The 72,089-nt window shown below is 47.8% G+C and overlaps 1 long non-coding RNA gene across 1 annotated transcript; it reads left to right on the forward strand.

The window, feature by feature from the left end:
• Positions 1–20,814: 20,814 nt before the first annotated feature.
• Positions 20,815–22,282, forward strand: LOC118889165. The gene is made up of 3 exons (XR_005018431.1): positions 20,815–20,912; positions 21,263–21,433; positions 22,162–22,282. It is a non-coding gene; the product is annotated as an uncharacterized LOC118889165 (long non-coding RNA).
• The last annotated feature ends 49,807 nt before the right edge of the window (positions 22,283–72,089 follow it).

The following is a 72,089-nucleotide window of genomic DNA, read 5'->3' on the forward strand; positions in this document are numbered from 1 at the left end:
GAAAGAAGCGAGTACGAGGCTTGATGGGAAGAGGACGCTAACCACAGTGGCGATGGGGACTTCTGTGGTCTATGCGCCTGCGCCGCCAGCTGTGTGGTTCAAGGCCATTCCCAATCGACAGCTCCTCTGGGAAACCTTACCCCGGGACTCAGGGGTGGTGGGGAGAGAAGCTGCCCCACTCATGTTCCTTTCATTGCATATAAGGCATTGCTGGCACTCGTAAATGTCGACTCTAAGTAGCTCTGCTATTAAATCAGCTCTTTTATATCTCTGGCCCATGTCCTGGACGAGGCAAAAGGCTTCGTGGCACTGGGCGTGGGCCTGGCCGGCTGTATGCCTCAGCTGGGCCTTGCATTAACACTGATGGCTGGCCAGGCGGTCCGCCCAGGGCTGTGTTTTTCTAATCAAGTAGGGCAATTTAGCGCTTGGGAAAGACTAGTCAGCTGGGCCAAGTTGCTCTCCCCTCCTGGTAGAAATCACATAGGCAGGGACAGGGGAAGCTTCCGTGAATGGCTTTCCAGGCAGCCCCAAGTCACTGAGGCCCTCTCCTCTCCAGCCACTGCAGGGCTGCTCACTGGGGTTCACCCGCACGCCTTCCTGACCTGCGGCTGGTGGCAGTGACCGGACCCTCTGGCCTGCTGGGGTCTCCCAGCACCTCTCACTGCCGGGGCTGGGACGAGGGCAAAAAGCATTTCCTCATCCCCCAGGCAGGAAGACCGGGGTTTCGTCTACTCCATCAGTCCCTCTCAGGAAATATTTCACTTACTGGACTACGTGGCAGGCGCAGTGCTGCAGGCTTTCCATGCCCTGACTCACTAACTCCTCATAACAACCCCACAGGACTCAGTACTGACATTACGCCTATTTTGTAGTCAGAGAAACCAAGGCCAAAAACAGTATGGAAATTAACTTGCTCGAGGCCATGCAACAAGCGGATGGCAAAGGTGGGCTCCCGACGCAAGTCGGCCTGGTTTGCGATGCACCTACTCTTGACCGTGACACCACATTGCATCCCCGTCAGTTGTTCACTCGTTTGGCTCTACCAGAGGTGGCGGGCTCTTTGAGGGCGAGGGCCATTTCCGGTTCATGGCAGGACCTGGCACACAGTGGGTGCTGAGGGCAGCCTGGTAGTCAGCGCAAGGCTGCCTGTGTCAGAGCACCGTGGTTCACTCGTCAGGGTGCGGGGAAATGTTCTCTGCCGTGTAGGCTCAGAGAAACAAGCGCATCTGCTCCTTACTTCCCGAGGCTGGCATCCCCCAAAGATAATTATTGTGAAGTCTCAGCTGTTGAAGCTCAGCGCGTATTCCACATCGGCTCACTCTGTTTCCCCAAACAAGTTCGCATTGTTTTGAAACCATGGTGCAGGGCACCCGGAGAGCAAATAGAAGTTTATCCCCGCACAACAGGCAGTAACCAAGGCGCCAAGAGTGCGTGGGACAGCTTTGGGGGGCTGAAGAGGAAGGCCGGCTAGTATGGAGGGTATGTGCATTTCAGAAAGGGGCCCAGCCCGGTGGAAGGCAGCCCAGGCAACTGAAGCAGGGGCCCCGGGGCTGTTCCTACCCTTTAACCCAATAATTCTCCCTCCTGAGATTTGATTCCTCAGGAAGCATTTCAACAGAATTGAGAAGATATGTGCATGAAGATGTTCATGACGAGAGTGGCTGTAGCCCTGTAACACTGGGAACAAATGAATCGCCCAACAATAAGGGGTGGCTAATTAAATTATGGCATATCCATTCCATTGCATATTATGAGGCCATTTAATATGCTCATTCTGAAACTTGCAGCAGGCCGAGGAGTACATGGAACAGAAGAAGGTTTTGTAAAGAAGAAGGTGCCATTGTATTTACGTTGTGATCTTGCAACTTACAAACACTTTCTGCATGGTAAACGCTTAAATATAAAGAGCTCTGTTAGGGTGATGGGATTTGAGTGATTTCTTTTTTAAAAAAATGTCTTAATCATAGTTATATTGTTTTCACATTTCCAAATGGAATAGTGTGTGTCGGCGGGCAGGGGGAATCAGCAAATAATTTCTCCCCAAAGCTAAATCTGTTTGCAGTGGATTTCTACATCTACTTGAGAATAAAAGTATATATACGAGGAACAGGGACAAGAAGAAAACAGGTGCTGGCACCACTTGATGCCTGATCAGGACCATGTCATGTTATTAAAAAGAAGCCTGGCTCCTTCCATGGTACAGCTGGCTATTCATGAACCTTTGAAATGGATAAGGCTGTAGCATCTGGTCCATTGTTGCCATTCCTACATTGCCAGCCAGCCCTCATCTTAAGTCTTTAATTTGCAAAACGTTCCTGCCTATCAGTGAACAGGGGTGAACCCAGAGCTTCTCTCTCAGACGAACCAAAGGAAGTGGGCATTCCTTCCCCAACAGGATAAGGAAGCTGGTTCCAAGTTCCCAGCTTGAATGTCTTGTCAGGGACCAGAGCGGTTTTTGGAGGCAACAGTGGTGACCCCCACCTCATGCACCCGCCTTGGGTGCAGTGAACTCGGCCGAGGCTCAGAGCATTTGGCTTTCCTACCTTCCCACTTCCCCATTCCTGCTACCCCTTTCAGAATTGGCACCTTTTGAGATATTCAGCTTGGAATAGCTGGCACGCAGTCCCTCATGTCGCCATGCTAACTCACACCCAGAGGCATTTAAACCCAGGGGTGACGAGATGTGGGGGACCAGTTGGCTGCCTTGGGTTGAGGCTTTTGGTGTTCCTGCTTCGAGACAATGCACTGGCCATTCCTAAAGGCCGGATTTGGGTGCAGAAGGATACAGATATATAGATATATACTGACACTCATAGCCAGGACTAGTAATAAGGAAACTAATACTAAGAGGTGAAATGACCTGTCCAAGGTCATGTAGCTAGAAGTGACATTGCTGGTGCCTTAGCCCAGGTCCCTTGCCTTCAAGTCTGGTGCTTTATGGTAGGTGGCCCCTGGGGAATATGCTCTGACTTAGGCGTGTCTTAACGGCACACCCTAATACCACCAATGTATGCACAAGCCTCAGGTGAGTGTACTGTATGCCCATCCCTGTGCTGAGTATGCGATGGGACAGCAGTTAGGAAGATGCATTGTCCATCTGCCCCCAGCAAGTTCAAGGGTAGCCCTAGAAATACTTCACAGGCTTAGTCCCACAGCCCTTGCTGCTTGTTCTGTGCAGCTTTCAACTCTCGTGACCTCCTCCCCTGTCCCAGCCTCGGCCTGCCTCTCAGTTACCATTTTTGCTCTTCTTTTTATTTTAATGTCTTTATTTGTAAAATATAATGGACAAACAAAAAGGTACATAGTCAAAACAATACAGATTAACAAATTGCTCTAGAGTAAACACTCATGTAACTGCCATCCAGATCACAAAGATAACATTGCTAGCATCCCGGACGCTGTGCACATGTCCCTTCCCAAGCATGACACCTCCGATCCCTGCTGTAGGAAACCATTAGCTTGACTTTTCCCGCAATCACTTCCTCGCTTACCTTCTTAGTTTGGTTAAGTGGTAACTGAAGTATGGATCCCTAAGCACTATACTTTAGCTTTGCCTATTTTTTTGAACTTAATATAAATGAAATCATGCAATATGTATTCTTTTGTGTGTGGCTTCCTTCTATTGTTTGCAAGATTGATCCATGTTGTTGGTATAGAACATTTCTATTACCCCAAAAAGCTCCCTGGTGCCCTCTTGCAGTTGAATCCCTCCTGCCCCAGCCCCAGGCAAGAACTCTTCTGCTTTCTGTCACTATAGATCAGTCTTGCCTTTTGTAGAATTTCATATAAATGGAACAATGTAGTATGTACTCTTTTGCCCTATGTTTCTTTTGCCCACCACAATTTTTTTGAGCACATTCATGCTGTTGCATGTATAGGAAGTTTGGTTTTCTCCAATGCTGTGTAATATTCCATATTGTGCATATACTACAACTTGTTTATCCATTTATCTGTCGATGGCATTTGGGTTGTTTCCAGTTTTTGTCTACAACAAATGAAGCTGTTATGAACATTTGTATACAAATATGTGTGAACATATGTTTTCGTTTCTCTTGGCTAATATTTAGTAATGGAATTTCTGAGCTGTATGGTTACTATATGTTAAACTTTACAAGAAAGTGCCAAAGGGTTTTCCAAAGTGATCATGCCATTCTGTGTTCGCACAATGCAAAGCTTAAGAGATCCAGTTGCTCCACGTCCTTGCCAACACTTGTTATTGTCCAGCTGTTAAATTTTTGCCATTCAAGTGAGTGTGAAGTGATCTCTCTTTGTGTTTTAATTTGTATTTCCTTGATAACAAATGATAGTGAGTATATTCTCGTGTATTTTTTGGACATTCATATGTCTTCTTTTGTGAAGTGTCCTATTTAAATTGTTTGCCCATTTTTAAATTGGGTTCCTTGTCTCATTATTAAATTGTAAGTGTAATTTGTATATTCTCTATACAAGTCTTTTTTCAGATATATAGTTGGCAAATATATCATTTAATTTTCTTAGTGGTTCTTTCACAGAGCAAAATTTGATGAGACCCAACGTATCATTTTTTTAATATGGTAAACCCTTTTTGTGTCCTATCAAGAAAATGTTTGCCTATCCCATATTTGCAAATATTTTTCTATTTTTCTTCTCATTTTTTAAATAGATTTAGCTTTTATATTTAGATTTATGACCCATTACAAGTTAATTTTTATATATGGTATATGATAAGGGTTCAGGTTCATTTTTCCCCATATGAATATTCAGTTGTAATTGCACCATTTTTTTTGAAGTTTGTGTTATCGCCCATTGAATTACCTTGGCACCTTTGTTGAAAATCAATTGGCCAAATGTGCGTGAGGCTATTTCTGGACTTTCTATTCTTTTCCATTGATTTATTTGTCTATTCTTACACCAATACCACACTTTTCTGATTATTCAGTCTTTATAATGAGTCTTTAAAAGTCTGTCAATATAACTCCTACAATTTTGCTCTTCATTTTTAAATTTTTATTTGTAAATTGACATTTTCATATATATCTCTGTGAATTTTACACAAACATAAATTGATGTATTGATAACTACCATGACAATAAAAATACAGAACAACTCAATCTAGGGGAAGCCTAGAGGAAGATGCAGAGAAACTGGATCACTCATATGTTGTTGCTGAGAACATAAAATGGTACAGACATTCTGGAAAATAGTTTGGCAGTTTCCTAAAAAGCTAAACGTGCAACTACCATGCAATCTAGCAAATGCACTCTTGGCATTTATCCCAGAGAAATAAAAACTTATGTCCACACAAAACCTGTACACAAATGTTACAGCGGCTTTATTCATAATAGCCTAAAATTGGAAATGATCCAGATGTCCTTCAACAAGCGAGTGGTTAAACAAACTGTGATACATCTATACCATGAAATACTATTCAGCAATAAAAGGAAAGTACTATCAATGCATGCAACAACCTGAATAAATCTCCAGAGTATTCTGCTAAATGAAAATTGCCAATCCCATTTATGATTGGCTTTTTTATATGTATGATTCCATTTATATAACATTCTTGAAATGACAAAATTATGGAAATAGAGAACAGATTGCTGGTTAATAGGGTGAAGGACAGGTAGGGGAAGGAAAGGCTATGAAAGGGCAACATGAGGGATCCATGTGGTGATTTTTTCTTTTTTCTTTTTTTTTTGCCAGTGGCTATCCAATTGCTCCAGCACAGTGTGTATCATTGTTCCCTTGTGTGTGCTGTATATGTTTTTCTCCTGACTTCTTTTGAGACTCTCTCTTACCTTTTGTTTCCAATGGTTTGGCTATGATATGGCTAGGCATGGTTTTCTTTGTATCTGTTCTGCTTGAGGTTCACTGCACTCCTTGGTTCTATAAGTCATAATTTTCCTCAAACTTTAGGACAACCTTGTCCATTATTTCTTAACGTATTTCTTCTGCCTCATTCTCACTCTCTTCTCTTTCTGAGACTACAATTTGCATGCATATTATACTATTCGATTTCTCAAGGTCCCTGAGGTTCTGTTCATTTTTTTCAATTTTTTTCTCTGTCCTTCACATTGGATAAATTCTGTTCATTTGTCTTCAAAGTTACTGAGTCTGTCTTCTGTCTTTTTCAAACTAATATTAATCCCACTCAGTGAATTATTCATTTCAGTTATTGTCCTTTTTCAATTCTAGACTTTCATTTGGTTATTTTGGGTAGTTCATTCATCAATACTATATTTGCCTTTTATTCTTAGAACATATTTTTTTCATGGTTGCTTTAAAGTCTTTGCTAAATCCAACATCTGGACCGTCTCAAGGTTGATTTCAATTGACTGCTCTTTTCATAATTTCATGGTTCCTTGTAGGTTCAGTAAGTTTTTATTGTATACTTAACATCAGGGATGATATCTTGTTCTGCCTATTTATAGCCCAGACTCAGCCAAAGACTTTCAGGGGATCCCACATGGACTCTTATATGTTGAATTATGTTCCTTCCAAATTCATATGTTGAAGTCCTAACTACCAGTACCTCAGAGTGTGACCATATTTGGAGAGAAGGTCTTTATGGAAGTAATCAAATTAAAGTGAGGTCATGAAGGTGGGCCCTCATCCGATATGACTGGTATCCTTATAAGAAGAGGAAATTTGGGCACAGAGATACCTATAGGTGGAAGGTGATGTGAAGAGATATAAGGATGAGATGGCCGTCTACAAGCCCAGGAGAGAGGCCTGGAACATATCCTTCCCTCATAGCCCTCAGAAGGAACCAACTCTGCCCACACCTTCATTTTGGACTTCTCGCCTCCAGAACTGTGAAACAATATATTTGTTTAAGCCACCCAGTTTGTGGTAGTTTATTATGACATCTCTAGCAAACTGATACATGGACTTTTTGTGCTTATTCCCATTTGTAGCTCTCTCCTCTCCAGTACCCTATCCCAAAGATCACAACCATTTTAGCTTCCCCTAACTCTGATCGCTGCTTTCTCACCTCAGTAGGACCACCATTCTCTGCTGGGATTCCAGATTGCTTCCCTGCAGTTGGGGAATTTTCCCCACGCAGAGAACTGGAGCAGTTGTGGAGCTCGTCCTTTGCTTTCAGGGATTGAAGTCTTGTGCTATCTGTTGCCTAAGGTCTAATGTCAAATTTATAATGCCTGAAAGCAATTGCCTCATATATTTTGTCCAGTTTTACCGTTGTTTACTGTTGGAGGACTCCTCTGCTACATAATTGGTAACACTTCTGGAAGTGAAAGTTCCCCATATATTTTCATCTATAACCCTGCCCACTTCTTCCAGTACTATTGCATCATTTCAAAGTAAATCCCAAACATCATATAATTTAATTATGGCTGTGTTTGATATTTTCTGTTTGTCTTTTATTTCAGCAGTTTTACTGTGATATGCCTCAGTATATGATTCTTGTTTAGGTCTGTAGGCCTCTTGAATCTGTGGTTTGATGCCTTTTATCAGTTTTGGAAAGTCTTTAACCACTAACTCTTCAAATACTTCTTTTGCTCCCATTTTCTTTTTCCCTTCCTTTTTCTTCCTTGGATACCAATTACACATAGGTTAGATCTTCTCATTCTATCCTCTCTGTCCCTTTCTGTTCAGTTGTTTCTCTGTGCATCTTCTATTTTCTTATTTTCCAGTTCATTAATTCTTTCTTCAGAAAATCATCCAGAGTCAGTTTCTGTTGCTTACAACGAAGAACCCTGATTGATAGAGGACCCATAAATCCTTGTTGAGAACTTGGAATATATCCTTCCCTATTCTCTCCACAACCTAGCCATCCTTTGAGGTCCAACACAAATCTCTCTTCTAAGAACCACAGCCTAAGTACTCCATTCATCCTAACAGCATTTCCTGCATATTTGTTTTGAGCCAGGTGCTGTGCTAAGTGCCGAGGATGTAGAAATAAATTGAACCTTGTTCATTTACTCAAAGAGTTCCTGTTATGATGATAAATGGATGATCCAAAAAAATGTGATAAGGGTGGTACTAGAGGCTTGGTGAATCCCTGGCTCATGGCTGCCTGACCCTGATGGGGAAATCAGAGTTGAAATGTTGAGTCTTCCAGTTTTGATAGTGGAGGATTAGCCCTCCCACTGAAGAGAAATAAAAATTCTAGTTAAAACATTAAAAAACAGTCTCTCCAAAATATTAAAGATCTAATAAAATACTAGGGATTAGGGAGGTAAGATCTGAAAGAACACAGAATCAGAAAAATTAATGAACATGTGGAGCCTTTAGATAAAAGAATTTATAGGAAGGATATTGGGTAGCTCACAGAATTGCTGGGAGAATTAGAGAATCAGGCTTGTTGGCCATGTGGCTAGATCCACAGACAAAATCATGGCACAGAATTAGTCTGATAAGGACACCTGTGTTGGCACCACTGAGCAGTAGACCTTGTAGTTTGTCCACTAGCATCACCATGGATGGCCTCTGGCATCCCTGGTACAGCTGCTCCAGGAAATGGGATGCTGTGGCATATTCTCTGCTGGCCCTGCTTGTCTTCAGTATTAGCACTGACCCCAAATCTAATGGCCTAAGCCTCAGTCATACACCCCACTCTAGCTTCAACAGGAAGCTAGGAGAGTAACAGGTGCTTTCAGCTTCCTCAAACCTGCAAATGGAGTTAAGATGCTTGGCAGGCAAAAAGAGATAGATATCTACCTCAGGCCCACATCAGGATTGTGTGGCCTCGGTGCAACTGGCCCATCTATGGCTATCTGTCCAGCAGACCAAAGCTGGGCACAGGCGTGGATGGGAGCAGCCACTCACGCCTATGTCCTCCCATGCTGTACACAAGGACCTGTCCTCTTGTGTGTGGGGCTCATGTGGAGAGGCTGTCCTCTTTAGGTCCCCTCTCCCCACCAATGTCCTACCACATCTGAAGGTCTGTGTGCCCCTTGGGGTTAGGAAGCCAACTTGCCTCAAGACTTAAATACAGAGCTCCTTGCCCGTAATATGAATCCCAGCTCACATTCTTGCTGTTGTGCGTTTAGTGCTTGCAATGCCTTCCTAGGGCTTCTCCCCAGTGTCAAGGGCTGAGGCCAGGAGCTTCTCATATAGAGCGTCAAGTCCCAGGGCAGTTGTCTTTTGTGAAGGTTTGGAAGGCTGCTGAGCAGGGCAGACAGTCAAAATCCTCTATTCCTTCCATAGCAAATGATTGCAGCCAACTCTGGGGCTTTGGTGTTTACGTGATGTTTATGTCATTATTTGATTTCTTGGCGTTCAGAATCCTTATTAATATACATTTGTGTCTCCCTGTGGAAATAAAGAAGCGTGTTCTCTGTGTATGGCCTCACATGTCTTTATTTAGCCTGGCACCTGCCTTCCTCCCCAGCATGTTAGTTTAACATCCGCGCTGTTCCCTTGCAAATCTCCAGAGCTTACAATTCTTAGAGGAAATGATTTCTCTCTCTCTAGGAAGATTTCCCTTTGTCCCCTTAACTATCCTCTGGGGCTAATTTCTTACGTCACAGGCGGGTGAGCTGCGCCAACAGCTCCAGCAGGTGGGGCCACTGAGCACCCCTCCCCTCGGCAGAGGGAATGTCCCAGGCCAGAGGGACTGCTGCTTCCAGGGACCCTCTAGCGCAGAAAGGTTCCAAGGGTAACTCACTTGCCAGGGTTCCTGTCACCTGCACTGGGCCATGGTTTCCGCCAGCTGGGCTCCAGGCCAGCTCTGGGCGAGCGGGAATGTGTCACCGGAGCATTCCTGGGTGGTTGCTGCTCACCAGCACCCAAGAGAGCTGGCCCTCGGGTTTCAGGAGTTACAAGGAGGGAATGAGACTGTCTCTAAACAGCCCTTGGGAACTGGGCCCCTAGCCAGAGGACTTCCTGCGTGGAGTACTGGTCTACCAGCTGGGTGCTGGGCATTTGGGGTCATTCCTCACAAGCATCTCCTGGGGCCTGGGAACAAGGTGTCAGCCTGGCCCCTTGTTCAAGTGTTCCTCTCTGGAGGTTGCCCAGAGGGGACAGCGTTGGTGGATTGTGTCCAGCCAGGCCACAGAGTCAGCGAGACCTGCAGATGCCTCCCGGCTTCCCCAGGAGAGCATCCACAAAGCCCCTGGGGCAGGGCCTGGCTCATAGTAGGTGCTCAATAATCCATACTCATTGTTATAAAAATAACACTGAACTTGAAGACCGGAATTTGAGCCCCGGCTACCTCAGGAATGAAGGACAAATCACTCCTCCTTTCTTTGCCTCCCTCCTTAGAACTGAGTTGACAATGAGATAAACAACGTGAAAGAGCTTTGATTCCTGTCAAGTGCTGCCCCAGAGGGAGAGGGGATTGTCCCAGTGGAAAGGAAGCCGCATCATAATGAGCAGAGCGCACCGCGCCCCATGCTGGCCTGGTGGACACTCGGGGAGACGTGCAAAGAAGTTAAGTGGTCTTTTCCTTTTCAAATTATTTATTTATTTATTTTTGGCTGCGTTGGGTCTTCGTTGCTGCGCGCGGGCTTTCTCTAGTTGCGGCGAGCGGGGGCTACTCTTCGTTGTGGTGCGCGGGCTTCTCATTGTGGTGGCTTCTCTTGTTGCGGAGCACGGGCTCTAGGCACGTGGGCTTCAGTAGTTGCGGCACGCGGGCTCAGTAGTTGTGGCTCGTGGGCTCTAGAGTGCTGGCTCAGTAGCTGTGGCGCATGGGCTTTGTTGCTCCGCGGCATGTGAGATCTTCCCGGACCAGGGCTCGAACCCGTGTCCCCTGCATTGGCAGGCGGATTCTTAACCACTGCACCACCAGGGAAGCCCCAAGTGGTCTTTTCTTAAACAACGGCCCTGCGCTCTCCCAGTCACTGCCGCTACCTCTGCGCCCACACGCACCGGGGCAGGAATATTCACACACTAGGCTGCCCCACCCTCCCCACGCAGGCGGCGCCCACCTTTCAGGCTCAGGCTTTCTTCATCTGCACCCGCTCTGTGCTGATGGGGCTTAAGTGATGTTGTGAATGTAGAAGTGCCCTTGCGTCTAGAGAGCAGCATGGAAAGGACGGGTTTGTTTTCATCCTGCATCTGCATCAGCGTCAACTAGAAATGGGAAGTTGATTTAAACCTGCTAATGTTTTGCACACACATGGCCCTGGTTGGGCCCTGCTTCTCCAGGAAATGTGCCTCTCTGTGTCGCAGGCCTGGAAAAGCACATTTGTACCTACAGGGAGGGGGTGGTGTGTGTGTGTGTGTGTGTGTGCACGCACACATGTGTATTAGTTTGCTGGGGCTGCTGTAATAAAGTACCACAAGCTGGGAGGGTTAAACAACAGAAGTGTATTGTCTCCCAGTTCTGGGAGCTGGAGTCCAAGATGAAGGTGTGGGCAGGGTTGGTTCCTTCTAAGGGCCGTGAGGGAGAACGTGTTCCAGGCCTCTCTCCCAGCTTCTAATTGTTTACCGGCCATCTTGAGTGTTCCTTGACTTGTAGAAGCATCACCCTGATCTCTGTCTTCATCTTCACATGGTGTTCTCTCTCTGTATGTCTGTGCTCTAATTTCCTCTTTGTATAAGGACACAGTCATAGTGGATGAGGGCCTGCCTACCCCAGTACGACCTCAACTTAACTAATTACATCTGCAATGACTCTATTTCCAAATAAGGTCGCATTCTGAGGTCCTGGGTGTCAGGACTTTACCATATGAATTTTAGGGGGATACAATTCAACCCCAAACAGTATATATGTATGTTTTGATGAAGCACTGTCTTTAAAGGGTACCTGAGTTCCAAGCCACTGGGGCCTGTCCACTCTCCAAGGCTCTTCAGCGTTTCCTCATTCCCAGTGCCCCAGCCCTGACACAGGTGGAAGGAAGCCTGGGCCCCATCCAGGGGCCAGGTGGCTGACAGAAGTGGTGTGTGGAGGGGCAGAGAACTGCCCAGCCCTGTAGCCCTGCACGCCCGCCTGCCTGGACCAGGGCAGAGCTCCCGACGCTCTTTGAACTAACTCCATTCTCTTCCCTGCTGGGGCCGATAGCCTCCTTCTCTGCGCTGCTGCGGCCTGACCATCTCCTGAAGGAGCACTTTTCAGCTCCTAGACCTCTGCAGCCCTCCTGGACCTGGCCTGTCACGTGCCTCCCCTAAAAAGTGTTCCTGCCGGGGACAGCTGGTGTGACCAAATTGCCTCTGAGGTCTGTAGCCTGGATCTGCATGCCCGTGGCATCCCTGCTTCCCTTTCCCTTGTGTCTGTACAGCCCAGCCATGGGGCAGGCTTAGCGATGATGCAGCACGGCCTTCCCACCCCCTGCCATCCCTGGTCACTTCTTAACCCAGAAACTTTCCTATTGACAATACTGGTCAGAATCTGGCCCCATCATTCCTGTTCTCTGGATGCCAAGAAGCTCGGAGCCAAGCGGATTTTGGTCCCAATGATCTCAGCCCCAGGTCTCAGTGAAATGACTTCTCTCTTTTCTCTGAACGTTTCTGACTTCTCTCTCAAAGGTTTAGTCCCACTGCCCTCTTTAATCTGTGGCTTCATGGTAGGCCGCCTCAGATCTTTAGAGAAGTATTAAAAAAAAAAAAGGTGTTTCCTTGACTTATTTATAAGTTAGGTGGGTGAGCAAGCTGGAAGGGTTGTCACAGGATTTGGCTGGTCTGGTGGAAAGGGCCCCAGGGTGTCGAGTCTAGAGATCTGGGATTGATTCCTGGCTTGACCACTGACTAGCTATATAAAATCAAGCAAATCAGTGTATCTCCCCGAGCCTCAATTTTATGATCTGTCAAATGGAATAATAATCTAGCTCTTCCCACTTCAGGAGGCTTTTGTGGATCCTGATAAGATTTTTTTAAAAAGCAGTAGCTGACACCTTCATAGTCCATAGTGTGAGGCAGGCGCTGTTCTAAACACGTTGTATGTATTATTTCACTGAACCCTGACAACAACCCTAAGAATTAGGTTCTATTATCATCCCCATGAGGCTCAGAGATTCAGAGACTTGCCCCAGCTCACACAATGAGTAAGTTTCCAACTCCGAGGGTCTGGCTCCTAATTACCGACTCTTATCCACTACATAGCCTGCCTCTCACAGTGCGAGTGAAAGTTCAAGAGATGGTGAAAAGTTTCGTAAATGTTAAGGTACAACCGCAATTCGGAGGATGCTGCCTGTATTTTCATTTGTTCTGGGACTCAGCTTCCCCATCACGAGAGTGCAGAGGTCGGCCTCAAGGCCCCTTAGGTCTCCGCCCTCTCTGTCAAGCTCTCATCTTTGTGTGTCTCGTGGAATAGGCAAAAACCAGATACACGAATGTGTTCTTTATCCTACTTCTTAAATGATCATATTTGTTACCAGGGTAAAGTGATACTCATGTTAGAAGTTGGAACGCTGTTTGTATTTTTGGCTGCATGATTTGATCATGAGACAAAAATCAAAAAATAGCTTGGCACCAACCAGAACATTCTAGATGTGTGTGAGGCCCATTCCCCAGCGACCTATCAAAAGTCTTGGCTCTCTCAGCCCATAAAAGCATGTGTTGCTACCAGAGAATAAGAGCTTATGCCATGTGGGCCTCTTGAGGATACCAGCTCCTGTGGGCTAGCTCCAGGGGGCCGGTGCTGGCCGGCGAATGCCCTCCCGTCACGCGGGAGTGTGCAGCGGGGGGCAATTCCCCACAAGGGCCTGTCTGAGCTTCTCAATGGGAGCGCCTGGGAGGGGCGCTCATTTTTTAAAAATTGGCCTTTTCAGGGAAGGGAATGAGGTGAAAGGCCCTTCGGATTCGTCCTCAGTATTTTCTAGAGCCTCCCACTTATGCTGAGGCCTCTTCAGCTCCACCAACAGGCTGCTCCCTGTGCCGGGGCCCAGGCTCTCAAACCCTCCTCCGTCACTTGCACGGGGCACTGAGCACAGTGCCCGACGGGGCTCCCAGTCGTGAGGCCGTGGGGCAGACCAGCAGCCTGCCACTCAGGAAGTCGGTACCCAGGAGGCAGAGGTTTGGGTGCTAAGCAATGGCAGAGAGCCTCTGATGGGAGATGCGGCAGGAAGGGGGGCAGACACCCGGCCTGGAACCCAGTTCTTCAACTTGCTCCCTGCTTCCCTGCCTGCCCGACACTGGGCTCCGGCCGCCGCTCCCCCCGAGTCCCCCTCCAGCGCCAGGGCCCCTTCTGCTGGGATCCCGCCTCCGCCTCGGCCGTCCCTGTGCCTCCGAGGAACGCGGCCCTAGAGCTATCTCCTCCCGAGGCGGGTTCTCTGGAGTGTCCAGAGGAGCTAGGGCTGCAGAGAGTGTTCATTCAGTTCGCCCCGGGCAGCAGCCCAGCTCAGGTGCGAGAGGAAGCCTGGAGTCGGAGTGAGAGCTCAGGCCCTTCCGTTCGGTGCTCGGAAGGGGCAGGCAGCTCCCTGGTGCCCCCTTTCTGCCAACAGTGGCTCGGCTGTGCCAGCGTCCTCCTCCGCCGATCACGCAGCCTCCAAGGCGGGCTCCACTGGGCTCCTCTTTCCTGGGAGTCCTGCAGGGCTCTGAATTCCCAGGGCTTCTCCCCCAGCGGCCCCGCAAAATGAGCCATTCAAACCTCTTCGTGATTTTCCACTGTCTGTATTGTTCCAGCCCAACTCGCCCCTTGTTACTTCCTCGCTCAGAGGGTTCCGTGACCCCCGCACCCCGGAGGCTGTAGTCCAAAGCCAGGTGCAGCTTCCGAAGCCCTCTGCGATCTGGGTCCAGCCTGCGGGCCCGGCCTCCCCTCTCATGACATAACCTGCTCCCCTGGCCTGCCTGAGACCCCCTAGTGGCGGCCTCAACTTGTCTCTGAACGGCCCTGGCCCAAACTGCCCTTCTCTTCCCAGGTCTGACGCAGCCTACCCTTCCCTTATGCTTAGAAGAAACTCTACTTCGTAGTGAGGGCCTCGTATATCCAGGTATGGATTAAGTGCTTTACATGTAACTTTTTATTTGGCCAGTTCCCCGTGTCAGCCCTAAAACATGGGAACAGTTATTATACTTGTTCTGCAGATGAGGAAGCCGAGGCACAGAAAGGTAAGCTGCACACCCCCGGCTAACACAGGGCCGAGCTGAGATTCGTACTCAGACCCGTCTGACTCTGACCCCTCTCCCTTGCACTCGGTACCACTTTCGCTCGCTAGGGCCCACCTCCAAGCCTCCCTCTGGGACCACTGTTCCCACTCCTTTTTTCCCTTCTCCCCCACTGCACTGGATCGGAGTCCTTGGATGCCAGCGTTCCTGGCCTCTCTTTCCCTCACTCATTCCTCCAGCACCCAGCCCAGGCTTGGCACGGTCCAGGCCAAAGTCAGGTGCCCTGGTGGGAGCTAGGAGTCCACCTTGGCGGGTTTGGGGGTGATGAGCAAAGCTCCCCAGGCCACGCTGGGAGAGGCCATATGGATTGTAACTTAAGGTCACCAAAGACCGAACCTCAGAGGAAAGCCATGCCCTCGGACCCCATGCTCAGTGGGGCTCTCGGTGCCCAGAAAGGGCAGCTCGGCAAGGCCGGGCTGTGCCTTTTGCTCAGCCTATGAGAAGGGAGCTGTGTTTAGGGCCTGACCAAATTTTTGGCAAGAAAAAGCAACGTTTACAGAAAGGAAGCACCCACTGCGGGGGGCTGGGGAGACACGGGGTGAGGGCAGGGATGGGAAAATTCCTAGGGGTCTGTTCTGGGCTCGTGTAGACTTTACATCTGCTCTCGCGCGACAGTAGCCACACTATAGGTAGGGTGCCTGTTTTTGACTTAAATTCAAATTAAATATAATTAAAAATCCAGTTCCTCCGTTGCACCAGTCTCATTCTGAGGGCTCCAGAGGCACATGTGGCTGGTGCCTACCATATGGCACAGCACAGATCTAGAACATTTCCACGAGTGCAGATCGTTCCACCGGACAGCGCCGTCCTGGCCTGTGGCGGCAGGGGAGCGAGTGGAGCTCGGCTCCCGCTCCGGAGGCCCATCCGCGAGCTCCCCATCTGTCCTGCCCCGGTTACTGGGCCCTCTCTCTGGCACCACCCGGGAGTGTGGGAGTGACAGCACCTCACCTCCACCCTCTCCAGCGCTCGGGTTTTCTTGCCCATCTTGCTTTGCCCTGGAGCTCACGTTCAGCTTTCCCTGTAGCTAGCGAGTAAAAAGCTTTACTAGAGGATCATTTACACCAACTAGGTGAACTCGTTAGAACCCCTTTGGGGGCTCGCTCTTGACAGTGGTTTATACAAAAGTTGGGTGGAAGCAACTGCCCACGACTCTGAGAAGCAAATCAAAATATCATCAGGGCTTCCCTGGTGGCTCAGTGGTTAAGAATCCGCCTGCCAATGCAGGGGACACGGGTTCGAGCCCTGGTCCGGGAAGATCCCACATGCCGCGGAGCAACTAAGCCCGTGCGCCACAACTACTGAGCCTGCGCTCTAGAGCCCGCGAGGGGAACCCTGTGCCACAACTACTGAGCCCATGCGCCTAGAGCCCGTGCTCTGCAACAAGAGAAGCCTCCGCAATGAGAAGCCCGCACAATGAAGAGTCGCCCCCGCTCACGGCAACTAGAGAAGGCAAAGACCCAACGCAGCCAAAAATAAACAAAAATAAAATAAATTTATATAAAAAAAAACATCAGTACTCAAGAGGCTATCAAAGGGACTCCGTTTGTCCACCCCAAGGAAGAGGGTCACAGCTTTTTTTTTTTTTTTTTTTTTTTTAGCTAAAAATGTTTCTTAAGTGCTGTTGTCTGTCGAGATGAACTCGAATCCCTTGCTGGTATTTAGGAATCTCAGAGGAAATAAAGATGAGACTTGACCATTGAGGCCTGACAGTCGAGAGCCCGTCCTCCTGATAAATGACAGGTGGTGGAAATCGCGGGTGTCTGCAGGCACTTGGGAGAGGGTGGGGGTCTAGGACAGAAACGAGGTTTCCGCAGAAAGCTGGTGATTCCCGAGGCCCGCGTTGCAGCCGTGTGGACATCTCCGGCTGCCTGCTTGGGGGCTGCGGGGAGGTCTCTGATGCAGGGGGATGCTGGGCTGTCCAGCGACCCCCCATTCTTCAAGTGCAGGGCAGTGGGCACAGGAGCAGGGGTGGCACAGGAGAAGGCCTGGGAGGAACCAAATGGGCAAATGGGCAACATGGGCTACTCAGAATTCACTTTTTCCATTGCTTTGGATGCTGCAAAAAGAGAAGGATTCTTTTTGCAGTTTCAGCTTGGGATCAAGCATATCAGACCTGGCTTTGAGTGAACAATAGCCTTTTCTATCTTCCTTGTTCCCTTGTCCCTTGTACTAGTGCACATATGTACCCCATCCCCAGCTCAGACTCACTTTCAAAAATGAGATCTCTCTCACTGGGGGTAAAGGGTGCATGCTGTCTCTGTATTATGTCTTACAACAGCATGTGAATCTACTATTAAATCAAAATTAAAAGCTTCATTTTAAAAAAGACAGAGAGATGAGAGGAAGTCGGTTCCCGGCTGGGGGCACCTCAGGCCAATCCCATCCTACTCTGGGCCTCAGTTTCCTTCTCTGTAAAATGGCACTGATGGAGCAGCCGGTCTCTGCCGGGACCAGAACACCAGCCAACAAGAACCTAGGAGGGCCCTGGGCAACAGCTCTTCTGGGGGCAGCCACGGGGTGGTCTGACCAGGAGCTGCATCTCCATTTGACAGCAGGGAAGAAGAGGCCAGAAAAATCATCAGGTTTGTCCGGGGTCACTCTGCCTGTAGGTGCAGGGGTTGAGTCTGGAAGTCAGGTCCCACCGCTCTGGGTCCAGGCTCCCGGCTCCCACCTGATGTCCCATTCTACTGGCCGGGGGCGGGGGAGACGTCATGCCGCAGGCATTTTCTCCTGGGGCTTCTCTCCCGCCTCATCCTTGGAGACACAAGGAAGCCCAGAAAGTTGGGAGGTGAGCAGGGCAGACACACTGAAAGGTGGGATAGCAGGACACAGCACCAGGGCTGTCCTTTGGGCACCAGAAACCGCCACACTGGGGACCGGGGCTTCAGCTCAGGGCCAAGCTCCTTGGTCCCACTGAGTGCCTGCCGCTGGCAGTCCCAGGGCAGCAGGCTCGCTTTCCTGTCTCTCCCGCAAAGATTGTTTAGTCTGCTGCCTCCCGTTCACCTCACGGGGGATGATTGCCGGGGATTGATTTATCTGGGAAAAGAAGTTCAAGCCAGCCAGGTCTATTGGAAGTGGCAGAGCAGGTGCATTTTAAGCCCTTTGTTGAGGGAGGAAAATAGAGCAGCCTCACGTCCCCTATCACAACCAAGTTTCTTTTAAAGCAGAGGCCTCGCCCTGTGCCTACTGACTGCAGTGGAGCTGGAGCCGGCATTCGGCGAGGCTCTCTGAGACGGTCCTTCCCTGCCTGTCTCTGCAGCAGCTTGCAGAGGGGCTCGGAGATGCATTTGTGAAGATGCTTGAGCGTCAGGCTGCTCAGAAGGCCCCCAAGGAGAGCTTCTTCCCTTCTGCCCCGACAGTAGATGGATGGGGAACCCCATTGGTACCAGCAGGGCCATGGCATAGGGCCTGGGAGCCAGAGGCCCCCCTACTGCCCTCAGAGGCCCCAGGACTGGGACGGATGGCAGAGGATCTGGTGCTTGCTCCTTGCCAGTGGGACCTGCAGCCTCTGGGACCTGGGCCGGTGGGAAGATGCAGGCTGGCCTTTCACCAAGGACCCTTTCCTCCACATAGTCAAAATAGCTAATAACAATGTAACTTCCCCCCCAAAAGCAGCCGACTTCACAGAGGCTAGAATGATGTCATCCATCCCTAGGGGGCCTCCACACATTTGGGCTATTTTTGTAATCGACAGTAAAAAAGCCCCTGCATTAGTCATGCCATGGATAGAAATCTGTCTCATTTCACTCCTGAATCCTTGCCTATGAATGCGACAAATGAAAGGTGGCCCTGGAGAGAACTCCTGAATCGGGCTTCTGTAGTGGCCGGGGCTCCACGCTCCCTCAGCCCCCCGAACCCCGCACACACACTCGCTCGCTCCCTCGTCCACTTCACCACCATTTCCTGTGCCAGGAGCTGGGGGCGGAGGCTTGGGCTGTGTTCTCGAGGAACCCACCACCTATGGGGAGGCAGGTCTTCAAACAATCTTAGTCCAGCGTGCTGAGTGCCGGGAGGGGACAGGAGTCCCCCGAGCAGGGCCAGCCCACTCGGCCTGAGGCAGGTGACTTTGGAGGATACCCGGGAGGAGTGGCATGTTGCCAGATGGAAAGGCCACGTGTGCCTGTGTTTGGAAGGATGGGATAGGGGATTGGTGACGGCCAAATGTGCCCGGGAGGGTGGAGAACAGTAAGGTTAGAGGGCCTGGAAGCGAGCCCTGGAGGGGTGACAGGGCAGGGCCAGCTCGGGCGGGACCTTGTCAGCCCCACTGGGGACCTGGGCCCCGGCCCTCCTCTGGGCATTCCTCTCTCAGTCTGAATGAAGGGGACAGGGAGGCCTGCCTTAGGCCTGTGCTTTCTGAACACTGGGAACCCCTGCTACCTGAGGGCCTGGTCGACAGGGCTCGAGCTGCCTGGGAGGCTGCCGAATGCCTTCCGGTCCGCGGAGTTCTTCCTAGATTGGGAGGCGCACGTCTAGACTGAGGCAGTCTGTTCCTAGTTTAAGGGCCCTGAATGCACAATGGGGCTTTTAAAAGCAAAGAATCTTGGTGAAAGAGCAAATATCCCTCCAGGTCCTGGGAGCTGCATGATAAACTGCTTATGTTAAGAAAGAAAAGGCCAACAAGAGTCTGTGGACAAAGAATGTTCAAAGAAACCTGCGGGATCACCTCTGGCCAACATGCATCCTGCGAGGGCCAAGTGGTTGGGAGCAAGGGCTGCGCTGCTCTAGTGGGGTGATGACTGTCCTACCCCAGGCCAGACCGGTGGCAGAAAGGCTCCCCCAGAACGAAATGCCCCATGAGCACCCAGCTCTCTTCACCTGAGCTGTGTCTGACACCAACTAGTTCAATTCCAACCCAGACCTGGCAAGGATCTCATACAGTACTATATCCTTTCTTCCCTGCTTATATGGTATTTTTGATGGGTTCACCCATGAAGAAAGTGCTTTTTCTGTAATGATTCTGAAGGCAGCCTGTCATCTAACAGCAACGGCAGGCATTAGTCGCAGCTGGTACTGTTTGTTCATTCTACTAAGAACTTAACTACCACCCTGACAATATCCCTAAGGATTGTGATTTTAAAGTTTTTAAAATAATTTCAATTCAAATTGGTAAATATATTCAAATTGGACATTATTTTAGAGAAGTTGCAAAAGCAGTACAGAGAGTTCACACATACCCTTTGCCCAGCTGCCCTAGTGGTAACATCTTATGTTACCTTGGTACAGCTATCAAAAGCAGGTAATCGGTGTCGGTACAATGCTATTAACTCAACTACACACTTGCAAATTGTGATTTTATTTTGCCATTTTACAGATGAGAAAACTGAGGCTCGAGAAGTGAAGTGACTTTACCCAAGGCCCCACTCCCAGGAAGCAGAGGAGTTGGGATTTGAACTCGGGGTTGCCTGCCTACCCTGTCCACTATAGCACATTAGTTTCAACCAGCGACAGCTGCTGGCTGTGTGTCTGGTCGGCGTTTGAACACCGTTAGCCACTGTATCCGTTTCCTACTGCTGTTGTAGCAAATTAGCGCACGTTTAGTGGCTTAAAAACAACACACATTTATTATCTTATAGTCTCAGAGGTCAGAAGTCCTAAATGAGTTGCACTGGGCCAAAATCAAGGTGTGGGCAGGATGGTGCCCAGGCTAGCGGCCCTAGGGGAATATCATTTCCTGGCCCTTTCCAGCTTCCAGAGGCCACTGCATTCATTGGCTTGTGGCCCCGTCCTCCACTTTCAAAGCCAGCGAGGCATCATTCTGACCTCTGCTTCCATTATCACATCTCCTTCTCTGACTCTTCTGCCTCTCTCTTTCCTCTTTAAGGACCCCTGTGATTCCACTGAGCCCACCCAGATCATCCAGGATCACTCTCCATCTTTTAAGATCCTTAACTTATCACATCTGCAAATTACCTTTGGCATGTAAGGTAACGTATTCACAGATTCTGGGGATTAGGATGGGGACATCTTGGGGGGGGTCATTATTCAGCCGCCCTGAGCCATACATGAACTCAAAGTCAAGGAGGAGGAGGTCAGAGAAAAAGGCATCTCGTGCCAGGTTCAGGCTGGCCTCTGAGGCATATTGGAACCCTTGATGGTACAGGCTGGCAAGAGAGGAAGAAAGAAGAAGTTTATCTTATGGCTGCTAAGGACAGAAGTTCTTTGTGAAGGGAATACTGAAGCCAAAATGTGTGAACTGAAAAGAAAGTGAGAAAGCAAGCAAGAAACTGCCTTTCCACAACGGCAGACTTACTTTACTCAGTATGATGATCCCTAGGTCCATCCATGTTGTCATCAACATGTCCCCAGTGGGGCATAGATTCCAGACCAATCTGACAACTGCAAGGCCTTGGTGTCCCAAGCCTCCACTGTGGCTAGGAACATCAAGACTGCCCCAGGCTTGTGGAGCCCTTTGGAGCCTGTTCCAGTTCTTATTACACGTCATAAGGTAGGCCTAGACCACCTTCCCCGGGGGCCTGGGATGGAACCCGCCACCCCCTCTCTGGACTGGATCAGGTAGAGCCACCATGCACACAGGGAGCCCTGGGGAAGACGGCTTGCAGAAATCCATGGCAACCCAGACTCATGCTGGGGGCTGCAGAGCTGCAAAATGGTGACTGGCCAGGGGGCTGGCTCTGGCCCGGGAGCTGCGCGTTCTCACCATCCCAGGGAGGGGCCCCCAAGCACCTGGCCTTCGGCCTCCTACCCCTGGGAGGCATTCCCTGGCACACGGTGGTTTAGTCCTCGCTTGAACCCTCCCCTATGATGAGACATTCTCTCCTCTCTGAGATGTGTGATGAGAAACAGGCCTCCCTGGCTGCGGCTTCCATCAGCCGGCGAGGGGCCCCTAAAATCACTCAGATGCAATCGACTCCCTGTGTCTTCACGTGGAAGGCCTTTGGCTGCTCCAAGCCAGTTTCTGTGCCTGTCCCCACCCCTCCCCACCCCGCCAAATACACACCCATTTTCTGAGCTGAAGCATGGGGGCAAACAGGGAGAGGGCCCATCCACAGAAGGCCTGCGGGGCCCCGGGCAGGCAGGAGGATGGGCAGCTCTGGGGGTCTCTGCAGCCACACCTTGCGGGCAGATCACAGGCACCGCCCTGACTGGCATCCAGCGGAATGATGCGCTTCTTTCTCCTGCTTCCTGTCTCCCCCGAATCCCCTCCCTTTCCAGATGGGCATCTGTGATTGGAATCCACCAATCGCAGTGAACTGACACTGAAGGAAGTAGAAACCGCTAACCTAGCTCATCTTCTCCAACACTTTGAGACAAGACAGGTATCAGTCCCCACAACGTGGCTTGAGATGCCTTAGGGTGAGGGCAAGCAGAGTTGCCAATGCTTTCCTATTCCTGCCAGGCTGGTGGGCCTGAGGGGTGCAGTCTGGTCTCTGCCTGCTGGGTCCAATCTGCCTGATTTGCCCCAAACCTGATGTTAGCTGGGACCTTTGGCCGTGACACTCCCAGCCTTAACTTCGCTGAGGTTCTGCTTTGCCCAAGCGTGCCCCAGAGCCCTGGATGGTCTTTGAAACGAGCACATGGTCTGGGAGAACTAACTCCCATCAGCTTCATGGATATGATTACCAGGAAGCGGGGGGGTGTCAAATAGAGCAACTTGACCCTGGAACGAGTCCCATAGGCTTGGGTTGCTCACCCCAGGTCTGCCTGCAGAAAGCTCCAGGTAGAGGCCACTGCTTGACTCGTCAGGAAAGCCTAAGGGGCTGGTATGGTGATGCCTTCATGTTTCTGTTGGGGAAGGAGCCCTCAGTTGGGGCTGTCAGTCTCTGGAGAGAGTCAGAAAAATGTGTGTTGACCTGACCTGATTCTCTCAGCCTCAGTAGGCACGTTTGTAATATAAAAGTTGAGGGGATGATTAGGTTTGATGGTTTCCAAACTTTTGATGGTCTATGTCTAGAGCCATGTTTCCAAAGGGCATGTCCTCATCTGGGAGTATCTTTTTTTTTAATTGAAGTATAGTTGATTTACAAGGTTGTGTTAATTTCTGCTGTACAGCAAAGTGATTCAGTTATACATATACACATTCTTTTTTTATATACTTTTCCATTGTGGTTTATCACAGGATATTGAATATAGTTCCCTGTGCTATACAGTAGGGCCTTGTTGTTTATCCATGCTATATATGATAGTTTGCTAACCCCAAACTCCCAATCCATCCCTCCCCCACCCTTCTCCCTCTCAGCAACCACAAATCTGTTCTCTATGTCTATGAGTCTCTCTGTTGCATGGATAAGTTCATTTATGTCATATTTTAGATTCCACGTATAAGTGATATCATATGGTATTTGTCTTTCTCTGTCTGACTTACTTCACTCAGTATGATAATCTCTAGGTCCATCCATGTTGCTGCAAGTAGCATTGTTTCGTTCTTTTTTATGGCTGAGTAGTATTCCATTGTGTATATGTACTGCAGCTTCTTTATCCATTCATCTGTCAAAGGTTGACAACAAATTTAGGTTGTTTCCATGTCTTGGCTATTGTGAATAGTGCTGCTATGAATGTTGGGGTGTGTGTATCTTTTCGAATTATGCTTTTCTCTGGATATACGCCCAGGAGTGGGATTGCTGGCTCATATGGCAACTCTATTTTTAGTTTTTTAGTTTTTTGGGTTTTTTATAAATTTATTTATTTATTTTTGGCTGCATTGGGTCTTCACCGGGGCCGCGCTGGCCTCTCACCGCGGTGGCCTCTCCTGTTGCGGAGCATGGGCTCCAGGTGCGCGGGCCCCAGCAGTTGTGACACGCAGGCCCAGCAGCTGCAGTTCACGGACTCCAGAGCGCAGGTTCAGCATCCGTGGGCATGGGCCCAGCTGCTCTGCGGCATGTGGGATCCTCCCGGACCAGGGCTCAAACCCGCGTCCCCCACACTGGCAGGCGGATTCTCAACCACTGCGCCACCAGGGAAACCCCTAGTTTTAGTTTTTTGAGGAACCTCCATACTGTTCTCCATAGTGGCTGCACCAGTTTCCATTCCCAGCAACAGGGCAGGAAGGTTGCACCGCGAGTATCTTTTGACCGGTCAGGTGAGTAGCGTCCCAGTTGCCAGGCCCAAGGCCCCAAGGCCCAGGCCTAGAAGTCACGGTTGGCAAAGGAGCCAGGCCTCCTGTCCCCTGCTCCACTCCCTCCCTTGCGTTCTCTTTTCACGACTGTGCAGCTAACACTATATTAGAATGAGTTCCTCAATTTAGAAGGAGAGTGAGAGCTCTGCATCCAAATGCCTGAGGAGTCTATTTTTATGGCAGCGAAGATTTCTGTGGAAGTCACAGGGGAGCTCTGTGGGCCAAAGGAGGAACGAGCGGGTGGTTGGAAAGATCCAGCATTTTGTGCAGGATTAGGTATTCAGCTTAAGAGCGTGTGTGTGTGTGTGTGTGTGTGTGTGTGTGTGTGTGTGTGTGCTTGTCCCCATCCCCAGCCAGGGCGCAGGACGGCCGCACCCGTAGGGGACAGAGGCTCAAGCTGTACGGCGTGTGTGGAGTTATGTCGAGATTAGGTTTTCCTGTGGGAATTAGATACTGGCTTGGAAGACAGCCCTCCTTGGCCGTTGAGGAAGGGACCCCCATTCAGGGTGGCAAATGCAGCCCGTGCTGTGGGGTGCAGACCCTTGGCAAGTTGCCTCTGTCCTCAAAGCTTCAGTTTCCCCAGCCATAAAATAAGGGAGGCCAAGAAACGCCTAAGGTCCCACAGCCAGGCCAAGCTGGGAGCCCATCTTTAGGGCTTGTTCATCAGCTATCTGTACCCTGCCCACTGGCTGCACACTGCCCAGGGAAGTGACCAAGTGAGGCCACACACAACTCCATTTCCAGAAATAGCTGGCCAGGCCCCAGGCCTTCTCTAGGAGAGAGTCCTAGCCTGTGGCCTCGGGGGCTAAGAGCAAAGCAGGAGCCTGGGCCAAAGGCACGGCTTCTAAGCCCTGCTCACCTTAGCCCAGGAAGGTCTTTGAAACAGAGGTCCTTGTAGCCTGGCTACAGTGAAGAGGGCCTGTTACCACCCTCAGGGGGCCTCTTGTGTATCCTGTCCGGAGATCACCGAAGGGGAGGCCGGTCCCAGGGTGCCAGTCTCGGTCTGGGGAATAGCTGCATTTTCACTAAAGGAGCAGGGGTGATGCTCTGGGCGCTGCCTGCCTGCAGAATGAACCTACAGGAAAAAAAACCAAAAAAAACAAAAAAACTGTCTTTGCTACCAGAAGGTTAAGCTAGACATTTGGTGCTGATAACTCACTTTCTCAAATTCGGAGTTTCTTTATTTCTTTCCAAGTAAAAGCTTCACTCCTTTTTAATGACTTCATGACCTCTAGGCTCTGGGAGAAGGAAGCACCCCTCAGGCCCCAGTGCGTGGGGCTCACCCAGGGACCAGCAGGCAGAGCAGTCAGCAGACACACATTTCCCCCATTAAACTCGCCAGGATTAAGAGTGACAAAGGCCCAGAGACAGAAACCTCCCTGCTGGGAGGGCTTGCCCATCAGCCAAGCTGACATCCCCCAGGAAACCCCCGGGGGCTTGGTGAGGCATTTCTGGAAATGGAGTTGTATGTGACCTCATTTGGCCACTTTTCCTGGAGGGCATTTACCCCTCTCTGAACTCCAGTTGACAAGTCTGTCACCTCTTGGAATAATCTCCAAGGTGCTGCCACGGCACTCCCCACCCCTGTGAGCTGGGACCAGTAACCTCTGTCCCCTAGGGAGGCTGACCTGTTACCTAGGATGTGGCAGACCCCTTCCCCTGCGTTGCTTTCGTCCAGCCTCACAGCACAGTGAGGATGGAAGAGAATCGTCCTCGTCCTGCAGGTGAGAAACGGAGGCAGCTGTTCAGAGGCAGAGCCAGGGTTCAAGTTCCAATCTGTGGGGTCCCACGTAGGAAGTCTGCTCCCATGCCTCTTGGCTAGCCTGGGGGGCTGCCCCAGAAGCCTGGGTAGCCTTCTCCTCGTCCTTGTTCTGATTTTCCCAAGCTTGCCGAGGTCTTGGTCTTCACAGAGAGCATCTCTCTGGTCTCCCCACACTTGGGAAGTGCTGAGGGGCAGGGGCTGGGAGCTCGGTCAGCCTCCGGCAGCAGGGGCTCGGGGAGGGGGGCGGCCGGGGGTATGGCGGTGAAGGGATGGGAGGCGGGAGCCAGCCCTGACGAGTGGCAATAGGGAAGGAGGAGATGGGGCTCAGATGAGATACTTTAAGGAAGCAGAATCTGTGGAGCTCAGAAATAATTGGCTGTGGAAGCGAAGTAAATGGGAGATATGGGATGACCCTGAGATGACTCATGGGTTTCTGACGCAGGCCTTGGGGAGGCTGGTGGTGCCATTTTGTAAAACAGGGAGCCCAGAAGGAGCAGTACTGGGAGGTGAGGGTGGAGATGATGAATCCAATTTGGGGAAGTTTGTTGAGTTGGAGGTGCCCATTACGCAGTTGGGTATCCAGGACTGGGGCTCCGGGCAGAGGGGAGGTCTAGGCAGGAGGTGTCGATTTGGAGCTCGTTGGCTTCTAGACTTGTCCTGTCCAATATGGTGGCTACTAGCCACATGGGACTATTTAAATTTAAACTAATTTTAATTGTAAAAAACTGAAAACAGAGTTTCTGTGTGGGATGATGAAAAAGCTTTGGGAATAGGTAGCGGTGACGGTTGCACAACACTGTGAATGTAATTAATATCATTGAAATGTACACAAACAACGGCTAAAATGGCAAATTATATATATATATATTTACCACAACTTTAAAATAGAAAAGAAAAAAGATTCATTATGATTTAGAATTCAGGTCCTCGCTCACATGAGCCATAGATCCAGTAGCTCAACAGCCACGTGTGACTCGGGGCTAGTGTGTTGGCCAGAAAGCTCTGTTGGCCAGTGCTACTGGAGCGAGTGACCAGAAGCCTGGGGCTTTCTGGGATTGCTGGGGAGCGTGGAGGGAGAGGAAAAGGGAAGAGGGTGGGGCAGCCCTGTGAGGAGCTCGACCTCGGAGGGTGGGGCAGCAGAGGAGGAGATTGCGATGGGGTCCCGGGCGACAAGTGCTGACGGGGAGCTCTGCAAAGTGCTGAGGGATCCCAAGAGACAGCAGCCAATCACATTCCAGGAAATATGCCTGACTTGCTGTTTCCTCAAATAGTCCATGCTTTCCTACCCCCGGGCCTTTCTTCATGAAGCCTCTTCTGCTGGGAACGCTCATTGCCAATCCCGCCAACCCCTGTCCAAATGCTGCCCAGGGTCTATGAATCCCGAATCTCCCAACCAGAGAGAAACAGAATCAGGCGCTGGTGGTTTTGCAGATTTATTAGGAAGCCTTTTTACAGATTAAGACCTGCGGAAGGATTTGCATGAGGGAATCAGTCTGTACCTTGGTACGTGGTATGGGAGTCTGTCCAAATCCGGGGACACCAGGCTTCTGGAACCCAGGAGAGAGGACCTGCACAGCGGCCTCAGGGACGCTCAGAGAGAGTGGGGGGATGTGATGAAATGGTGCGGGGGGAGAATCCTGCAGGCAGTAGTAGAGAAGCAAACGCTGACTGGGAGGGCTGGATCCAGCCCTGGGAAGGCTGCTTCCAGCTGCCTGGTGCTGGGGGTGGGAGGGACCGGGACGGAGGACGCCGGCTGCGCTGTGTGTCGGTGCATCCCGGCCTGGGCTCGGAGCTCAGCTCTGGTGAGGCTCTGCCACCGGCCCCACACAGAGGCTCGTTCGGCAGCGCTGATCCAGGCGATGTTTCTTAGCAGCGCTGTGCTGGGCACGGAGGCGGGCCGGTCCTGCACGTGGCCCTCTGCTCCATTAAGAGGCGGCCTGCACTCCGTGGGAGAGGCCGCCCTGAGCCGGCATTCAGCTCCTTGCCGAGCCAGGCTCAGTGTAGACCTGGGCTGAGCCTCCAGCTGGTGCCCTGGTTCAGTGAGAATTAGCCAGCGCCCCCTGGCACACCCGCTCTGCTCTGCCAACCCAGGCTGCACCTCCGGGAGAGCAGCACGCTTGGGTCAGGTGGACGCAGCCAGAGGCCCTCTGCAGCAGCTGTCTCTGCTTCCCTCACCTGAGCTGCAGTTCCTCGAGGAGCTGCCCGTGGTGTGGACGCAGGACAAGTGTCCACAAAGGTCCCCAGTTGAGATCAGTGCAACCGACTTTCCCTTGCACTGGCTAGTTCTGAGTTCATCCATGTGCTGGCTGTAGAGACAGGTCACACTGGCAGATAGAGCCCGGGTTCATCCATGACAGGTTGCAAAGCCTTGCTCCCTGCTGATCCAGCCTGGAGCCACGCACACTCCGTGTAGACACAGGCTGCAGATCCTCCAGCAGCCCTGGATCAGCCACATACTGGCTGTGACTAGGTGCAGATCTAGGTGGCAGTGCTCAGCAGGGCCGTGCACCCTCTCAATGTGGGCCACGTCTCCACGAGACGGCCCCGTGCATTTATGCAGGCAGGGGCTTGGCTGTGCCGGTGCAGGTTGCGGTTCCTTGAGAAGCCTTGTTTTCTGTGGAATCTGCACGGTTCTGCGTAGACACCGGCTGGTTCTCTGCCGTCGCAACCTCATTCTGAGTAGACAGAGCCTCGTTCTCTGCAGACATAACCGTATTCAGGACGGATGCAACTTCATCCGGGACAGAGAGTCTCGTCTTGGGCAGATGCAGCCTCCTCTGGGGCCGCCCCACCTTGTCCTGGGCAGCCGAGGTCTGGCTCTGCACAGACCCAGCCTGTGTCTCCACCCAGAGCTCTGGGCTCATACAGACACAGCTTCTGTCCGCTGGCAGAGCAGCTGGCCGCACAGCCCACATCTTCTTGTGGAGTCTTGTCCTGTACAGATGTAGCTTGAGTTGGAGACACAGTTTGTGCCCGAGGATAGAGCCACCTCCTTCGTGGCTGTGCCGCCCCAGCCGCCGAGGCTCGCCTTGCACGCACGTCTCTCCACTGACGCTTTGCACAGCGCTGACCCAGCCGCCGGCACCAACAGGCAGAGCCGTGCGCCCAGGGCAGCCGCATCCACGGGTGACACAACCTCCGACGCCGTGCGCTGCCTTGTCCACAGATGGACCAGCCATCAGTTCTCTGAGGGACTGTGGTCCATGCGGTGGCGGTCTGCATCGCCCGGAAGAGCCGCAGTCCCTGGTGTTGGCTCCGCCTCTGTCTCCAGGGTGAGCGCCGTTCGTTCTCCATTGGTTCCATCTGTGTCTTCTGGCCAATCTGGGCCCTGCGCAGATACAGACCGCATCTTATAGAGTCCTGTGCTTTGGGGATACAGCCCTCCTTTTCTTGGGGAGTCTCCTCCTGCGTGGACGCCATCTGCATCTCCTTAGAGGGCCCAGCTCCATGCAGACGCAGGCTGCGTCCCCTGGCAGAACCTCGTATCAGGTAGACGCAACCCTCATCGCCACACGGAGGTTTGCTTTACAGAGACGCGGTCTTGTGGAGTGGGGCTCCCTGTGGATCCGGGCTGCTTCCGGCCGACTGCCCTGCCTGCCGTCCCGGCTCGCTCAGGAGGCCCGGTCCCAACAGCTCGGGCTCCACCCCGCCAGGCCACCCTCTGCGGCAACATGTGCTCAGGCAGCTGTGGGCTCAGCTCAGCGCCGGGACCCAAGTCCCCCGCTCAGGGCCTCTGCCCCCTGGGATGCGCAGAGCCTCGAAGGTTTGCCAAGTGTGCCAGGGGGAGTGGGCAGCTGAGTGAGGCGGGGGGTGGGCGAGGAGGAGGAGACAGAGTAGAGGAGCAGGGTTGGGGGAGGGCTGGGAGTAGCACGGGCCGCTGAGAGGAGGACCATGGCAGCCAGTCTGAAGAGGGTACGAGTCTCCAGGGAGAAGGGAGGGGGCCGTCCTCTGCAACGCCCTGATCAGCTCCAGCCCCAGTCAGAGTGAAGCCTGGAGAGTTCCGTGTAAGCCACCCCGATTCCCCAGACTGCGTACTTCCAGGACAGCTTTAAGGCAGCCCTGGGCGGTTGTGTCTGAGGAATAGACCCCATCTAAGCAGCGACCCTGTCCGGGGCAGCTGGAGGCAGGACCCCGCAGACAGCAAGCAGGCAGTAGCTGCCCGGTGGAGTCTTCAGGGTTTCCAGCTGGAAGGGTCCTTAGAGGAAGTGGAGCCTGGCACAGCCAGGCAGGGAGTCGAGACACAGCCCAGAGCCCAGGTCTCATTCAACCACCTGTGCCTGTCAGTGACAGGTTCCATGACTGCCATCACTTTCTAGGATTGGTGAGGCTCTTTCCTTCTCCCTCTTGCTCTGCAGATGCGCAGCTGAGCCCCGGGGAGCGGCAGGCTCAGACTCACCCAGGGTCCACCTGAGTTGGTGGTACCAGGGCAGGAACCCAATGCCCTGACTCTGAGACTGGGCCCTTTTCTTCTCCTGGTCCTTTCCTAGAGCAGGCAGGGGCGCCGTGCTAGAAGATGGAGCCCAGTCTCTAGGAAAGAGGCCTAGGAAGTGCTAACCTCTGTGGACTTAGAATCCTTTTACTGCTGAATGCTCCCCCGTCACACCAAGAAGACGCTGGCCTTCTGGCAGATTGAGTGGGAGGTGAGCTCAGAGCAGCCTTAGCACAGGGACCATCCCCATCCCATGCTCAAGATCCAGGAACATCCCCCGCTGACTCCCTGGTACCCAGCCAGCCAACTTGAGGAGGAGACAGGGCCCAGGGCAAAGCTGAGGAGCTGAAGGCAGGAAAGGAAAAGGACTGACGGACCTGTGTGTTGACGGAGAATTCCTGGGTGAGGGAAGACAAACAGCAGCTTCTCACCTCCTTGGCCCAGACCACTTGATGGGCAGTGGCCACCCCAGAGGGGGGATGCCACGCCCATGCCCCTCAGCCCCTTTGGAAAGTGGGTCCTAGGACAGAGCCCTCCCACTGCCCAGACATAAGCACCACTCTATTCACACTACCCAGACCCCAGCAGGCCATGGGGCATCTGTACCATTACAGTATTGATAAACCACCTAGCTCTTCCATGAACATGTGCCATGAGGGATTTACTGCCCCCTCTTTTCTCTGACAGCTAGATATTTAGTATCTCTGTCTTTATCTGAAAACATTGTCAGAAGTACCACGTAGAGGTTTTCCTGTCAGCAGGTCACCAAAGAACCAAGGCAAACATCATGTACCTTTCTTGAATAAATGTCTTGACAGTCTTCACCAATTCCTAGAAGCTGCTCACTGCCGTCCCACAGTCTTCAAGTCCTTCTGAATCCTAGACCTGGCTTTCAAATGGGCTTAAATTAATGAAGATCCGGTTTCCAGCCTGAGTTTTTCATGCATTTGGTGTGTCACATTATACAGGCTCTTCTCGCTCTCTGGGCTCCAGGTTCCACAGAGGTGGCGTGAAGGGCATTCTCCCCTAGATGGGGATGACTAACCTGTGCTCTGAGGATGAAGCCATTTTTGGTGGCCTGGGAAGTTGTCATAAAACATATCAACAGCCGAAAGAACTCCCAGTATTAAACAACTGCTAAACAGTGAACAAACACAGAAGTCCCATTAGGCAGATTATATTAATTATCAGCACCCTAACATTTTTAGATTGATGTTTCATTAATGATTAAAATCTTTTATCATGGATTATTGATCATAGCTAACTCTCTGTACCAGATACTATTCTCTGTATCACAAGTATATTAACCCATTTCATCCTTATAACACCCACTAAGGTTAATGAGGTGGATACTATTGTTATCCCCTTTTACAAATGACAGGTGTGCTCCGGGTCACACAGCTAGTGAGTGGTGGGGCTAGTTTCAGACAGGCCACACATTTAACCACTGTTCTCTTCTGCCTCCTATTCAAATACAGTTGACCCTTGAACAATGTGGGGGTTAGGGGGGCCCTCCCTGCAGTTGAAAATTTGCATATAACTTATAATCAGCCCTCCATATCCATGGTTCCTCTGTATCTGTGGTTGCACATCTGCTGATTCAACCAACCACAGATCGTATGTACTATAGTATTTACTATTGAAACATATCCACAAAGCAGTGGACCTGCGCAGTTCAAACCCATGTTGTTCAAAGGTCAACAGTACTTGGCAATTTCTATTCTCGCCATTACTTTGTAGCTTGACAAGTTACATCATCTAACCTCTGAATCTCAATTTATTTATCTACATGAGGGGAAACCAACAGGACCTACCTCATAGTTGTTGCAGGGATTAAATTTGTGAGAAGAGCCCGTTACACAGTGCATGCTCCATACATTCTTACTGTTGTAAATAGTGTACATGACAGTATTTACATCCTATTCTTGCATGTGTGGTATGTGGAGGAATATGGATGGTTTATACACATTTAAATTGGCTATTTTGGGACGTTACAGTAATGACTCTACCAGGAGTTTCAGACACAAATGCAATCAACAAGCATTGTCAAGCACTTTCACATACATCTTCTGGGGCAATACACAGACAACCTTGCAAACGTCATTATTCCTATTTTGCAGATGAGAAAAATGAGGTTGGAGGGGCTGTGTGAATTTCCCAAGGTCACCCAGCTGGGAAGTGTCAGAGCTGGAACTCGAACCAAAGTCCAGTACTCACTCTCCTCTCTGCAGGTTGGCCACCGCCCCCTGTCCTGAACAACCTCTCAGGTTTTCTGATAGACTTGGATGCTTTCATTGGATGATGGACAAGCTGAGCAAAAGCAGGGGAAATATGGCTCCAAACCCCATCCTGTTCCCCTTGTTCCTTCCCCAGCCAAGGGCCAAAGCTGCTTTCACCTGGGCACACAGTTCACACTATCCAACCGGTGTGAGTGTAGTGGGAGCTGAACCCATGTATTGCCAATGCATTCGCATCTTCCACAGCGCTCAGACATATTACTATGACTTTTCTGAACCCATTCCAATAAGGCCTGCCTCAGCCTCCTTGTTTTAATAAAAGGTCTCTTTTAGACATTAAAACAAATAAGTGAAACACTGCATCTTAACTCCATAAGGTCACTCCGCACAGTAAGTAAGTGTGGGTTTGTACTGTCCTTCTTCCCTCCCACTTCCCATTGTCCAGAGATTCTATGTAATAAAAAATAAATGATACAAAGGGCTAAACAAAAATGGAAATAACTCAGAATCTTCTTTTCTTTTTTTAAATAATGGCTTTAATGAGACATAATTCACATACCATAAAACTCACCCTTTAAAAGTATACGGTTCAGTGACTTTAGTATATTCACGAAGTTGTGCAACCATCACCACTATCTAATTCCACATATTTTCATCACTCCAAAAAGAAACTCCATACCAATTAAGCAGTCACTCCCTATTTCTATTTCCACTACCACCCCGCCCCTGGTAACCACTAATCCACTTTCTGTCTCTATGGATATGCCTTATTCTGGACATTTAATGTAAGTGGAATCATACAATGTGTGGGCTTTTATTTTTTATTATTTATTTTTGGCTGCGTTGGGTCTTCGTTGCTGCATTGGGTCTTCGTTGCTGCACGCGGGCTTTCTCTAGTTGAGGTGAGCCGGGGCTACTCTTCATTGTGGTGCGCAGGCTTCTCATTGCAGTGGCTTCTCTTGTTGTGGAGCATGGGCTCTAGGCACGCAGGCTTCAGTAGTTGTGGCTGGCGGGCTCTAGAGCGCAGGCTCAGTAGTTGTGACACTCGGGCTTAGTTGCTCTGTGGCATGTGGGATCTTCCCGGACCAGGGCTCGAACCCGTGTCCCCGGCATTGGCAGGCTGACTCCTAACCACCGCGCCACCAGGGAAGTCCCAATGTGTGGGCTTTTGTGACTGGCTTCTTTCACTTAGCTTGATGTTTTCAGGGTTCATCTATGTTGTAGTATGTACCAGTACTTCATTCCTTTTTATGGCTGGATAATATTGCAGTGTATGGCTATCCCACATTTTGTTTATCCATATATCAGTTCATGAACATCTGGGTTGTTTCCATCTTTTGGTTATTATGAATAATGCTGCTGTGGACATTCACGTACAAGTTTTTGTGTGAACATATGTTTTCATTTCTCTTGGGCATATGCCTAGGAGTGGAATTGCTAGGTCATATGGTGACATTTAACCTTTCAAGGAACTGTCAGACTGATTTTACATTCCCACCAGCAATGTACGAGGGTTCCAATTTCTCCACATTCTTGCCAATGCTTGTCATTGTCCATCATTTTGATTGTAGCCATTGTAGTGGCTATAAAGTGGTATCTCATTGTGGTTTTGATTTGCATTTCCCTGATGGCTAATGATGTTGAGCATCTTTCCTGTGCTTATTGGTCATTTGTATATCCTCTTTGGGGAAAGGACTATTCAAATCTTTCATCCTTTTAAAAATTGTGTTGTCTTTTTATTGGTGAGTTGTAAGAGTTCTTTACATACACTAGTTATAAGTCTCTTACAGGATGTATGATTTACAAATTTCTTCTCATGGTCTTCTGTCTTCATTCTCTTAACACTATCTTTTGAAGAGTAGATATTTAAAATTGTGGATGAAGTCCAATTTATCAACTTTTTTCCTTTATAGATTGTGCTTTTGGTGGCTAAGTAATCTTTACTTAACCAAGGTTGCAAAGGTTTTCTCCAATGTTTCCTTCTAGAAGTTTTACAGTTTTAGGTTTTATATTTAGGTTTATGACACATTTTGAGTTGATTTTTTATATGTCATGTAATATGGATCAAAATTCATTTTTTGCACATGTATATCTAATCATTCCAGCAAAATTTATTGAAAAGACTATCATTTCTCCACTGAATTGCTTTTACTCCTTTGTCAAAAATCAGTTTTCCACATATGTGTGAGTCTATTTCTAAACTCTATTCTGTTCCATCGATCTATTTGTCTTTCTTAACACCAACACCACTCTGTCTTGATTATTATAGCTTTATAATAAGTGTTTATAATCAAGTAGTGTACGTTTTCCAACTCTCCCTTTCTTTTTTCAGAGTTGACTTAGCTATGCTAGGTCCTTTGCATTTCCATATGAATTTTAGAATCAGTTTGTTAATTTCTATGTAAACACCTCCTAGAATTTTGATTGGTATTGAATTAAATCTATAAATCAATTTGGGGAGAATTGACATTTTAACATAGTAAACCTTCTGCCCCATAAACACGGTATATGTCTCTGTTTATTTGGTCTTTTTATTTTCTCTTCGTAGTATTTCATAGTTTTTACTGTGGAGGTCTCTCACATATTTTCACAGGTTTATCCCCAAGTATTTCATATCTCTTATGCTGTTTTTTAGAGTAATTTTTAATTTCAATTTCAGATTGTTCATTGGTAATAAATAGGAATAAAACTGAATTTTGTATATTGATCTTGTATCCTATAACCTTGCTAAACTCACTTATTGGTTTTACTAGCTTTTCTGTAGATTCCATCAGATTTTCTACATAGACAAATCATTGGTTGTGAATAGACAGTCATATTGGTTGTGAATGTAGCCAGTTTTAATTCTTCCTGTCCAATCTCTATTGCCCTCCCCCCCCCTTCCTGTCTTGCTTTCTTTTTTTTCTTTCTTTTTTGATTGCCCTAGCTGGAACCTTCAGTACAATATTGGGTGGAAGTGGTGAGAGTGGGCATTCTTTCAGAGTTCCCAATTTTAGGGAGAAAGCTTTCGTTTTTTTTGTTTTTGTTTCTTTACCATTAAGTTTTAAGTTAGCTGTAGGCTTTTTGTAGCTGCCCATCATCAGGTTGAAGTTCCATTCTATTCAAAGTTTGTTGAGAATTTTTATCAATACATGTTAGATTTTGTCAAATGCTTTTTTGACATCCATTGCAATGATAATGCAATTTTCCTTTTTTTAATTTGTTAATATGGTAAAATAAATTGATTGGTTTTAAAACTTTAGACCAACCTTGAATTCTTGAGATAAATCCTGCTTGGTCATGATGTATTATCCGTTTTATGTATTGTTGGATTTGATTTGGTAAACTTTTGTTCAGAATTTTTGCATTTACATTTATGAGGCATATTGGTCTGTAATTTTCGTTTCTTATAGAATGTTATATTCTGGCTTTGGTATCAGGATAATGTTGGCCTCATAGAATGCCTTGGAAAGCATTCCCTCTGCTTTCATTTTCTAGGAGTGTTTTTTTGTAGGGTTACTTTTATTCAATCCTTAAATGTTTGATGGAATTCAACAGTGAGGCCATCTGGTCCTGGAGTTTTCTGTGTGGGAAAGTTTTTAACTAAAAATTCAGTTTCTTTAATAGATATAGAGCTATTCAGTTTTCTATTTCTCCAAGAGTCAGCTTTAGTAGTTTATGTCTTTTAATAAATGGGTCCATTTCATCTAAGTCACCAAATGTATTGTCATAAAGTTGTTTATGATATTATCTTATCCTTTTAATATCTGTAGAATCTGTAGTGATGTCACCTCTCAATTTCTGATATTAGTAATCTGTGTCTTATCTGTTTTTTCCCTGATCAGTGTGGCTAAATGTTTATCAATCTTATTTATAAGATTGGTTGCAATGACTCTTTATTGTTTTTATTTTCTATTCTGTTGATTTCTGCTCTGGTCTTTATTATTTCCTTTATTGCACTTACTTTGAGTTTAACCTGCTTCCTTTTTCTCATTCCTTAAGATAGAAGCTGAGGTCATTGATTTGAGATGTTTCTTCTTTTCTAGTATAAGCATTTAGTCCTATAAAATTTCCCCTAAGTACTACTTTAGCAGCACATCCACCAAATTTTTATACGTTGTCTTTTCATTTTTATTCAATTCAAAATACTTTCTAATTTCCTTTATTTCCTGTTTCATGTGTGGATTATTTAGGACTATATTATTTAAGTTCCAAGTAACTGGGAATTTTCCAGAGATCTTTCTGCTATGGATTTTTAATTTAACTCCATTGTGGTCAGAGAACATACCTGATATGGCTTGAATCCTTTTAATTCTATTGGAACTTGTTTTATAGCCCCAAATGTTGTCTATCTTGGTAAATGTTCTATGTAGATTTAAAAAGAATGTGTATTCTTCTCTGAATGGGTGAGATATTCTATAAATGTCAAATAGATCAATTTTGTTTATAGTGTTGTTCAGATCTATATCTTTAATGATTTTTTTGTATACTTGTTCTATCAATTATTGAGAGAAGAGCATTGAAATCTCCAATTTTAATTATGTATCTGTCTATTAATTCTTATGTTGTGTCAGTTTTTGCCTCGTGTAATGTGAAGCTCTCTTATTACGTTTATAAACTCATATTCTTGGTGAATCGACCCCTTTATCATTATGGAATGACCTTCTTTATTTCTGATAACATTCTTTATTCTGAAATCTACTTTGATATTAATATTCCCACTCCAGATTTCTTTTTTTTTTTTATTTTATTTATTTATTTATTTATGGCTGTGTTGAGTCTTCGTTTCTGTGCGAGGGCTCTCTCCAGTTGTGGCAAGCAGGGGCCACTCTTCATCACAGTGTGCGGGCCTCTCACTATCGCGGCCTCTCTTGTTGCAGAGCACAGGCTCCAGACGCGCAGGCTCAGCAATTGTGGCTCATGGGCCTAGTCGCTCCGCGGCATGTGAGATCTTCCCAGACCAGGGCTCAAACCCGTGTCCCCTGCATTGGCAGGCAGATTCTCAACCACTGCGCCACCAGGGAAACCCCAGATTTCTTTTGATTAGTGTTGGCATCATGTTTTTCATCCTTTTATTTTTAATCTACTTGTGTCATTATATTTGAAATGCATTTCTTGCAGGGAGTATACAGTCAGGTATTGTTTTTTTAATCCTATCTGATGATCTCTGCCTTTTTAATTTAATGTGGTGTTTAGATTATTTATACTTAATATGATTATTGGTATTATTAGATTTAAGTCTACTATCGTGCTATTTGCCTATTATTTGTCCCATATATTATGTGTGTACCCTTTCCTCTATTTTTAAATCTTCTTTGGGATTAACTGAATATTTCCTAGATCCTGTGATTTTTTAGCTATTACTCTTTGTTTTGTTATTTTAGTGGTCAATTTAGGATTTACAGTATACACCATTAACTTATCACAATCTGCCTTTAAGTAATATTAGATAATAGTATACCATTTCATATATAATATAAGAATGTCTTTACAGTATACTTCCATTTATCCCCTCCTGTCTTTTGTACTATTAAATAATTTACTTACGTTGTAAACCCTACACTCAATTGTTATTATTTTTGTTTAAATAGGCATTTATCTTTTAAAAAATATAAATAATAAGAAAAATCTTATATATTTACCCAAGTTGTTACCATTTCCAGTGCTCTCCTTTCCTTTGTATAAATCCATATTTCCATCTGGTATACTTTTCTTCTGTCTGAATGACTTCCATTAAAATTTCTTATAGTGCAGGTCTCGTGCTGATGAATTCTTTTAGCTTCAGTTTGCCTGAAAAAGTCTTTATTTCACCTTCATTTTTGAAAGATATTTTCACTGAGTATAGACTATGAGATCAATGTGTTTTTTTGTTTGTTTTTTGATCCAGTACTTTGAAGATGTTGATCCACCATCTCCTTATTTGTATTGTTTCTGACAAGAAATCTGCTTTGATCTGTATCTTTGTTTCTCTGTACATAATATATCTTTTTCCTCTGGTTGCTTTTAAGCTTTTTATAATTACCACTACTTTTGAGCAATTTGATTTTAACATGCCTTGGTATAGTTCCTTCATGTTTCTTGTGCTTGGGGTTCATTGAAATTCTTGAATCTATGTGTTTATAATGTTCATCAAATATGGGAAAATTTTATCCATTATGTCTTCAAATGTATTTTCTGCCCCTTACTGTTCTTCAGGGACTCCAATTATACATATATTAAGCCTTCCAAATTGTCCCACAGCTCAGTAATGCTTTGTTCTTTTTTATGTACTCTTTTCTTTGTTTCATTTGGATGGTTTCTATTACTGTGTCTTCAAATTCACTAATCTTTTATCCTACAATGTCCAATCTTCCATTATTCCCATCTACTGTATTTTTCGTCTCAGATATTATTGTTCTCATCTCTAGAAGCAATTAATTTGGGTCTTTGTATATCTCACATGTTTCTACTTAACTTTTGAACATAATGGAATACTGTTATAATGACTGCTTTAGTGTTCTACTAATTCTAACACCTGTTTCAATTCTGGACTGGTTCCAATTGATTTATTTCCTTATTATGGGTCATATTTTCCTGCTTTTCTGCATGCTTGGTAATTTTCTATTGGATGCCAAACACTGTGCATTTTACCTTATTAGGTGCCAGATATTTTTGTATTCCTATAAATATTCTTGAACTTTCTTATGGGATACAGTTCCGTTGAAAATAGTTTGAACTGTTCAGGTTTGCTTTTATGACTTGTTAGGCAGGACTGTAGCAGTTATCAGCCTAGGGCTAATTATCCCCCAATACTGAAATACAAACCACTTGTATGCTCTACCCAATGCCCTGTAAATCTGAGATTTTTCAGACTGGCAGGTGGGAGCAGGTATAATCCCCATAGTTGCATAAGTGCCAGGCACTGTTTTCTTGTAATTGCTCTGGATGTTCCTTTTCTAGGCCTCAGGTAGTTCCCTCACATGCATGCACCAATGAATACTCTACTGAATACTTTCAATACAGCAGATTTCTGGAGCACTTTCTATGTTCAGCTCTCTAGCACTCTGTCCTGTGAAATTAAACTTCCTTGGACTTCCTGGATTCCCCACTCTGTTTCCTCAACTAAGGGAAAACACTGAGTTCCTTGCCTGGGTTTTCCCTCCCTGTTCTACAGCCTGGAATCTCTCTCTAGGCAACAAATTGGGGCACTGTAGCACTCACCTCATTTGTTTCCCATCCCTCTCTTTCATTCCCTGATGTCCAGCATCTTGCAAAGTACTGGCTTTTTAAAAAAATATTTTGTCTATTGATTGTTTCAGGAAGGAGGGTAAATTCATTCCCTGTTACTCCATCTTGGCCAGAAGCAGAAGTCTACAACCCTTTTTAAAAATCCTAGGCCTGGATCTTCCCTGGTGGCACAATGGTTAAGAATCCGCCTGCCAGTGCAGGGGACACAGGTTCGTAGCCCTGGTCCGGGAAGATCCCACATGCCGCAGAGCTACGAAGCCACAACTACTGAGCCACTGCTCTAGAGCCCGTGAGCCACAATTACTGAAGCCCGCGTGCCTAGAGCCCATGCTCTGCAACAAGAGAAGCCACCGCAATGAGAAGCCCACACACCGCAACAAAGACCCAACGCAGCCATAAATAAATTAAATAAATTAAAAAAACAAATCCTAGGCCTTATCTTTATATAGACTTGAAATTTAAACCTTTTTTAAAAAAATTTTTACTAGGGTATAATTGATTTACAATATTATGTTAGTTTCGGGTGTACAGCAAAGTGGATCTGTTATACAAATACATATATCCACTCTTTTTTAGATTCTTTTCCCATATAGGCCATTACAGAATACTGAGTAGAGTTCCCTGTGCTATACAGTAGGTCCTTATGAAATTTAAACGTTTATCTATTTTTAAAATACCCTTTTTATCCTTGATAAAATATCTTTTAAATACCTCCAAAGGAGCCCAGATGAATGCGGGAAAATAGCATCTTGGGAACATTCAGGAAGGGGAAGGGAAGAGGCCTAATTCTACATGAGTGTTTGTCATCAGGACAAAGTATCAGGTCTGTATATGTTCTTGGTGGCCCCCAGGTTGAGAACAGCAGTGGTGACTTGCTTGGGTGGGAAGATCACTTCTCTCCCTGGCATATGGCCTGCTGACTCCCTCACTTCAAAATGAATATACAAACAAACAACCTGCCCACCTGCTGCCCCTTCAATGCCAACTCCATATACACATATGGTTGCCAAATAAAATACAGGATGCCTGGTTAAATTTGAATTTTAGATAAAAAAAACAAATAATATTTTCATATAACTGTGTATAAGTGTATATATATATTTATATTTATTTTTTTCATTATTTATCTAAAATTCAAGTTTAACTTGAGTCTTTTTTAAACGTGTTAACGCTAACAACCTTATGCACACAGCAATATGATCTCCAGCTCTCTGAGACTGATCAGAAAAGGCTCTCATCTCATTTCTGTCACTGAACAGCTGTGTATTAATGGATAAGACAAGTGACTTGGGGTGTTTCACATACTATGCCTAACTCAGCACCTGTCTTCCAGTAGCTGCTCCATGAATAGGATTGAGTAGCAAAGTCAGATGCAGATGCTACTTCACAGATTACAGATCACACACTTATACCCGATCACCTCTGAGCCTCCTAACATCCTCTATAGTGTGCTTGATGAGGATGTTATGTCCACTTTACCGATGAGGAAAGTGAAGCTCAAAAAGGCAACTACAGCTTGGCAGAATATGTAAGCGCTCTTTGAGTGACCCAGAGGAAGAGAGGGTTTGGCTTCTCACCCCAGCTCTTCCCCTGGTAACCTCTCCAGGCCCACTCTCCACACGTGGCCAGTGAGCTGGGCCCAGGAAATGTACTCTCTGAAGGTCTAGAGCTTAAGTGGCAAAACCATGATGAGAACATTAGTCCCCCATAATCCCGGCAAGCCCTTTGCTTAGAGGGGAGCCCCATGTTCCTGGAGTCTCCAAGGAAGCTCAGGCTGGCTACTTAAGGGGTAGTGGACACGCTTGTCACCATCCTCAGAATATTTCACTCCCAATTAATGTGGCCCACATGGTATGGAAAGAACTCAAAGAAGCGAGAGACCAGGGCTCTGGCCCTACTTCAACTGCTGACTCACACAGGGATCCTCTTCCTTCTCTGCCTCAGTCACTGCCTTAGTTTCTTCACCTCTAAAATGGGGATCATATTTTTAAAAGTCAGGAAATGACTTTGAAAACGTCAAAAGTGCTGTGGAAATGGCTGCCAAAATCTGAACAGCAATATGGTTCCAATATCAGAACCCTCATGTTTGCCCTTTTGTAGCAGTAGCTGCTTATCCATCTGTTTGCTCAGACCCTGACTGGGGTGGTGAGTGGGCAAGGGGAAGATGTGGAGAGGCAGGAGAGAAGGGAATAAGACTGCCCTTCTTTTTCTTAAGATCTTTAAGAAGCTCTTCAAAGGGCAGAGAAGACAGTTTTTCCCAGCTCTTCCCAGTACTTGTGAGATGCTGAGCTTGGGGACTTCTTGCTGCCTGGGTCTACTGAGGAGCAAGCTACCAATTTGGGCTTGCTGCCTACAGCCTCGAGAGACTTAGAAGTTGGATAAAGGGGGCCAGGGGCAGAGTCAGGAAGGGCTAGTCACATATGTCTACCGTCATAAACACTGCAGCTGTATTACTGACTCATTTTGCATCACATGGAGCTAAGAACTAGTGCTTATTAGCAATCTCTCAGCAGGAACAGAAGACATGTTTGTTTCTTATGCTACTGTGTCTGGAAAGTGGGGGAAAAGACAGGAAACTACAAGCATTTTTTGATGCTGAGTAAATGGGTGAGCAGAAGGCTAATAGCCAGACTAACATCAGCAAGATAATGGAGTAAGAAGCCCTGCACCCTCCTTCCCCTCACAAACACACCAATTCAGTGACAATTCATGGGCAAATTCCCTTTGTGAGAAACCAATTTAAATACTCTTGCAATCCAGGTGAACATAATACAAGACTCACCAAGAAAGGCATATGCTGAGAACTATAAAACATTAATAAAGGAAACTGAAGATGATTCAAAGAAATAGAAGGATATCCCTTGCTTTTGGATTGGAAGAATTAATATTGTTAAAATGGCCATACTACCCAAAGCAATCTATAGCTTTAATGCAATCCCTATCAAATTACCCATGACACTTTTCACACAACTGGAACAAAAAATCCTAAAATGTATATGGAACAAAAAAAGACCCAAAATTGCCAAAGCCATCCTAAGGAAAAAGAGCAAAGCTGGAGGCATAACCCTCCCAGACTTCAGACAATACTACAAAGCTACAGTAATCAAAACAGCATGGTATTGGCACAAAAACAGACACATAGATCAATGGAACAGAATAGAGAGCCCAGAAATAAACCCAAGCACCTATGGTCAACTAATCTATGACAAAGGAGGCAAGAATATACAATGGAGAAAAGACAGTGTCTTCAGCAAGTGGTGTTGGGAAAGCTGGACAGCCACATGTAAATCAATGAAGTTAGAACACACCCTCACACCATACACAAAAATAAACTCAAGATGGCTTAAAGACTTAAATATAAGACATGACACCATAAAACTCTTAGAAGAGAACATACACAAAACATTCCCTGACATAAATTGTACCAATGTTTTCTTAGGTCAGTCTCCCAAGGCAATAGAAATAAAAGCAAAAATAAACAAATGGAACCTAATCAAACTTATAAGCTTTTGCACAGCAAAGGAAACCCTAAACAAAATGAAAAGACAACCTACAGACTAGGAAACTAACACAACATTGTAAATCAACTATATTTCAACTTAAAAAAAAATAAAAAAGACTCATCAAGGCCAGTAGGGAGATTTGGGACACCCTTTTGCCAGAGTCCCTGCCCCCAGTGCAGTGCCATGTGATCAGAAAGAGACACACACCCCCCCCCCCAGGTATCTGGGAGGAAACCACTGAGTAAGGCAGGAAGAAGGAAGATGGAGCAGCAGGAAAAGCCCAAGCTGTGGGCTGGCCTCAGCCACTCGGCTCTGACATTTCCAGGCCTCCAGTGGCACAAATGGGTGCATGGGTCCAAACTTAAAGTCCGAATCCTACAGATTTCAAAGATCAGGGTCTACAGAGTATAGTGACACTTTAGTTATTCCAAGGTCACTTAGCTGGTGACCTAACAGAATCAGAAAGTCATCAACCTTAGAAAGACCTCTGAAGAGCTGACATTGTCCTAAGTCTCCTGCCCTTCCTTTACCAGAGAGCTCTGCAGGATTTGCACACAGTCTGTGGCTCTTACACCCACATGTCTATCAAGTTCTGCTGCCAAGTCTCTCAGCCTGTAGCACATAGAAGCAGCAAATTAGAAAGAGAGAACCAGAGCTACTAGAAATGAGGCTGACAGACATCAGAAATGGCCTCTGACGGTGAGGAAGGAGGCAGCAATACTGTACAAAGCAGATTCCAAAGAAAAGGTTTGGCCACTTGGGATCATTTATCATAGGAAAAAATTGTCCAGTGATGGTAGATAAATGAGGTGTTACTGGACTTCCTTTGCCAACTGTGAATTTCCAGGTTACCTCTTGAAGAACTAAGCTTGTCCTTCTGGACCTGAGCACCTTGCTCAAGACTCAAGAGTATTAGGGTTCAAGGAGCAGAAATCATTTGCTATCGTTTATACATGGAGATTATGCTACTGATCTACTGTTAGAAAGACCATGAACTCCAGTGTTTTGACTGAAGCAACGTTGGGTGAATGCTTCATATTCTTTAATCCAGTCCCACTTTTGAATACAGCATTTAATGGGGGAGCCAAATGGCCTCAGCTAAAGCTGGGAATCAGGAGGTGAGCCAAGTATCTCCTTGCCTCAGTCAGGAGCCTGGCTTGCCACTGGGCCCATAGCCTAGTGTACTCAGTGGAATAGTTCCCCCCACCCCAAATACATGCCTGCCCTAAACTGGTGAATGTTTCCTTATTTGGAATAGGGTCTTTGCCAATGTAATTACTTAAATTAAGATGAGGTCATACTGGACTAGGGTAGGCCCTATTCCAATAACTGGTGTCCATCTAAGAAGAGAAAACAGAGACACAGACACAGGGAGAATGCCATGTGAAGATGGAGGCAGAGATTGGAACACCAAAGATTGCCAGAAAACACCAGAAGCCAGGAAGAGGAAAGGAAAAATCCTCCTCTAGAGCCTTCAAAGAGAGCATTGCCCAGTGAACACCTTGATCCCAGACTTCTAGTCTCCAGAAATGTGAGAGAAGAAATTTCTGTTGTTTTAAACCACCTCACTTGTGGCATTATGCAATGGCAGCCATAGGCAACTACTGCAGTCTGCATTTTTAAAAATCAGTTCAAGGTCCAAAAAACACCAGTGAAGGACTCCTGAGAGCTAAACCAATCTGGACCACTAGTTAAGTTAGGTTTACAGGTTTACAGTTTGAGACACTGCCACCAAAACACGACGAGTATATACTATAAAGAGACAATTTAAAAGGCATAGCAGCACTAAAAAAAATAAAATGTATATCTCAGTGGACCAAAAATGGAGGCTAGACACACATGCTAAGCAGGGATAAAGCCACAGGCCAGCTGAGGTCTGGATCTAGAAGCAGACTGAGACAACCAGGCATTCTGCTCCTATGGGGTAATGAAAAGGGACTGGATTTTACTGCTTGAAATCAGATCCTAGGGTGGGGCTTCCCCTTTCATAAAAGCATTTATAAATACTACAACCAACCCCCTGACAGGGGCTATGATTTACATCAAGCTGCAAACCTAGTGATGTAGGATGAACCAAACACAAGCTGGCAGCCAGGACCTGGCTCAAGCTGCCTGTAAATTTAGCGACGTTCCCCAAATCACAGAAGAATGGAGGCCTTGAGCCACCAGCTTACGACCTGATTCTTGACTGGGGGCTCTAGAGTGCTAAGTGGAGACATTAGCAAGGCTGCTCAACAGGAAGGGATATGGGCAGAGAAAAGATGAAAATGCACTACTACATGAGATGAGCCAAAATTTCAAAACACATCACGAACACTAATACTAGGAATGTCAGCTTAAAAAATCAACACTCAGGAGATGAATTTAATCCTGATAAAATGAAAATAATACTGCAATCTGAAAATGACTTAATAAAAGATATGTTTAGCATCCTCAAAGAAATAACATCTATTAAAAAAAAAACAACAACTAAGAAATCCTGTACCAAACCAGGCATAAATGAAACAAGAACAAGTAGACATGAAAAAGAACCATTTAGACACTATGGATATTTCTGCTTATATTTGTTCCTCCCCACATTATCAGGTCTCTAGAATGCTAAGTCTAGCTCACCTAATCCAACAACCCTATATGTCACATTGTTACTAGCATTTATCTTTTTCTTGCCTAGACCCACTTCTGCTCTGCAGAGTCCTTAATTTGTGGCTAGAGATGGATTAAGGAGCAGGTAAGCAAGCAGCTAATCTATGAGTTGGCCAAACATCACTGGATACATTGGATATAGGATGTCAACTGATTCACACACAACCAGACCCCCAGTGTCTTGTCCATTAGCCTGCCCTTCCTTCTCTATGCATTCCCCCTCAGCCTCCCTGTCCTGTGTGCATTCCTCAAAATCCCATTCTCTACCACATGAGCACCTCCCGCTTCCAGCATCCATGTGTATTCTCCTGGACTAATAGGAGTTCTACAGTTCCCATGGTACAGTGACTAATTTCACAAGTTCCCTTTTGTATACTCATTCACACTCTTTCCAAAGACCAGTATTTCTCAATACGTGGTCCCTGGACCAACAGCATCTCCATCACCTAGAAACTTGTTAGAAATGCAAATTCTTGGGCCCCACCCTAGACTTACTGAATCAGAATCTCTGGGGGTGGCACCCAGCAGTTTGTGTTTTAACAAGCCCTAGGATGATTCTGATGCGTGCTCACATTTGAGAACTGCCCGCATAGACATTTGTGTAATAAGTTCTTACAACGCACCAGGTGCAGCATTCAGTGCTGGGCATACTCTCTCTTGGTGTTATAGCTGGTTTTCTAAAAGGATCCATGGGGCCACATGAGAGATTCAGGGGCTCCCAGACTGGTGAAAAAATAATCAGTACAGCATGGACTAAGCAAAGAAAAAGAAAGAGCAACATATATGTGGTTGACAGGGCTGAAGCAAAGGATACAAGAGAGGAAAGAGAAGGACTATTAATGGTACTTGTCCAGAACTGGGTAACAGATGTAATGATTGTAGCCTGACTAAGATCAATAAACAGGGTCACACAGGGGCTGGGAATCTTCTCAGATAAATCCATCAGCCCCTGAAGCCTGGTGCTGGAGAGACAATAGAAGAGACAGAAAGGTTGTAATACATTTGCTGATGCCAAGTGAAGTTGAATTGTATCAGGACTCAATCCATGCTAAGTAATTCGTCTTGATAAACACTAGTTCAGCAGTGGGCCAGTGCAGAAGGCATTTGCTGAGCTCCTGCTATAGGGAAGCAGCCACAATCCCTTCCCACCGATAGCTCATGGTCACTTGGGGGCAGACACAGAACCAGTGCCTGTGGTACAATCCAGACCCACTCCAAGAGAGAGTCGTGGGGGCCCCAGGGGAAGGCTTTTGCGGGAAGATGAGGTTTGAAGGATGGCTGAGAATGGCCAGGCAGAGAGGATGCAAGAGTTTGCCAAGCAGAGAGGACAGCTTGTGTGATGATATGGAGAGTGAAAGGGAAGAGCAAGAGGTTTGGGATGGCTGATGTGTGAAAGTAGGTGTCAGTGAATAGCAACAGAAAAGGCAGAAGAGATATATGGGGTTGGAATGGGTTGTGGCACTGGGTTTCATCCTATAGGTGACGGGGAGTCACTAAATATTAAAGAGCAGAGGGGTGACATGGCAGACTTGATGTGTTAGAGAGATCATGTTGAGGGCTGTGGAGATAATGGCCCTGAAATTGGAGGCAGTGAGGCCACGAAGCCCATGAGGAGGCTGTGTGAATAGTCCTGGAGAAAGCTGATATGGGCCTGAGCAGGGTCATTGGCCCCAGCATAGAATGAAGAGAACGGATTGGAGAGCTCCTGTCAGGACCAGGTTCTGTGCGGGGCTCTGGGGCACATAAGATGAACCAAATACAGCCCCTTCCCTCAAGAGCTTAGCATGTGGAAGGAATCCTAAGACAAGGACGTAGTGCAAAGGAAATTGACTTCCTTCTCCTTGTATCATGTATGAGTTTCCTGTGGCTGCTGTAACAAATTACCACCAACTTAGTGGCTTAAAACAACACAAATGTATTATCTTACAGTTCTGGAGGGTAGAAGACTGACATAGATTGTCAGGGCTGTGTTCCTTATGGAGGCTCTAGGGGAGAATCCAGTTATTTGCTTTTCCCAGCTTCTAGAGGCTGCCCACATTCTTGGGTCATGGCCCCACATCATTGCTACCTCTGCTTCTTTCATCACATCTCTTTCTCTAACTCTGACCCTCCTGCATCCCTCTTATAAGGACCCCTGGGTGATTTAGGGCCAATCCAGAAAATCCAGGATGATCTCCCCATCTCAAGATCCTTAAGTCAATCACATTTGCAAAGTCCCTTTTGCCATGCCAGGTAACGTATTCACAGGTTCTGAGTATTAGGACGTGGACATCATTGGGGAGCCATTACTTAGCCAACCACATATGAGAAGGATTCTTATGTTTTCATGAATAACTAATGATGAAGACAATAACACGTTCCTTTTGGGTGCTTACTATCTGCCATATATTTTCACATTTAAGTCTTGCAGGGACTCTAAGAGGGCATGTTCCATGCCTATCTTTTCAGTTACCACATGGCAGGCCTTGAGGGAGCACCTATTCTTGGGGCTATACCTTCCGCCTCCATATCTGTTCCTAAACAGCCAACCACTTTTGTTACAAAGCTCTATGCTAATGTTTCATCTCCTACATTTCTTTCTTTGAAAATAGCTTTATTGTTTTTGCAGAAAAAAAGATACATGCTATTTAAAACCAGCAAACAATACTGAAAGTACAAAGAAAATGAAAATCACACCCAAATCTCATTTTCCAAGGATAACTATTCTTAACATTTGGTGTACATACTCCAGACAACTGTCTATGAATCATAAATACTGTTCTATAAAGCACTTTATCTCCACTCTACACCATGAGTATCTTCCTATATCAATATTTGTAGATTCCTCAAAATGGGCTTGCTGGGTCAAAGGCTGTGCACATTATACATGCTGATACACATTGCCAAACAGCCCTCAAAAATATACTAATTTACACTACCAAAAGTGCAAGAAAATCACCAGTTTAGTCAAGCTTTTAAACCTTTGGCAATTTGATAAGTGAAAAATAAGATTTTTTTCTTGGCATTGCTTTGATTATTGGTGATAGTATCTTTCCACATATTTATTGGCCATCTGTACTTATTCTCTTGGGGAATGATCTCTTCAGGGCCTACTGCCTATTTTTCTATTGGGATGTTTGTTCTCTTCCTTATGGATTTGTAAGAGCTCATTGTAGAGAGGGTTATAAAACCTGTGTCATATCTGTTAGAAATATTTTTCTCACATTGAGATATAACATATGTTTTTAATATATGTGATACTCTATATAATATATAGCATTGAGATATATACTTAAAATATAATATGCTTTATATGTAATATATTACATATTGTATATAATATTTATATTTTATATAATATATACCATTTATAATAAATATTATAAACTAAAAATATTATAAATATTGTAAATATTATATAGTATATATTGTTTATGGCATTTTTCCATCTAAAAGTTTTTCATTTATATGCAGTCAAATTAATAACCTTTTTCTGTATGACTTCAAGTTTTTATGTCCTGTTTGGAAGAACCTTCCCAAACCCCAAATTATAACTTATATAATGAGAAAAACTCCATGTGTTTATTCTTCTTGTACTTTTATGGTTTCATATTTAACATTTAAATCTTTGACACAGCTGGCATTTATTTTAGTGTAAGGAGTGAGGTAGAGATCTGACTCTATTGTTTTCTAAGTAGCCATTTTGAAATAGCCATCACCACGTATGGAATAATGTAGCCTTTCAACACTGATTTGAAATATCATCTTTATCATATACTAAATTTGCATATATACTTGGGTATACTGGTGGGCTTTGTGCTTTAATCAGTTGATCTGTTGGGGTTTTTTCCCTGTGCAAGAACTTTACAATATGCTTCTCTATCCAGTAGGGAGAGTTTGTCCTCATTGCTTTTCTTTCTGAATATTCTTGCCATGTGCTTATTCTTCTAGGTGATCTTTTGAATAGTTTTATCCAGTTCCAAGAATCCTTTTGAGATTTTATTGAATCTATAGGTCAATCTACAGACAAATGATGTATTTTTAATATTGAATCTTCATATCTAAGAACAAGGCATGTTTCTCCATTTACCAGGTCTCCCATTATGCCCCCTAATAGACCTCTGTATTTCCTGTGGTTGGTTACTGTAACAAATTATCACAAACTGGGTGCTTTAAAACAACAGAAATTTATTCTATCATAGTTCTGGAAGCCAGAAGTCCAAGATTTCTATCACTAGGCCAAAATCAAAGTGTCATCAGGCTGCACTTCCTCCAGGGGAGAATCTGCTCTTTGCCTCTCCCAGTGCCTAAGCTTCCAGCATTCCTTGGCTTGTGGCCACATCACTCCAATCTCTGCTTCCATGGTCACACTGCCTTCTCCTCTGCGTGTCTGTGACAAATCTCCTGCCACTCTCTTAAAAAGGATACATGCAGATTGTATAGGATAATCTCCCCATCTCAAGATCCTTAACTTAATCATACCTGCAAAGATGCTCGTTCCATATAAGGTCACATCTACAGGTTCCACATTGGGAGCCATTATTCAGCCTACAACAGTAGTTTTGGGCACCACTTAAGACTTGCAATTGTGTATTCCCATGGCTGTAACTCTCCTTTAAATACCCCATAATCTCACTTTTATTAGAGTATGGAGGGGCTACTTGGACTAAAAACGGGCGAAAGAAGAGTCCTGGAGGGGTACTGGGGAGCAGAGGAAAGTTAAAATGCCACCAGGACTCGCCATCAAGGTCTGACCCTTTGATTCCTGAATTCATAAACCCAGAAGTCTCGTCCTCTGCTGTAATTTTGAGGGCCAATTTCTTAATTGCCTATGAAGGTGATATATTAACTGATATGCCTTGAACATAAATTCATGTTTACATATGAAGAGTGAATAGGGAATTGTGGAAACAGATTCCCCAACCTGTGCCCTTGCCCTAAGATGACCTCGGAAAACAGTGTTAACTGCCAGCTTGGGTGGCAGCAGGCAGAACCGCCAAGTGGCTGAGCTTGGAGTCAAGAAAGCTGAGTTTTGGGTGTGACCAACCATTTACCTCTCTGGGCCTCAGTTTCTTTGTCTTTGAAATGGGACTATGGATATCGTTGTTGCCTGCCTCACAGGGCAGAGGCCACGCGTGCATGCTTTTTATCCACCTGTAGAGGTGAACACTGATAGCCAGCCAAGCATGTACTCCTGGGCAGCAAGTGGTGCCATGGCCTGAAGCCTGGGCATTCCCTATAGGAGGAATCAGGCCCCTGGGAGCCATCATGTATCACCCCTGCCTCTCAACCACCCAGACCTGGGACCTGGAGGCTAAGAGATTTGCTGCTTACACTGAGTTTTGTAAATGAATAAAGCAGGTAATTTAATATTGATGTGACAGCTACGGGAGAGATTTTGCACATGTTTGCTTTGTAGCCTGAGATTTCCTTGGTGCCAGCTTTAGGGTTACATACAATTTCTATTTTCTTTCCCACCTCTACCTCCCCAGAGAGGTGATGGTGGTAGATGGAAATTAAGAAAAGCCTAAATTCCTTGGGAAGATGAGTGAGTTTGGTTTGAGGGGAATAAATCTGAGTCCTGAATGAACATTTTGTCACTGCAGTGTCTAGGGGAGAGTAGAAAGAGAAATGACATACTCAGCATTATCTTGCATCCCAGGGAAGAGAAAGCCAGTCTGAGTGCTGAGGCCTCTTGCCTATCGGCTCTCCTACTCCAAAGCATCCCTGTGGTTCCCTCCTCTGCCCAATGCAAAGCAGATCTAAAAGCCTTTCCTCATCTGGATAGGTCATCCAGGACCTCCAGCCCATCTTTCTCCAGCTGGCTCCTGGCTCCATCCTTCCTCCCTCCCATGCTGGCCATTGCACTCACGGCCCAGCCACCACTATGGCTTCAGCATCTTTGGAGTACATCAGTGGGGATCATCGGATCGGGTGCCTGGGACTGATACCCACAGGCATTCAGAACCCAAGGGCCCTGGAGCATGCAGTATGTCGAGGACCCAGTCTATATTATCCCCAGGCTAAGTCTTCAGAGGTCCCTAAGACTACCCAATAAACCGCCCCAGGCCCTTGACTGAGGTACATTCCCAGATGCCCACCCTACGCTCACCTGCTGCCATCTGCCATCAATAGATATACCGATCTGCCTTTGGCTCACTGCCCCCATGGGTTCTCTGTCTGTGCACAGAGCAGGAAGATACCCCCTTCCCATTTGGGTGAAGCTTGGGGCTGGCCAGCTTGCTCTGTGACATGTGATGACTTCTGTTACCCACCCAGTGTAGAACTGTCCCTTTCCTGTCTTATTCAGGTCCTCGGGACCAGAGCAAGCCTCTCCAGGGCAAAGTGAATCAGGTAGAATGTCCTCAAGGGCTCAGGACAGTGAATACTCAGTGGTCGTTGCTCCCTAAAATCCAAGAAGCCGGAGCTAGTCCGACCTTGTCATCCTTCAGGTGGGGAACCCAAGGCCCAGGGACGTCTCCAGTCGTCAGCAGGGATGAATCCACATCTCCTGATTCCTTGCGCCCTCCACCCCACCGGCCTTCCTCAGCTTGAACGTGGCAGTGAAGGGGGGCTGACGGCGGCATCTCTAGCTTGACAGGCGTCAGCCCGTAACTGTGAGGCTCAGAGCCAACCGCAGAGGAGACAGATTTACCCCAGGGAGCCCTGCACCGTTGGCATGGACTCCAGTAGGAGAGCATGTTTCTTTCCTTTGAGAAGAGAAGGGGTGTTGCAGAGGTGGCCATGGGGAGCTGCCAGGCATGTTTAAGAGCAGCTCTCAAGTTTGAGCCCCTGGGGCCTTTCCAGAACTGGGGGACTGGAGTGTCTTCTGGGGCTGGAGCTAAAATATGGCTCTAGCAGGAAAGCTTAGTGTAAACTTATTTGCTCTTCTAAAGCCCAAGCAGCCTGTGCACAGAGAGCAACCGAGCCAAGACGAAGGCCCCTGGGGCACTAGGCAGACTGTGCCGCCATAATCTTGCCCTATACTGGGATTAGGTGCCCATCACTCCAACAGTTCTGAGGAAGGACCCAGCCAGAGTGGCGGCTACTGAGCTGCACACAGGGCGTGAGAGCCTAGAGGATGGTGTCAGCACTTTCCCATTTCCATCAATGTCGTTGCCATCACTGCAAACCAAAGCCCCCCATGACTGCCTGCCATTGAGCGCCTCCTATGTGCTGAGAATGTTGTAAGCATTCACTCCCACACTGGTTCTCACAACTACCCTGCAAGATGGGGATTATATTAGTTCCACTTTATAGATGAGGAAGGCAATGCGCAGAGAGGTGAAGTTACTCATCAAAGTCTCACGGCTGGTAAGCAAAACTGATACCTGGCTCTTATGCTTGAGATATTGCCCGTCACATCTAGAGACAGAGTGTACGGAAATGGAATCAATGCTCCCTCCCAGGGGTTGATGTGAACTCCCGCTTATTGAGTATCTACTATGTTCCAGGAACTTTAAGTGCCTTTTCCCACCGAATCCTCACAATAGCCCCATGAAGATGGTACTATTATTATCTCCATTTTAGGGGTAAGGAAAATGAGTCTTCGAGAAATTACCCAACTTGACCAAGGTATCACAGCTAAAATAAGCAGAGCTGGGATTTGAAACAGTAAGCTAGTGGTTCTCAGACTACTTGGTCTCAGACCCTTTTATACTCTTAGAACTTATTGAGAGTAAATCCGCAGAGACAGAAAGCAGATGAGTGATTGCCAGGGGCCAGTGGGAGGGTGAAAAGGCAAGTGAGTGCTTAATGCGTATGGAGTTTCCTTTCGGGGAGAAGAAAACGTTCTGGAACTAGATAGAGGTGATGGTTACACAACGCCGTGAATGTACAAAACGCCAAAGAATTGTATGCTTTAAAATAATTAATTTTATGTCACGTGAATTTCACCTCAATTTTTTTTTAAAAGCAGGGTACAAGGAGGTAAATCAACAACAACAACAAAATTTGTTGAGTACTCCAAAGAGCTTTTTTGTTTATGTGGGTTTTATCTCTTCATGTTAACCATATTAGAAATAAGATTGTTAAAATATTTATTAATAGGAAATTAAAATAATAAACTGATTTCATGTAAATATAAATAATGGAATGGAAATAAGCGTACTTTTCAAAACAAAAAGTTGTGTTGAAAATGAGTTGCATTATTTTACATTTTTTCGAATTTCTCCAGTATCTAGCTTGAGAAAAGACAGCCAAAGTCTCACACGTACTTCTCTATTCAGTTACGCTGCATTGTTATGGTTGAAGTATAGGAAGGAATTCTGGCCTCATGTAGACACGCAACTAGAAAAAGGAGGACTAGGGACTTCCCTGGTGGTCCAGTGATTAAGACTGTGCACTTCCATTGCACGGGGCACGGGTTCCATCCCTGGTCGGGGAACTAAGATCCCACAGGCCGTGTAGTGCGGCCAAGAAAAAAAAAAGAAAAGAAAAGAAAAAAGAGGAATATTTCAATCGACTTTTCATGTAATTATGGACATTCTTCTTTGATACGAGACAAAAATTCAGCCATTGGTTGTTTCTTACAGGTTAAGGGCAGTGTGGAGTATGAAACCGTATTAACGAATCTTCCATCCTTGACCCCAGTGAACCCGCCTCTCTTATCCTTTGAGTGGATCTTTTACTGGTCGTGGTTTGGGAGCATCATGCACTGGTCCCTGGGAAAATGTCGGTGCCCTGCCTTATGCAGACCTTCCCTCTGTTGACGCATTTCATTCTATGTCAGAACATCACATGTGTTACTATCACCATCCATCCCATTGGGCAAAGTCTTTATCTGTTGGGAAGCTGTCATGTTCACAGTGGTGGTTTTTCAAAATTCTTAATGTTGCTTGAAATCTTAAATTTTACCATTGGCAAAAATACTGTCAGTTGTTTTCCTTGAATTGATGGGCTCACTTTGTTCATTTACAAGAAAATGACTGCCAGATCTCCAAATCAGAATAACATTAGTTAGTCATTCTTTCAAGTAAATATGATGTTCTGTGAAAAATCAGCCAGCTCAACTCACAACTCAGAACCATCACATGAGTGTTCTGCCTTGACTCGAACTTGTACTTGGGTTGCTAGCAGAAGGGCTCTAAGCATATTTCCCATTTTGCCACACAGAATTTTTAAAATATGGGTACTCAAGGGTCAATATTTAATGAAGTTAATTATTACTGCTTTGCTTACAACATTCTAAGGAGAAGACGGCTTTTTGTTTTTTAACTGCAAGCTCATGATGACGGAGAATCCAATGATGACTAGGACGATTTGATGCCACCGCTGTGACTCGTGCTCAGGCCCCTGCTGTTTCACCCACCACTGCTTTTGCACCATCGGTGCCAATGTCAAGCTGGTGGGAAAGTCAAAGAACATTTTAGCGTTGCTGTGAAAATCACTTTGACGTCATGGATCTCCTAAGAGAGTGTTAGGGACCTCCAGGATTCCCCAGATGTCACTCTGAGAACAGCTGTAAGAGGCTCTGCATGCATCTTCTTGTGCCACCTCCCTGAATCAGGACTTTTGATGACTTCCGGTTGTCTGCAGAATCGGGCCTGACCTCGGCCCAGGCTGATGGCCCAGGACACGGGGCTCCAGCCAAGTGGGTCACTCGCCATTTTCCAAGGATGTCCTTCCATGCCCTTGCCCATGCTCTCTCCTCATCGACAACGCCCTCCTCGTCAGCTCAGACCACTGAGATACTCTTTATTCTCCAAGGTCCAGACCGACTACTGCCTCTTCTAGGAAGACTTCCCAGGTTTTTAAGAGGAAACCGCCCTGTTTTCCTCTGAGCTTCCTGAGCCCACTCTTGGAACATCTTCTTTAGCACTTAGCAGGCTGGTTGTTCTATTAGAAGGAGGTGTTTCCTTGTCTGTGAGCTCCCCAAAGGTAAGCACCGAGTCTTTCCTCTCCGTTTCCCTGCAGTGCAACCTTGTTCATCCCCGGGGTTGGGGGGCGTTTGTTGAATTGCACTGGATCGTGAGGCCAGCGCCTGCAACGTCAAACTGGAAAATGCCAGTGGCTGCAGCTGCGCCTTCTCAGAGCTCAAGGAGCATCTTCTGACTTTGGTGCGTCCCCAAGAAACATCTCCGTTGGTATTGATATTTGTCCGTGCTTCTTACAAATGATCTTATTTCAGGGATAAGGAAAAGGGGTAACACTTCTGAGCCACTCGAACCCCAGGAATCTCAGCTCGTAGGGCTCAAAGAATTCTCGAGAGGGAGAAAACCCCCTGGCACCAGGCTCCACTAAAAGTGCTATGTCTCTTGCCCCCCATTTTTCAGATGACACAGTTCATGCCCCTGCAGGGAGGTTGGGTGCTGTGCCACAGGAAAGACCTGAGGCCCTGATGCTTCTCCTAGTTTCCATCAGTGGCTCGCAGTTCAAACTAGATCATGCTAATGGCTTCCATAGATCACCCAACCCTCTGCGCCCACGTGCCCGGTCCAACCTGAGCTGGAAGACTTTATCTCATTTAAGGACTCATTTTGGAAACTTGCAGAATCATAGTTGATGCCTGCGGAGATGCACTTGTTTCAAAGGCCGATTTAATTTTGGTGCCTTTGGCCTCAATAGTTGTTTCCTGATTTCCAGGAATTGTTCTCAATTTAGTGGTTGCCAGCTCACAGCTCTGTGCACAGGCCTCGGCCCGCCTGCTGTGCTCTAACTTTACTCAGTGATCACGTTAGCTGGCAGGGGCGTGGAGTGGGGAGACAGAGGGGCCTGCACAGGCCGGAGGAGGGGACGTGGGCAGTGGAGACCGGGGAACTCTGAACCAGGGCCCGGAGAACACAGGGCAAGGCATGGAGATGGGCGAGAAGACTCAATGCTCAGCATGAGTTGGTGCCACAATGGAGGGGCCAGAGAAGCAGTCAGGGCCCTGGGCTGTATCAACAGAGGCAAAGTATTCAGAGCAAGGGAGGTGAGTGAGCTGCTCTCTTCTGCAGTTCAGTGTGTAAGGCATGGGCTCTGGAACCATGTTGTCTGATTAGACTTTTGACTCTACCACTTACTGTCTCTGTGACTTTGGGCAAATGACTTAACCCCTCTGAGACGTAGATGGTCTTTTTCATCTTTTCAATGGGTAGAAACTACTTAAAAGTGCTCTTAGGAGGATTCAATGAGATACTAGGTGTCAAATGTTTGGCAGCGCCTGCTGTGCATGGCTTGCCTCGGCTCTGCTCTGCCCACACACCAACCAGATATTCTGGCTAGTTCTGGAACTCACACTCAGAAGGACCCTGACAAACTGGAGCATATCTGGAGGAGGGAAGGCTGGGGGCAGGGAGAAGAAAGACCGTTTGCCCACTGGGAGAGAGGGCATCTCCTGATGTGGCCGGTAGCTTCCTTGAGGATTGGGATGTGGGTGGTGGAAGTGACTGAGATACAGCTTCCGGTGCAGCAGAGGGAATGACTTCTCCAGGTTCCTTCTGACGGAGGCATACCGGGGGGATGAGGCGGCCACAGGTCAGACGAGTGACAGGACAGGGGGGCAGGGAGCAGCAGTCAGGCCAGGCCTCTGGGCTGTCTGAAGCTCAGCTTTGTCCTGTCCCCACCCCGGGCTGTCACTCCAAAGGCTTTCTGCTCTGGCTTGGCTCACAGTGAGGGGAACGGCCGTTCCTAGGGACCCCCAAGCCCCAGGCCAACCAAAGGCATCCCTGTTGGAATTGCCAAGGGGACTTTCTTTTATTTTTGCAAAGGGGACTTTCTACTTAATTGCTTTGGAAGGTGAGGTAAGCGTATGAAACCTGTGAATAGACAATAATTTGATTAATAAAAACAAACCTGCCCAGCACTGGAGCCCTCAGAGAAAGGCACATGGGGTTTGGAGCTCTCGGCCTCTGCCTGAGCTGCTCCATTCCCTGCTGCTGGACCAGGGCCTTGGGGTCATTTGTGTTTGAGGAGAGGAAATTCACCAGGGTTAGGATTAGTAATTTACCTTCGTCTCCACTCTCCCTGGCTGATACGGGTTGAATGTTTGCGTCCCCCCAACAAATTCATATGTTGAAGCCCTCCCCCCTCCCCCCCAATGTGATGGTATTTGGAGGTGGGGCCTTTGGGAAGCAAGGGTTAGAAGAGGTCATGAGGGTGGGGTCCCCATGATGGGATTAGTGTCCTTATAAGAAGAGACACCAGAGCTGCTTCTCTGTGCACACGCACCAAGGAAAAGCCATGTGAGGACACAGCAGGGAGGTAGCTGTTACAAGCCAGGAAGCAGCCGTCACCTGGAACCAGATCTGCTGGCACCTTGATCTTGGACTTCTAGCCTCCAGAACTGTGAGAAGTAAATGTCTATTGTTTAAGCCAGCAGGACAAGCCCAGTGGACCAAGACACTGGCCCAGTGGCTGCTGCGGGACAGCCAACTGAGTCTGAAAAGGAGGCATTGCAATCACTGGGTAGCCATTCAGGGTCCCCAGGAGCAGAAAGCAAGCCTGGGCTGGGGGTGGGGGTGGGATTGACAAGGCTGTGCTCTATGGTCTTGGGTTCTCAGAGTGGCCCTTCTCCTATCTGGGCCTCAGCCTCCTCCTTTTCAAATGGGATGACGACCCTTCTCCAGGGTGGTTGGAGTTCAAGCATGCGCACGCATTCTATAAGCCCGAATACTCTGGACAGGGCAGGGCTCTTGGCCCGGAGGGAGGGGTGCTGAGGAGGAGGAGACAGAAGAAGGATGATCACGCTCCTGGGCCTTTGGGAGCAAAGTGATTCTCTCTTGAGAGGGGAAATTCCAGCAGTCCAGGGAATTTTGATTTGGGTGAAGAATCCCTGGATCCCAGGCCACCTCCCAAGAAGCTATTGACAGCAGTGGCATGTCCCAGCAAGACAAAGGATAGCTCAGGTGCCACACCAGCTCATTGGCAATGGCTGGCAGCAGCCCATGCTCACACCTCCGGCTTTGCACCTCAGCGTCCTGGCTTCTGCTTTGCTTTGCCACAATGCCAGCCCAAGGCATAGTGATAGCAGAGAGGTGCTATCCAGGGACCCTTGCCTGGCCACACTGATGTCCTCTGCTTGAGACCAGCTACCCAGCGTGTAGCAGGGAGTACCCAGCAGGTAAGACCAGGCCTTGGCTGAGATAGCCACACCCACCACCATGGTGTCCATGGGCCACTGATGTCCTGGGTGTCCCTTGTAGGGGGAAGAAAGCCAGGGAGGGCCAGACCACAGGCAGCAGGTGGCAAGCCAGAGCTGCCAAAGAGCCAGGGACTCCTGGGACGCCTTTGTACCAGCTGGGCTCTGAAAATGACAGCTCTGATCCCTGTTGGCCCAGACACACTGGTGCCTGGGATTCCATTTGAGAGCCTACCCATAACAAAAACCACTGGCATTTGGTGGTGTACCCAGATGGTCAGGGAATGAAAAACCACAGAGGCTTCCCTTGACCTTGAGAGTGAGCTCTTACCACCTCTTCTCATATACTTTTGGAATTCTGATTATATTATTTACAGTTCTTCATCTGCTCTTTATTCCTGAGCCTTCAGAGGCTCCTGCAGAGGCAGAGGTGGCAGGAAGGTGCATGCGGGGAGGTTATTCTTTGTGTTAGAGGAATAACATCCTGCATAGGGTCACCTTGAGTGAGGCCCAGGTAAGAATCACATTTTGACGACGTTCACCAGTTCCTATCGTGTTGTCTAGACACATTCCGGGAAGTGTCTTCATTTACTCGAGGGTGGAGGGAGAAGGAGGCCAAAGCCACCTTTCTGATCTCTCAGGTCAGCTGCCTCTGGCCTTTGGGGGGCTCAGGACTGACATGTGCGGGTCCCCAGGAGAGCTGACGGGTTGTCTAGAACATGAGCAGCATCGAGCTCCCGGGCCACAAGGATCCCCAGGGGCAGGAAGTCATCTTGTAAAGCTGCTGGGCGTCTGGGCTCCTAGCCTTCGAGTGGGCCCGTCAGGCGGTGGAGTGCAACGTTAGACCAGGGACACCTTTTCCGGCCCGCTCACCAAAGAGCAGGGCCCGAGTGTGAGGACACGGAGGGGGACTCCAGCTGCCACTTCCCCCAGGAGACAAGGCTGCATTTTCCTGCCTCATATGTGATCGCTCTTGCCTCCATCCTCTAAATATCTTTGTCACATAACAAGACCCTGGGGTTCAAAGGGAGCTCTGAAAGGAGCTTTTGTCCGTCAGTTTTAGACTTTTATGAGTCACAAGCCGCAATGAGCTTCCCTCCACCAGCCCAGATGCACATCGAGCCAGGCAAGGCTCCAGGGGAGATGGTTCACCCCGAAAGCATGGTGAGTACAGCCCGCAGGTGTCCAGCAGGCAGGGGCGGCCCGACTTTGGGGGTCAAAGTCCAAAGTTAAGGCAGGAGTGAGGCGCGGGTGCAGATGAGCCCTCCGCAGCTCCCTCACTCCACAGAAGCCGGGGAAGCCCTATTTGGACAGCTTGACAAGTTGACCTACTGTATACGATTCCCTTCGGCACAAAGCAATCTGCTGCTGTAAAACATTTACAAGCAACTACTTTCATCCGGCTCTGCTGTTGAGCAACGGGGACACTGAGGCCCAGGGAGGGGAAGGACCTTGCCCAGGGTCGGAACACAGCCCTTCTCACCAGAGGCCAGTGGCCTCTGCAGACCATGCCTGTGCGGCCTGCACTGGCCGGGTGCGGAAGGGGCTTGAGTCCACGGGGGGTGGGGGAGGGGCTGGGTGCAGGCCGGGAACATGGTCCACAGGCGTGGGCTCCCCAAGGGTGTTCACATTCCCCATGCGTGGCAGTGACTGCCACGTGCCAGTCAGCCGACTCACTTCCCTCTCTTGTCCACCGCATTCAGCAAGAGGAGGCAGAAACGGACCCGGGGGGGGCAGAGGGAGATTGATTTTAAGGAAGCAGCTTGTGCTATTCTGGGGACTGGCCAGTCTGAACTCTGCAGGGCAGGCCAGTGGGCTGCAGTCTTGAGTCTGACAGCTGGAAATTCAAGCGGGGCTTGTACGCTGCAGTCTGGGGGCGGAATTCCTCCTTTGGGGAACCTCGGTCTTTGCTGTTAAGATCTTCAACTGATTGGATGAGGCCCACCCACGTTATGGAGGATAATCTGCTGTCCTCAGAGTCTACTGATTATAAACTTCAATCACATCTAAAAAATACTTTCACAGCAACATCTAGACTGGTGTTTGACCAAACAATTGGGCAACCGTGGCCTGACCAAACTGACAACATAGAATTCACCATCACGTCCACCATCCCCTCTGCACCAGCTCAGGTTGGCTTTGGCCCAGCAGATTGTGAGCCAGGGATGGGAGTGGGGAAAGGGTGGCAGTGCCGGGAGGGCTGAGGTGCAGGAGGTCAGCTGATGGCGACTGGAGGCGCAGCAAGAGGCTGGGCCCCCTGGGGTGGGAAGAGGAAGCAGGTGCCCTGTGTTCAGGGGACAGGGCCCATTGGCAGTGGGTCTAGCCAGTTCTCAGCAGTGTGACATGGGGGAGGAGTCCTGAAGCCTGAAATTTAGGGCTGCCCAAGGAACCAAGACTCTTCCTGGGGCCCGGGGAGGCGGGGAGGAGGCATGGTGGATCCTGACAGCAGATGACTTGGTCCACACTTAGTTTGGAGGGATTCGCTGGAGGACGTCCAGGAGGCCTATAGACAAGGGCCTGGAGCCACCGAAGGCCCTGGGTGTAGGTCATAAATCAGAGACCCAGAAAAGTAAAAGGTGCCACTGGGTGGTGGCCTGCTTGGGAGGGGAGGGGAGGGGAGATGGCCTTGACCAGGGCCTGGGCAGCTTGAGGCCCTCTGGCAGCTGCTTCCCCACCTCCCGCAGCTGCCCTCGGCCTAAGAGGCTGGCCTCCGTCCAGGGCTCAGCCCCCCATGAGCCGAGCTAGGTGTCGGCAAATTCTCCGCTGGAGTCCGGGCCTGGCTCGGGGCTTGGCCTAACTCTGCCTTCTCCCCTGGGGACACCCATCCTTGCATCTCCCCTCCCCCACCCAGTCCATAGTGGCCACACCCTTGGATTCCAGCTCCCAACCCGACCTTCCATGAAGAGGACAGAGCAGGCCAAGGCCAGGCACGAGGAGCCCAGATTTGTGCAAACGCCCCCCTCCCCCCACTGCTGTCAGCCCGGTCAGCCCCGCCCCCCGGATCTGCCCCCTTCTACTGTCCCCTGGTTTTCTGTCCCAAGCAATGACGTTCTCTTTGGTGTTCCCTGCTCTTCTGTGTGTCCCCTCAGCACCAGCTGAGGATGGTTCTCCGCAAGCTGCTCTGGCCGCCTTGTGCCTGCGCCTGGGAACGTGCGTTCTCTCCAGCCTTTCTCTGGGCTCCTCGAGGTGGAGTTCTCTTCCCCGGGGGTCCCGGCCGCAGGCCGGCAGGTCTAGTGGGGTTTCTCTTCCGCCGCGGAGGATGGGAGGAGGGCTACAGAGTCTCCTTGGGAGAGGCCCGGCCCCAGGATCTCTGTGCGGCCTCCCGTTTAAGGTCATGGAAATCCTAAGGCAGGTGCCAATCATATCCCCATTTCACGGAGGAGCAGACTGAGACTTCAAGAGGGTGAGCGGCTTGCCGGAGGCGATGAGAGGGGAGAGATGGTCGGGGAATCCAGAGCCCTGCACCAACCGCTTCAGGGCGGTGCTAGCCAGCCCCGCTCCGGGCACACAGCCCAGCAGAGAACGGGCCCCTTCCCTGCCCTGAGCAGAAACCCAGCAGAGGGGGAAGCAGCCTCCCGGAAGCCCCAGCTCAGGCCTCAAGCCACTGAGACCATCCCCGATGGGGAGGCAGTGTCTTTGAGTGCAGACTGCTGACTGGGGGCAATGCAAAGAGGAGGGTCTCAGAGGGACCCCAGACCGTCCCCAGTGCTGCAGCCTCGAGCTCCCAGAGCTCGGCTCCCGGTAGCCCATGCTACTGGGCCCATGGCTCCCCAGGGACGACAGAGTCTAGGGCCAGCTCCTTAGCTGCTCCAGTACTTGAGGTCCTCCAGGATATGGCCATGACCACCTCTCCCACCTCATATTCTAGAACCTTCCTTTTCCCTCCACAGTGCAACTCCTACCAGGCTTTTCACGCTTCCCTGTACCTCCTGCTCCTGCCCTCTCCAGAGCAGGGCCATAAGTTGCCACCTTCTCCCCAGTAACTTTCCCAGGGTATTGCTCAAAGCCCAGCAGCGCCGCCACCCAGGCCTCCCCCATGTGCCCATCTGGAGGGGTTTTGCCGCGTCCCCCTGCCTGCCGGACACCCTGGGTTTGCACTTCGGGATTCCAGCCCTTGTCGCAGAGTGTGTGTGGCTTAGAAGGGAAGTGTCGCAGGTGGAGGAGTGTCTCAGGCAGCAATGAAGTAGGCCTGGGTCATTGTGTCCCCCACTGCTGCCTACCCCCGGGGCCTGGAATTAAGTGCTCAAGGAAAAGAAAGTGAGCTGGCCCTTCCTTCAAGGAACTTCTTGGAACATGTGATGGAAAGATATTCTAGAATACTAGAACCAAAAGACTGGGGCAGTGGGCAGGGCCCCCAGAGCAGCTCTAGTGGAGCCTCCAAGCCAGGTTGGGCATCCTGGGCACGGGGGCTGCCGATAAGAATGCAGATTTCCCGGGCCCTGCGCCAGAATCCCTGTGTGGGTGGGAGAGGGGGACAGCCAGCTGCATTTTTAAAGGGCTCTTCAGGTGCTTCTGATGAATTCTACAGACTGGGGAGGCCAGGGCCAGCTCACACGGCGAGTCATCACAGACCGGGACCGGAACTGTGGCTCACGCCTCGCACGGCGGGCCTCTCTCCCCTGTGTCATCAGGCCCCGCCGCTGCCAAGGCTGCGGAGCTGCATCCGTGACATCTTCGGAGTTGCCCATCGTCAGCTGTGGTCTGTTATGACTCATGCCCTCAGGCAGGATGGCCTTTGCCTGCCAGTGACTCACGGATGCGGCTCCTCAGTCTGTGGGTGGGATGTACTGTCTGTGCCCCTGGGGCGGGAGTGCCCGTCTGTTGGCAAGAAGCCTGCACACCCTTCAGTCCTTCAGTCCAGCCTTCTGTGCGCCGCTTCAGACCCAAATGTACTGCTTGTCCAGCACTCAGCTGGGAGTTAGAGCTGCGGTGGTGAACACACAGTGGTGGACAGGAAACTGCAAGGAGCAAGAAGCCCATCACCTGGCTAAGGTGCGACGAGGGAGGGGCTGTGTGCAGGGCCCACGGAAGTCACAGTGCGGCCCTGGGGGCCCCAGCAGTGCGATGCCTCCTACGGATGGATGTGCTGCCCTCTCCCAAGGCTCTTTCCCACTTGTCGTCTCGTTTCCAATTCTTTTTTTTTTTAACATCTTTATTGGAGTATAATTGCTTTACAGTGTTGTGTTAGTTTCTGCTTTGTAACAAAGTGAATCAGCTATATGTATACATATATCCCCATATCTCCTCCCTCTTGAGCCTCCCTCCCACCCTCCTTATCCCACCCCTCTAGGTGGTCACAAAGCACCGAGCTGGTATCCCTGTGCTATGCGGCTGCTTCCCACTAGCTATCGATTTTACATTTGGTAGTGTGCATATGTCTATGCCTCTTTTCCAATTCTGATCGCAAAGGTAGCCAGGGTGGTGAATTTTGTCCCATTTTCCACACCAAAGGGCCAAGGTTTGGAAATAAGTGACTTGGCTGATGTCAGCCAGTCCTGAACTTTCTGCTGCCTCTCATTGCCCTTTCAGGGTCCCTTTCTGCGATGGGAACCTCAGCCAGAGGATCCCCTACTCCTAAGAGGAAAGCCCCCTCCACCTGCCCCCAGGCCTCACCTGGCGGCTTCCCCAGCTACCTCCAGGCCCCTGGCAAGAGAGCTGCAGGGTCAGAGCAGCACGGGTAAGTGTTAACCACTAATTCTGGTCAGGACCATGGTGGCCAAAGCCTCCATAAAGCTGTGAAAATGTGGTCAAGGGGTTATAATCAGTGTCCTAGGAATGCTCACAGAGTAATCTCCTGGCTCAGTCAGGGTTCTCCAGAGAAACAGACCAATAGGAGATGAGATAGACGACTGGCTGGCTGGCTGGCTGGATAGATAGATAGATAGATAGATGATAGAGTCATCAATACATAGATGATAGATAGATAATGACAAATAGATAGATGGGATTAGTGCCCTTATAAGAAGAGGAAGGGACCAGAGCTTTCTCTCTACCATTGAGGACACAGCAAGGTGGCGGCTGTCTGTCAACCAGGAAGGGGTTCTCCCCAGGAACTGAATCTGCCAAAGAAATGTTTATTGTTTAAGCCACCCAGTCTGTGATATTTTGTTATAGCACCCCCATTGACTAATACACCCGTCAAGTATTTCTGGGACTCCCCAAGCTCTTGTTAGTGTTCACAGTCATGTCTCTCCACTGCTTACCTTCTGCTGCCCAGGAAGCACCTTACAGAAACCACAATGCTAGTTGGCCAAAGGCCTTGCCAAAGGGTCTGGCCCTGATACTGCCCCAACTGCCCAAGCCTCCTCGTGACACAGCAGAGGGAGGTTCTAGCGGGGAAAGGAAAAACAGCCTTGACTCTCATCTTGGGCATATCTTGTGCTCTGAGCTCTGAGAAGCAAGACACTTTGGCCCCAGAGGCTGCAGGTCTCTCAACAGAGCTGTAACTCAGGCTGCTTTGGATGAAATGGTTGCTCTGGGATTCCCAGTCCAAGCCACCTAACTCCTCTACCTTCTTCCACCACCTGCGACTCAGGCCTCCAGGATGCCTTCAAGCATGTCTGGAAAGCTCTGTGGGCTGCTTGCAAGTCCCCAGGCTGAGCCCCTCAGCAATTAACTGGGAGTTTGAGTGTTAACCTACCCACTTATCACCCCTTCCTGGTCTCAACCCCCAGTAGATGAAATGTCTCTGTGCTCCATCCTCGAAAGGAAAGTGGTCCTGATCCCCTCCCAGCATCTTCTCAGTTAAGATGGAAGCTCAGCGCAGGCTCTCAAGAGGACCACACCCCTCCCAACACTGTTCATTCTTTACCAGATTAGGGAACATAGACGTTCCAGCTAGATCTTTATGTCCCAACCATGGGCCTGGCTGTCCTTATAACCTTCCGAAAACTTCCATTTAGAAGAAGAAAAATCTGCCAGGATAATGCAAACTGTGTTGAGTGGTGAACACAGTTTGGCCCAATTTGAGCATCCCATATGTAGCAAGATGAGGGTCGTGCAGCTTACTTTGGGGCCCTGGTGTCAGGGCCTCACGAGAGAGCATCGATAGGAGAGTGGAGCAGTTCACAAAACAGCAGCCCTTCTTGGAATAGCGTTTCCTTGGAGTTTAGGGAAATGAGGATGCCTCTTTCCATCACAAGTAAATGTTACCGAGACACATACTTATCAATGCAGCCCATCTCTTGTGCCCTCTGCATCCCATTGCACATTGCCATTGGCCGTCACGGTCATCCCTTTTAAACTTGACCTCAGTTCAGAAGGGAGAAGGGACCTGGTTTCAGGTCCCCACTAGAAATTTCAGCAGGATCCCTCCCTTCATTGCCAGATGCTCTCTTGGGCCCCTTCTGGCCCAGCAGGCTGAGGCCTGAGAACAGTAATGGTGGTCATTGTAACAGTAGCCCAAGTTGCTTACGTATATGGGTGTGGCCAGGGGCCACGTGGGTAATCCGTAGAAGGTGCCAGGGTAGGCTGCGGCCCCGGCCTGCAGCCACAGCTTGTCCTCTCCTGGAGGACTCAGTGGTGGAAGGAGTGGCACTACCACATACATATAAACTTCTCCAGGGCTGCTCTGTCGCACAACTCTAGCCGGCGACACCCACATTGTACTCTAGGCCTAGCTGTGGGCAGCAATCACCCTGCGACCAACCAGGGCCAAGCTGTACCCCCAGCAGGGTCCCCAGAGGTACTGTCTGAGGCTTGGGGGCTACATAGCCACCACAAGCTGCAAATGGCAGCCCCTAAAACACAACACTTGTGGTCAGATGACAAAATGGCTGCGGAACCAACAGTCCCGGTTTTCGTGCCCTGCTTGCTCTGCCCTCTAAAGCGGATTAAGGGCAACGTTTCTTAAGAGAGTCCCTCTAACTCCAGCAACCAGACCTCCCCTGAGTGCCTGCTCTGAGATGGGCCTTGTGCTAGGGTTTTTTCCCCAGTTTTATTGAAGCATAATTGACAAATAAAATTGTAATATATTTAAAGTGTACAATTTGATGTTTTGATATACATATGCATTGTGAAAGGGTTCCCACAGTGGAGTTAATTAACACATCCGTCACCTCACATATTTACTTTTTTTCTCTGAGAACACAATTTCTACTCCCCCAGCAATTTCCAATTCTACCATACAGTGTTATCAACTATAGTCACCATGTTATACATTAGAACCTCAGACCGCATTCATCCTATAACTGAAAGTTTGTACCCTTTTACCAACCTCTTCCTATTTCCCCTACCCCTCAGCCCCTGGCAACCATCTTTCTCTCTGTTTCAATGAGTCTGACTTTTTTTTTTCAGATTCCACATGTAAGTGAGATCTGGCTTCTTTCACTTTGCATAATGCCCTCCAAGTCCCTCCGTGTTGTCTCAAATGGCAGGATTTCCTTCCTTTTTAAGGCTTTATAATGTGTGTGTGTGTGTGTGTGTGTGTGTGTGTGTGTGTTTGTATCACATTTTCTTCATCCCTTCATCCATCGGCTGAAACTTAGGTTGTTTCCATGTTGACTATTGTGAATAACGCTGCAATGAACATGGGAGTACAGATATGTCTTCAAGATCCTGATTACATTTATTTTGGATATATGTATACCCAGAAGTGAGATTGCTGGATCATACGGTAGTTCTATTTTTAATTTCTTGAGGAAACTCCATAGTGTTTTCCACAGTGACTGCACCAATTTACATTCCCACCAACAGTGTAGGAGGGCTCCCTTTTCTCCACACCCTCGCCAGCACTTGTTATCTCTTGTCTTTTTGATGATAGCCATATCCTAACAGGTGTGAGGTGATGTCTCATTGTGATTTTGATTTGCATTTCCCTGATGATTACTGATGTGGAGCATCTATTCATGTGCCTCTTGGCCATCTGTATATCTTCTTCAGAAAAATGAATATTCAGAGCCTTTGCCCATTTTTTAATCAGGTGTTTTTTTTTTGATGTTGACTTGTATGAGTTCCTTTTATATTTGTATATTAACCCCTTGTTGGATATGCTATTTGCAAATATTCTTTCCCATTCCATAGGTTGCCTTTTCATTTTGTTAATGGTTTTCTCAACTGTGCAGAAGCTTTTTAGCTTTATGCCATTCCACTTCTTTATTTTTGCTTTTGTTGCCTTTGCTTTTGGCGTCAAATCCAAAAACTCCTTACCAAGACCGATGTCAAGACACTTATCCCCTACGTTTTCTTCCAGAATTTTTATGGTTTCAGGTCTTATGTTCAAGTCTTTAATTCATTTTGAGTTGATTTTTGTGTATGGTGTAAGGTGGGGTCGGTCTCATTGTTTTTCATGTGGATATCCAGTTTTCCCAACACCATTTATTGAAGAGACTATCCTTTCCCATAATGGGGATAATTTTAACGGTTCAAAATGATCCCTAAGGAGCCCTCACATAGATGGCTGTAATTGAACCTTTTTTATTGTGTAATATAGCGCACAAAGAAAAGTGCTTAACACATAAACGTACAGCTTAACAAATTGTTGTCAACTCTTGTGTAACCATCACCCGGATCAAAACATATAACTTTGCCAGCTCCCCAGAAGCCCCACATGCCCTTCCACTCACAATCACAACCCCCAGTCATATCCCTGACTTCTGTGGTGATTACATCCTTGCTATTCTTTATACATTATCCTCTAAGGGTGCATTGTGGAACCCCATGGATTACATTTGCCTATTTTGCAGTTTATAGAAATGGAATAATGCCATACATAATTTTTAACTCATATTGTCAAACTTTTTGTTTTGAAATCATTATAAATTTACAGTAAGTTGCAAAAACAGTACATGGAGGTCCTCTGCACCCTTCACCTAGTTTCTCCCAGTGGTACTGTCCTGCAACACTAGAGCACAGTATCACACAGGACATTGACACTGGTACAGTCAACTGACCTTATTCAGGGTTCAGCACTCATTTGTGTGTATATATGTGTGTATACTTTTATGCCCCATCCACATTCTTTTTTATCTGACCTCTTTCACGTAACATTGTACTCTTGAGTTTCCTCACTGTTTATTTTCATAGCCTACTTTTCCTATGAATGCACCACCTCTATTTACTCATTCTACTGCAGTGGACTGTTGGGTGGCTCCAGGGTTTGGATACTGCGAGCACTGTCGTCGTGTCTCCTGATGCACATGTGTATTCATTTCCCTTGTGTATATAACTAGGAATGGAATTACTGGGGCATTGGCTATGGCTATCTTCAATTTTGCTAGATAATACAAACTTTACCAAAGTGCCTGTCCCACTGTACACTCCCCCCAGCGGGGCATGCATGTTCCAGGGCTCCACATCCTCACTGACACTTGTTCATTTTAGCCATTCGGGTGGGTAAGCAGTGGGTCTCATTGTGGGTTTCATTTGCATTTCCCTTGTTACTAGGAAATCAAGCAGCATTTCACACATGTATTGGCCATTTGGATTTCCTGATTTGTAAATGACTCAAGTCGTTTGCCAGTTTTTCTATTGGGTCATCTGCCTTTTTGTTAATAACTTGTAGGACTTGTAAAAAAATATTCTGGCTACAAGCCCTGTGTCAGTTTTATATGTTCCAGGTACTTTTTCCCAATTTGAGGTTTGTTTCTTCACTCTGTTCATCGGTCTGTTTATCCAGCCTTATACCAAAATCACAGCAGGCAGATGTCTCTCAACAATTACTGACCCAGGCTGTGCTCATTAGGGATTAGAAGGCTAAAAGTTAGGTATAGCCAGATTAGTAAGGATCTTGAAAATCAACTGGAAAGGCTTGGACTTGACCACGGAGCAAAGGAGTTCCCCAGCATGTCAGGGAGCATAAGAGAGAGATTATGAATAAGCATCTTAGGAAGATAACTCTGGGAGTCGAGTCTCAGCACGAGAGCACAGAGCCAAGAAAAGAATGTGGAGGTTATTGGAGTGGCTGAAGGTTGAGATCACGGGGGCCCGGATGAAGGAGGTGGCAGTGGAAAGAGAAAGGAAGGGATGCGTCCAAGAGACATTTAGAAGAGAAAGCTGAAATGATGGCACTTTGTTATGAGTCAGTGGAAGAGGGAGGGAGGGAGTTGGAGACTGAAAAATGATGCCAAGCTTTCCAGCCCGGAAACTGAGGGATGCTTCTGGTTTGATGAAAGAGGCTCATAAAGTAGTTGGGGGAGTGTATTTTCCACCACTCGATCCTGAAAGTTCAATTCATGTTCCAGCGAATCAGGCAGAGGAGTCCTGACTGTACACAGATTCGCTCAGCCGGGCTGTTGAGTGGTCACCCATGGCTTTGGACTTTGGGGAGTTGAAGAAGGACTTTGAGCCCTATTCAGTCCCACTTGCGCCTTGTTGATTGAATCTGCTTTGCAGTCTAAACCCAGTTGAATCATAAGAACATCTTCATGCACACTATTTGATAATTCCGATGGCAAAAGTCACCCAGACTAAAACCACAGCAGCAGCAAAAATAGAGACCAAAACTCAAGGGAAAACTCACTTAAAAAAAACAACAGGTAGCTCTAGGCTATTTCATGGGCGACTATGAAACATGTGTAAAAGGTACATTGAATCCTTGTGAGTCGTACATGTGCTCTTTCCTGTTGGCCTTGTATGTTTAAATGCACGTAGCAACAGCCCTCTCAATCTCCTTCCCCTGCCGAAGCATTCAGCTCTAATATTATTACTGAAAAGCCAAAAGTATATTTACAGAGACTGAATGTGTCTAAAGAGAAGATAAGTCAAATCTCTTGAGAAAATAAAGTCCCGGAGCAGATTATGCTGTGAAAAGACGAAAAGAGTGTTCGCAACTCCATAACGCCATCAGTTGGGTTTTTAAAAAAAAGCCATTCACATTTTAGGTCATAAAATCATTCCCTTAATCCCTTAAACATCAAATAAAATTAAGATTTAAGATAAATTCACTTGATTAGAAATGATATGAAAATCTTCAGCAAATAATTAAAAGGGATTTGGTAACGTAATAACAGCTAATTCCAGCACATATTTAATAAAGAATGCATTATGGGAGGCGTTGGTGTTTACAGCTTTCTTCGGCTATCAGAAAATAGAAAAGCCTCTCCTTTGTAGTACTACTAATGTTTGCAGATGAAATCAGAGGTGCTGGGAAAGCATGCCCTGGGCGCGAGGGGCCGAGTCAGGAAGGCTAGGCCCCTGGAGGTGCCTTCCCCTGAAAGACAGCCAGAGCCCACAGTCAGATGAGGCTGAAACGTAGTGTGAGAGCCAGTGCTGACTCTTCTCCTGGGTCTCTGAAACCTCATGGTCAAGCCACTCAACCTTCAACTGTAGAAGACTTCTTTCAGAAAAGCCAAAACGCACAAGTGTTCTGAGCCTAGAAACTCATCCCTGTCACTCACTCCCTCATCCATCCACTCACTCAGTCATTCATTTACTCACTTCACAAGCATTTCTTTTTTTTTTTTAATTAATTTATTTATTTTATTTATGTATTTTTGGCTGCGTTGGGTCTTCGTTGCTGCGCGCTGGCTTTCTCTAGTTGTGGCGAGCAGGGGCTGCTCTTCATTGTGGTGTGCGGGCTTGTCATTGCGGTGGCTTCTCTTGTTGCGGAGCACGGGCTCTAGGCGCGCGGGCTTCAGTAGTTGTGGCACACGGGTTCAGTAGTTGTGGCTCGCGGGCTCGACAGCTCAGGCTCAGTAGCTGTGGCGCACTGGCTTAGTTACTCTGCGGTATGTGGGATCTTCCCGGACCAGGGCTCGAACCCGTGTCCCCTGCATTGGCAGGTGGAATCTTAACCACTGCGCCACCAGGCAAGTCCCTACAAGCATTTCTTGAGTGTTTGCTGTATGCCTGGTGCTGAGGGGCCTGCAGAACAGGCCAGGCCTTGGTCCCTACTCTCAAGGAGCTCACCTTCTAGTGAGCGACAGAAGTACAGACAAAGTCACCACAGCACAGGGCAAAGGAAAATAAGGGCAACTTGAGAAAAGAGGACCCAAGCAGTGCAGAAGAAGTTCTACTGCTAAATTCTGCATCGTTTACTTGTCTTAGTTTTTGTCTCTCTTCCCCACTAGAAGGTCAACTCCGTGAGGGCAGAGGTTTTTATCTGTCTTTTTCACTCCTGGATTCCCCGGTGCCTAGAACAGTGCCTGGTCCTCGGTGGGTGCCCATTAAAATATCTGTTGAATAAATGAGTGAATCATGGGAGAAGGAGGGAGCAACTTGATGGAGCTCTCTTTGGAAAAGCTTCACAGGGGAGAGAATCCTGGAGACGGG

Source organism: Balaenoptera musculus, chromosome X (genome assembly GCF_009873245.2).
Source record: "Balaenoptera musculus isolate JJ_BM4_2016_0621 chromosome X, mBalMus1.pri.v3, whole genome shotgun sequence".
Taxonomy (NCBI): Eukaryota; Metazoa; Chordata; class Mammalia; order Artiodactyla; family Balaenopteridae; genus Balaenoptera; species Balaenoptera musculus.